The 64152-nt window shown below is 40.8% G+C and overlaps 1 protein-coding gene across 3 annotated transcripts; it reads right to left on the minus strand.

The window, feature by feature from the left end:
* Window positions 1-1040: 1040 nt before the first annotated feature.
* Window positions 1041-28107, minus strand: LOC140738630 (troponin I, slow skeletal muscle-like). 3 transcript variants are annotated; one of them, XM_073066219.1, is made up of 9 exons: window positions 28074-28107; window positions 25052-25072; window positions 24852-24930; window positions 15856-15900; window positions 10062-10193; window positions 7580-7669; window positions 7319-7492; window positions 5403-5510; window positions 1041-1622 (listed from the first exon to the last, which is right to left on the minus strand). In XM_073066219.1, the coding sequence occupies exons 4-8, from the start codon at window positions 15865-15867 to the stop codon at window positions 5406-5408; spliced, it is 513 nt and encodes a 170-aa protein (XP_072922320.1). In that variant the 5' UTR covers window positions 15868-15900; window positions 24852-24930; window positions 25052-25072; window positions 28074-28107; the 3' UTR covers window positions 1041-1622; window positions 5403-5405. The 3 variants fall into 3 exon arrangements, with proteins under 3 accessions (XP_072922320.1, XP_072922321.1, XP_072922322.1); XM_073066221.1 differs by lacking the exon at window positions 1041-1622 and adding an exon at window positions 3368-3503; XM_073066220.1 differs by lacking the exons at window positions 24852-24930; window positions 28074-28107.
* Between the last annotated feature and the right edge of the window lie 36045 nt (window positions 28108-64152).

Genomic DNA, 64152 nt, shown 5'->3' on the forward strand with positions numbered 1-64152 from the left:
AGGAGGAGATAGATATTCCACTTCGAATTTCTAACTGAACATGCAACAGTTTGATAAGTACAGATAACTTTAATAACTATTTGCTGCCTAAGATATGTATCAGCTTTCCTGTGTTAGCAATTCGTTTGTCAGTTAGCTGGTGATGCTCCCATTATCCCCAACCATATCCCTCACTGAACCATAGTTAGTTGCCTGACTTGAATGAAGGATGTAGTCAGTCTTGGGAGTACACACTAAAGCATGGGTTCCCATCCTTTTCAATGCCATGGAGCCTTACCATTAACCGCGGGATCAATGGAAAATAGGTTGGGAACTCCTGTGCTAAATCAAAGTTCACCAAAATTCCTATAGTGTATGCTGTGAAGAAACAAGAGTTCTGTAAAATGGCCCCTGGGGAATTTTCATCACACAAACATACAGTAAACAAAATGCAGTTGGAATTTAACAATCTGTGTTTCCATTGATTTACGATGGTGTGACTATTAATGGTTTACAAGTCTACATATAAGTTCCAAGTCTGGAGGTTTGTCCATCAGATTTTGAAAATGGTGAACCTCAGAATCAACATGAGAGTAGAACCTTTTACAAAATCTCTCAGAATATATTCTGACTGTGCCTTGCTGAAATACCTATATTGTACTGGTGGTTTCAGAGCAAGTGACATTTTATCAGAGGATCATTGATTTGAAGTAGTAACTCGGTCCCTCTCCAAAAGATGCTGATTGTCCTGCTGAGTATTTCTAGCATTTTCTGCTTTTATTCTAAATACTTATTATTTAACACTGATTTTCTCTGACTGATATAGACTGGGGCAGAAGATTTGCATATTTTTCCGAGTCATCAAACTGATGCCTGCCATGATGGTTTGAGACTAATTTAAGCACTTTCATTATATCCTTATTAACACTCTGGCCCAAGATGTATGGTTCTTCGGTATTTGTACCAGCATAACAGTCAATGCCATAAAATTAATGAGGTCAAAATTCCTATGAAACAGGTTTTCTTTTGGAAAAAAAAGGCAATGAAAATGTTAATGTGCATACAGTACACTTTTATTAAAAGAGAACAATTGTACACTTTTAAATAAATAGTAGAATTTTGTTTTTTGTTGAGATAATCTAACTACAACAATTATCATTTACAATGAATTTCTGAATCATAGTGCTGAAATATCATCAATATTTGTTTGTAAGTTAAACACAAATTGCAGTGCATTGCAGTATTACACAAATGTTTGAATTTCTTTCAGGAGACCAAAGTAACTGTTGATTTCGCAATACCCTTTACACTCTGAATAGTAGTTCATCATGAACCTTCGAAATATTACCATATATCAGTCATTATTTTTAAAGGCTGTGGATTTTTGATATTTCTCTAACTTTAGGTCATTTCACAGTGCAAAGCTACATGTTAAGTTCTATGAAAGTCAAAGCATACCTATTTTCAAAATTGAAAAGGTCTTTATGCAGGGGGAGTTAAAACCTCCTACTGTAGTCTTTCATGAATTCATTCAGTAACTCTTCTAGTTGAACATGTCTTTCACCCTCATGTATGGCATTCCATCTCAATTGGACTCTTGTCTTTCAGATATGCTTCTCATAATGTCCACCTTCCAAAATGATCTTTAATGAAAGAGATTGCCACATTTTAGATTTATTGTACTAAATTGTGAATTATAGCTCTTGTGGAATAAATGGTGTCAATACTATTTGCTTGCAAAATGTGGTACAACTGCAGAATCGGTCAGCTTTTGTTATGTTATGGCATCTGTACATATAGACACAGTCATGGTAGATACTAATTTGTATCTCTTTCTTTCATTGTTCTGACCAGAGAACCTTAGACTCGAAGCATGACTGTTGTTCAACAGATGCTATGTTATACATGTAGTCTTCCAGCATGTTAGGCTTTTATTTTCAATGTCGTTAAGCCTATACCAGTCCTGATGAAAATTCAGTGGCATTATTTCCATTGCTGGGTTGGTGCAATTGCAATTGTTTTGCATCCTTGTAGAATTGACACATTTCTGGACTATTACTTAATACAGACAGACAGACACATACTTTATTGATCCTGAGGGAAATTGGGTTTTGTTACAGTCGCACCAACCAAGAATAGTGTAGAAATATAGCAATATAAAACCATAAATAATTAAATAATAATAAGTCTATCATGCCAAGTGGAAATAAGTCCAGGACCAGCCTATTGGCTCATGTGACGTAAAAGCCAAAAGTGTCTTATATTTCCCTATCTGAAAATATGTCTGTGAAATATATCAGAGTTATAATGAGGAATTTTATGAAAAATAAGGTAAGCAGATTATAATGGTAACATCTAACTATGAATGACAGAAGTACATTCATCCTGTAGAGCAGGGTTCATGTAGTTAGTAGTTGTCATCAAGTCTTTCTGCAAGTTTTGACGTAGGATCTTTAACCTGAAACAGTAACTCTGTTTGTTTCCTCTCAGATGCTGCCTGATCTGTTTAGCATTTCCACTTTTTTCATTTCAGCTCTGTAACCCAGATCACCTTAGAGTCTAGAATATGAGAAGTATCACCTTCTAAGTAAGTGGTCAGACTCCAGTTGTATTGCATTTTAAGGGCAATATCGAGAAAAACTTTTTCAAAATTCTACAAAGACTTTTAGAATTCCAATCAAGAGTATAATGTTTTACGATAATATCTAGAATAAAGTTCTATGCAAATGAAAAGGAATTGTAAGACAGGTCCTCTGTAGATCTCGCTGCTATTCACACTGATTGCTTTGGTCTGCGTTGCTCCTTGTCTCAAAGCACAGTCAGTTGGTGGATGAGAAGGAATTCATGGCTGACTAGCCCACTAACTATGGTAAAAATGGCATAACACAGCATAACACACAGCACAGTACAAAAATCGTGATGCATGCAGCAAGATTAAACCAAAGGAAGTGTTTCAAAATCAATATTCAAAATTTTCAATTTGGTTTTACAAGTTACTTAATAATTTCAGTCTTGAAAACTGAGGGAATGAAGAAATTAACTTACAGATCACAAAATCATGGGGCTATAGGAGATTAATAAAGGAGTACGGCTAATCTGATACTTATTTATTCATATGACATAAAAGTAGGCCATTAGTCTCATTGAGTTAATGCCAGCACTCAGAGCATACTCATCAGTCTGATTCTTGTACCTCCACTTAACTTGCTTTCTCACACATGTCCACCAACACCCTGATCCTTCCACCATCTATCTACACTCAGGGTAATTTACACCACTCAATAATCTTCCTTTGATATGTGGGAGAAATCTAGATCACAGGGCGAACATGCAACCATGCACATTACTAAATGATCAAAATACTGAATATATTGCAAGGAAGAAGACTATACATTTAGTTCAAAGGTTCATTTATTATCTAAGTATACAACTCTGAAATTTTTCTTCCTCCCGTTCAGTTGTTCAATGAGATTCTTTTAGTTTATGTGTAAGGGCCTGATTTGATCTTCAGAATGTGTCCAGAGCTGGAAAAATTGGGGAAAATGAGTAGGAATCACCTTGCACTGAAACTGTGAATTCCCAGAAAACAAACATTCTTTCCTTTACCCTCTTCCACTGCTTCCTCTTGTTGGGACTGATGATCAGTAATGAATGGGTTGGTACCTTTGGTAATAATGAATTGAGGCAGCCCTCCAATACCGGGTTGATCCAGCAAGAGAGAACAGTTAGCTACTGGATCTTTCCCAGAAATGGCATCATATATCATTCCATGTGCCCTTTGCATAGAGTACTGAGGAGGGAGGCTCAGATCCCTAGCTGGCATTGCTGTTCTGAAAACTAACAGCCTCATGCAGATGAATTCCAGCCACTGCCATTACAGCAGGCATGGATAGTACATTAACCAATCAACAGATTAGCTCCTACAAAGTACAGAAATACTGGCACACTCTTGCATTTCCGCTGGTATTTGAAAGGTAGAATAGGGAAAATTAATTTAATTTGATCATTAATATCATCCAGCTGTCTGCTTATGTACCTCAGGCAGAGTAACCACCCATCTATATTAACAGCCGGACTATTATGAAAGAGTAATTCCTGCAGATTCTCTTGCAGCTGCCTTGTCCTTTATTGAGACCATTTGTCAAGAAAAGGAATGGCAGATTTTACTGCAGCAGTCTGTGTTTGCATAACCTTGGAGACTGAGCCCAGAGGAACAATAGAATTTGTGCCCAGTCACCTGCACTATGTGCATCTACAAATTGTAATGTATGTTGATTCTGTCTCTGGAATCTGGCTCCATTCAAGTCAGTGGCACCAAGCATTGGAAACAGAGCCCATTGCATAAGGGCCATTACATGGTACTTCTAGCTCTGTGACTGAGAAAATTGTCTATCCTCTTTGAGTGTTAGTTAGTGTAGTTTGCAACAGTAGTTGCACTTCTAAACCATTTGATCAACTATAGCCATCTCCGGTATGTCCTGAATATTATGAATATCATGACTGAATTGAAATGGATTTTTTCACTCTTTCCAAGTCATCCTTTTGATGAGGAACTCTCGAACATATGACTCTAATGTAATGCAGGTATCTTTCTTGATGGGAAAGGAATGCAGTTCATTAACTTCTCTGACTCATGCCACATACCAATCTTCTGATTCCTATGGGTGACAGTAATGAACCGATTGCATTGAAGTGTAAAGATAAATGATGCAGGGATGTCATTGTGAAGTATGGGGCAGTTCCATGTTCTGCAGATTATACAAACTGATCCTCATCATTTCCCTTTCATAGTAAAGAAGATAAATTCTCTCTTTCCCCCACTCATTTTCTACACCAATAGAGTTTTTTTTCCTTTCCATCATGAGGAACATTTTCATCACCATCGTTATCCTCCACCGACTCGCTGTGCATTTGTTCTGCAGGAAAAGCATATGTAAACTAAGGGGGCTACAGCATTAACAACTAGAACTGGAAAGTTAGAGAAAAATGTGGAGATTTTTCACATTAGACATGGTTCAGCTACTGTTTTGTGTGTAACCTGCCCAATCACCAGACTCATCTCAGTATCTACGTGGCCTGTTTTTTATGCTATATTGTAGGGTTTTAAGTGCCCACTGATACTTCCAACATTCCCTGTTTTTTGCCCTCACTGAGAGTGTGTATATTTTCACAGAGTGTAAGCAAGGCATTCACACAGAGGGTGGTGGGTTAATGAAACAAGCTGCCAGAGGAAATGGCATAGGCAGCTACAATCACAATTTTTAAAGAGATTTGGACAGATTCATGGATTGGAAAGGTTTGAAAGGTTTGCCTGTATAGGTCAAATACAGGCAAATGGAACTAGATCTTGAGGGCATATTAGTCATCATGGAAGAGTTTGGCCAAATGGCCTGTTTCTCTGTTGTATAACTCTATCACTCTACCTGTTATTGAGGTGGAGCACCAGTATCAAATTTTTTCTTTCTTCCTTCCATACCAGACATTGCTTCTACGTTCTTCCGCCAGTCATGGACTTCAACCTGCTTGTGCTCCTTCAGAGAGAATAGAACATATATACTAAATTAAATTTCACATCACAAATGAGAATAACCATGCCCATTTTTAAGTTGAATGCATGACTTGCGTCATGTGTACATGTGATTTCTTGAAATATCAGAAACATGAATAGGAATGGTAAATGCACCACTTACTAACATTGGACATGACAGATACACTTCATGGGTGCCTTTTACCATACTGGAGATTGAGCAGGCAGAATCGCTCTGGGAGAGACCCGGAGCTGAATGGCTATACAAAGCACCAAGTTTTCCCTTGTGGCATTCTACTGGGACTTTTAGTCATAGGAGGTAGGACTCACAGAAATGGACCAGTTGCCCCACCACATCAATGCCAACTTCTGTTCCACCTACACGAACCCCATTTTCATGTATTAGGGTTGCATTCTTCTTGGACAGTGACTTTGTACACTTCTTTGTCTTGCCTATTTAAATGCATGGCTAAATATCTCTTAAATGTGGAATTTTTATCTGATTCCACCACCCTTTCTGGTAGCAAATTCCAGATAACATACGCTCACTGTATAAATAAACTTTTGCCTCAAATCTCCTTTCAGATTCCTTCCTCTCATTTTAAACTATGGCCTCTTGCTTTTGTTACCCAGGCCATGGAAAAAAAAGATTCTGCTTATCTACCTTGTCTTATAATTTAATGTACTTTTTAACCTTCTCAGACACCTTCATTCTTGGACAAATAAAGCCAACCTATCCAACCTCTCCCCAGAATTAAAATCTGTCAATCCTAGGCAATATTCTGGTGAATCTCAGAAAAAAAGGAATTCTGCAGATGGTGGAAATCCCAAGCAACATATGCAAAATAATGGAGGAACTCAGCAGGTCAGGCAGCATCTATGGAATGAACATTTGACACTTTGGGCCAAGTCTCTTCTTTAGGACCTTCTCCTGAAACACCTGACCTGCTGAATTTCTCCAGGATTTTGTGTATGTTGCTCTTGGCAAATCTCTTGATGATTGAAAGTGTACAGAGGAAATTTACACAGTTGTTGCAAGGACTTGAGGACCTAAGTCATAGAGAAAAGTTGAATAGATTACAACTTTATTCCCTAAAGCCTAGGAGAATGAGGGGAGATTTGATAGAGGTATAAAAAATTATGAGGGGTATAAATAGGGTAAATGCAAATAGGCTTTTTCCACTGTGGTTTGGTGAGACTAGAACTAGAGGTCATGGGTTAAGGCTGAAAGGTGAAACATTTGAGAGAAATATGAAAGGGAACTTCTTCACTTAGAGGGTGGTGAGAGTGCAGAATGAGCTGCCAGCAGAAGTGGTGGATGTGGGTTTGATTTCAACATTTACATAGGATGGGAGGGGTATTTAGGGCTATGGTCCAGGTGCAGGTCGGTGGAACTAGGCAGAATAATTGTTTAGCACAGTCTGTTTCTGTGCTGTCATGTACTATGACTCTATTTCATGACATATTAAAAAAAGATGAAATGAGCAATACAGATGGAAGTGAAATGAGGCTGTGAAAAGAAAAAGATGCCTAATTTCCTGATAATAAATGGCTGTATACTTCCTTTAAACACTGATAAATTCTGTAACCAATTTTTCAACACAATTAACCTGTAGGCAAAATAAAGAAAGTATAAAGTATTGCAGTCTTACCAGAACTAGCACACAAATTGAACTTGAGCAATCTTTTTCTATAACATTATAAAAGGAGATAACAATCTTACCAGCATAAAAATAAACTAAAGAGTAACGAGAAGTAAGAATGAGGAAATAAAAATTGTAATGACTGTTGCACTCTGTGGTAATATCATACCTTTTCATCCTCCTTTTTCACTGATTTTAAATTTGACCTCAAATCCAATGAAGTTTTGTGAGAGGTCTCTGCTAGAGCACCCAACATTTCATCAGCCGATACTCTGACTCTACGTAGAGTGGGGCGTTTGAATTTGCCTTTGAGATCCAAGACTTTCTGAGTCAAGCTTTCGATCTAAATAAAATGAAACATATTGTGAGCCACACCATAATAACTTACAACTCCAGTTTTCTTCAGTAAAGTGAGAACTAACTCATTTACCTCTTTGGCATTTTTAGATACTTTAACTTCAATGTCATAGCGCTCTGCATCAACACCATCGATCATCTGGTGAAATTTCTTGCACATACTCTGAAACATTCCAAAACAACATGAACAAGAAGGTGAGAAAAGCCAACAACCTCATTGAAAAGCAATGCTTATTTCTCCTTCTCTTTATAGTCTGGAGAAATCATTTTCACCTTCAGTGCCTGACATCAATGGGGTGAACGCTGAGCAGACCACTAATGATCTGCTCTATCTGATAACAACCAACGTGACAATGGTGAAAGTAGGCCCCTCTGTACTATTTCTCAACAATAGAAAGCAAGTGTATAAAAACAGCTCTGAATGGCAATTCCATTCAGTTTAGCCTTCCTCCCAACTGAGGGCAATTGACTTGCCTTCCTCCTAGCATCATCCTGAGATCAAATCAAAAAATAGTGGGAAATACTTAGCAGGTCAGGAGAAAGAATCAGGGAAGATGTTTCATGTTGATGACCTTTGATCATAATTGTATTTTTCCATATTGCTGCTTTTACCCCTTATTCAGAAGGTTCAGTACAAAGTCCAGGGTGTTGCTCTTGTGTTATACTGAGAAGGGCTACACTTGTCGATGTGCTGTCTTTAGCACCTCTGCTGTCTGAGGTGAACATAAAAGAGTCCATGGAACTAACTCAAAAAAATCCAGTGGAACTATCCTGGACCATACTTAGCTCTCAACCTACAACACATGGACAAAAGTGTGATTTTGTTAATTTTTTTTTGTGGGAGTTATCTATGTACAATTTGTGGGCTGTGTTTCTCACACAGCAATTCAAAAGTAATTCACTGGCCGTAAAACACTTGCAGTATGAACAGATCTGGATACAAGTCTTCACTTCTTTATCCTTAAAAAGAATGAATTGTTAGGCCAGTCAACTGCCTTGTTAGATGCACAGATTCATTTGTGAATCAGAATTCTATATTTTTATTTTTCATTAACTGATGCTTTTGTATAGAATTAGCAATTAATTCAAACCTCCAGATTATTAATTCACCTTATGCTTCCTCTCTGAGTATTCAAACTACTAAAGGCAGATTGAAGAAGGTCATCACATCTAATTAATTTGGAAAGCAGGAATGCAGATCCATATCTCTTAGGCATTACTGATCCCAGCGGTATCATTAACTTGTCTCTGTTCAATTTGTCATGAAGAGTCATTGGCTCACGAGGGAAGAGGACTGCAATAAGCAGTTAGTCTCCTTTAATAGCGGACATTTAATGCATTTGTTTTAAGACTTTTAGTTTGCACTTAATTGGCCACGTTGTGCATTTGACCACCCAATATCTGCAGCATTCTGGCATTTCATTCACATGTACAAAGTCTGTTCAGTGGTACCCAGATGTGGCAGTCAAGAACCCAAGTTAACAGTGTGACCTGAATGGGCCATTCAACCAGAAAAGGTTTGCTTCACCTCATGGCACCAAGTGGCCACTGGCATGCAAATGTGTTGTCCTACTTTGCCAGCTCTAGGGGTAATGGTGAATGGCTTCCATGCAGCTCCAGCACAGCTTTATCAGAACAACCCACCAGTCAGTTCACAGAACAAAGGCAGATCGGGTTCTTAATGGGAATCCTTTGTTGTCTTTTCTGAAAGGGAACCATGACAAAGAAGGAAGCAAGAAACAGAGCAACAGTGAGAATTCTACAAATGATGGCTATGTGTCTTGTTAGACCTGTAAAGTATTCATCCAAGATTTTTAATGTTTATTTTCACTCAACCCTTAGTTTGGTGTATAAGGGTGAGATTACCGCTCACCAAATGCTCCAAAATAATTTGGATTTGGATCTCCAAGTCCAAATATGATAAGAAATGCAACATATGAAATCATTATTTGACATTCTGAAATAAAATAAAATTAGCTCTATTTGTCACATGCACATTAAAACATCAAAACATACAATGAAATGCATTACTTGCACCAACATCTATGATGTTCTAGGGACAGTCTGTAAGTGCCGCCACGTTACCGGCGCCAACGTGGCATGACCACTGCTTACTAACCGTAACCTATGTCTTTGGAATGTGGATTCAAGCTGGAGCACCCAAAAGAAACCCACTCAGTCACAGGGAGAACCTACAAACTCTGTACAGACAGTTGTGGGAATCGAACCCTGATTAGTGATCGCTGGCATTGCAAAGCAATGCACTAACCGCTATGCTAATGTGCCACTGTTCATTATATGAGCCTTGTACAAAAGTAATCTCAATGTGGACTGAACACAACAGCAGGAAAGGCACAAAAATGAACATTATTTGTTGGAAAATGTAAAGCAACATTTTCTAAATTCAGGAAGTTCATCCTACACTATTTGAAAGTAGATTATTCTTGGATGTTGGTAGTGTAACTAACTGACTGATACCCAGAGATTCCAGCTATTCAACTGTTTATATTTTTGTATCGATTGCAGTTTTCACTGAATAATAAATCATAATTTACTTGCAATTCCTGAACTGACAGGCTCGATGTGTTAAGTTGTGGCACGATCTCCGTAAGCACACGATTTTTCTCAGTATCTTTTTCACTCTTCTCTTTTTCCAGTTTCTTGGATGCATATGCAAGCATCAGACTCTAGCAGAGAACACAGAAATTTTAAATCTTAAAATCTTAGAACTTTAAGTACCTGTACATATTTCTGACTGAATAAAGAAAAGCAAATGATTCTCAACTGCTTTAAGGAAATGATTTCTCAATCTGGTTTGTCACTAGGAAGTCTGTGTCAGAAAACCCATTGCCTGCTTGGGAACCATTAACATTGGTTTCCAAAGCAGATTGAAGATTCAAAGTGGTCAATAATATGGATACTTTATATATAAACTGATATATGCAATATATAAACTAATGCGCTAAAATCATTAAGCCATTAATTAACGGGCAGGTCATTACTTAGACCAAGTAATTGTTTATAATGCTTCCATCTTACCAACACAATTATCACAATAAGCTTAAGATAATTATCTCAGTACAGTTGGCCCTCCTTATCCGTGGGGATTGGTTCCAGGACCCCCCATGGATACCAAAATTCACGGATGCTCAAGTCCCTTATTTAACCTGTCGCAATGCGGTATGCCTTAGGACCCAGCGGAACCCCAGACCTTATTTAACATGTCTCAGTGCTGTGGTCTTTAGGACCCAGCGCAGCTCTGAATCTGCAGTGTTTCTGTTCATGAAAATAATCACGATCATGATTGAAAATAAAGTGAAAGTAATAAAGCGATTGGAAAGAGGTGAAACGCCATTGGTCATTGGAAAAGCGTTAGACTACAGTCCTTCAACGATCAGAACAATTTTAATGGAGCTTGTGAAGGCCCTGCCCCGATGAAAGCTACAATTATTACTAAGCAATACAGTGGTTTGATTATTGAAATACATAGGTTTCTTAAGTGTCTTATATGCATATAAAGGTAAAATACATACTATATACTAAGACAAACTTTTGACTAACTGATGCTAAATAATACCGGATATACCTGTTCCGACTTCAAATCTGTTTTAAAGACGGACTCAGGAACGGAACTCCTTCATAACCTGGGAACTGCCTGTACTTTTAAATCATCTCTAGATTACTTATAATACCTAATACAATGTAAATGCTATGTAAATAGTTGGTATGCTGTATTGTTTAGGGAATAATTACAAGAAAAAAAGTCTGTACATGCTCAAACAAAGAGTGCTGGAAGAGCACTTCCGGGTTTTCCAGATCCGCGGTTGGTTGAATCCGCGCATAAGGAGGGCCGACTGTAATACTGAATATTGGTTTTAATATAAGTTTGGGAATTCTTGGCCAAAATTTCCATTTCACAACTGTAACAAGATGGTACTTGGTAGCTGAAAAATGAGTTAACTAAGGGAGCAACATTGCACCTGTCAACACATTTAAGGAAGTCTTAATGTCTTAACACATTTAAGGAAGTTGAACTTCTGACCTTCCATTAACACTCATTTTTCACAGTAAAACCACAACAAATTACATTGACAGCAGTGCAGTTCCAAAATATGCCTTGCACAAGATGTTTGACCTAGTTGGTTAAATCATGACTGTTCTTTTTGACTCAAAGGCGACCAGCTATGTAAAGGGGCAGCATTGCACTTTTGGTCCTTGCAAGATCTGTGACTCATAATATCTCAAATGCAAATTTTCCAATGCATCAGAGATGTAGTCCTTTTTCAAAGCCTTCATCTCTGCCACATTCATTCCCAGAATTCAGATTTCCTTTCCAGGACATCAGAAATTTCCTCCTACTTCAAAGAATGGGGTTTCCCTTCCTCCACCATCGCTGTTTCTTTCATCTGCATCTCCTTCATTTCCCGGACAACCTCGCTCACCCCATCTTCCTGCCACCTTTAGAGTTCCTCTTGTCCTCACCTGCCAAACCATGAACTTCTGCATCTAATACCTTATTCTCCACAACTTCTGCCATCTTCATCAGGATCCTACCACCAAACACATCATGATCTCCTCCCCCACTCTCTGCTTTCTCCATGGTTCGCTTGTCCATTTGACCATTCCTACTAATCTCCCTCCTGGCACTCAACCCTGCAAGCAGTTGAAATGCTACACCTGACCATTCAACTCCTCCCTCACCTCCATTCAGGACTCCTAGCTGAGGCAACACTTCACCTGTTGGGGTCATCAATTGTATCCAGTGCTTCAGATGTGGCCTCCTCCACATTGATGAGACCTAATGTAAATTGGGGGACTATGTAGAGCACTCCATCTGCCAGTGGCCAACAATTTTAATTCTGATTCCTATTCCCATTGCGGCATATTGCTCCATAGCTTCCCCTTTAGCGATGATGAGGCCACTCTCGGGTTGGAGTAACAACACCTCATGGTCATTTACCCTACTCCCCAACCTGGCTTCATCTATCACCTTCCAGCTACTCCTCCTTCCGCCCCCCCCCCCCCCCAACCTTTTTACTCTGGCATCTTCCACCTTCCTTTCCAGTCCGGAAGAAAGATCTTGGCCCTGAAATGTCAACTATTTATTCATTTCCATAGATGCTGTCTGACCTCCAGCATTTTGTGTGTGTTGCACTTCACACATATGTCTGTATGTGGAGGCCAGGGCCATGTTTTCTCTTAGCTGCTTAGTCCCTCAGATTCTTTTCAGGCTTCTGCCATTGGCCAATGCTGCACCTCTGTCTGCTTCTCGCTGCTGCTTGGCAGGAGGTGAGATTTCAGCTCCAAACTCAAGAACAGAAGACGCCACCTACTTTTGCCTGTGGCTCACAGGGGAATGCTTAGGATTTGCCAGAAGTGCTCTCTTTCCTCCCACCCACCACCTCCCGCCCCAGTGATGATTGGATGGCCCAAGGGCCAATCAGCTACCCTTTAGCACTTATGTGACCAGATCATTGTTCATGATATTTACTTAACGGACGTTAGCTACCAGAATTGGATCTGCGTTGACACTGCTTAGCCCCCATGACAGCCTTTGGTTTATTTTGGTAGTTCAGCTGCACGTAGCAGTGAGAAGACTGGATCTAGGATTCCAGGACTTCACCTTTGTGGTCCGTTGTAAAAGGTCATGCAATAGCTTTGCCAGAAGGGAACAGAATCTGATTTTCCTGGGTGTCTTATCAGTGGCACCCTGCAACTTATAGAAAACCTAGCAAAACCTGGAGCCCAGAGCAACCTGTACTTGCTCTGCCAAATCCTCTCCAGCAATGGAGAAAGAAATTGACAGGAATTTCTTTAGCCAGTGGGTGATAAATCTGTGGAATTCATTGCCACGGGTGGCTTTGGAGGTCAAATCATGGGGTACATTTAACGCAAAGGTTGAAAGGTTCTTGATTCATAAGGGTATCAATGATACAGAGAGAAGGCAGGAGAATAGGGTTGAGAGGGGGAATAATTTAGCCATGATCCTATCTAATGGCCTATCTACTCATATTCTGCATGGAGGTCAGTTACCAGTGATGTGCCTCGAGGATCTGTTCTGGGACCCCTACTCTTCATGATCTTTATAAATGACCTGGATGAGGAAGTGGAGGGATGGGTTAGCAAATTTGCTGATGACACAAAGGTTGGGGGTGTTGTGGATAGTGTGGAGGGCTGTCAGAGGATATAGTGGGACATTGATAGGATGCAAAACTGGGCTGAGAAGTGGTAGATGGAGTTCAACTCAGATAAGTGTGAGATGGTTCATTTTGGTAGGTCAAATATGATGGCAGAATATAGTATAAGACTCTTGGCAGTGTGGAGGATCAGAGGGATCTTGGGGTCCAAGTCCATAGGACACTCAAAGCTGCTGCGCAGGTTGACTCTGTGGTTAAGAAGGCATACGGTGCATTGGCCTTTGTCAATTGTGTTGTTGAGTTTAAGAGCCGAGAGGTAATGTTGCAGCTATATCGGAATCTGGTCAGACCCCACTTGGAGTACTGTGCTCAGTTCTGGTCGCGTCACTATAGGAAGGATGTAGAAACTATAGAAAGGGTGCAGAGGAGATTTACAAGGATGTTGCCTGGATTGGGGAGCATGCCTTATGAAAATAGGTTGAGTGAACTGAGCCTTTTCTCCTTGGAGCAATGGAGGATGAGAAGTGACCTGATTGAGGTGTATAAGACGATGAGAGCCATTGATCATGTGGATAGTCAGAGGATTTTTCCTAGGGCTGAAATGGCTAACACGAGAGAGCACAGTTTTAAGGTGCTTGGAAGTAGGTACAGAGGAGATGTCAGGGGTAAGTTTTTTACACAGAAAGTGGTGTGTGCATGGAATGGGCTGCTGGTGATGGTGGAGGAGACAGATATGACAGGGTCTTTTAAGAGACTCCTGGACAGGTACATGGAGCTCAGAAAAATAGAGGGCTATGGGTAACCTAGGTAATTTCTAAGGTAGGGATATGTTCGGCACAGCTTTGTGGGCCGAAGGGCCTGTATTGTGCTGTAGGTTTTCCATGTTTCTATGTTACTCATGTGTCTAATGGTCTTATGGTCTAAATATATTGTGGAATAGAGCATGTCTGTACCTTTCTTTCTGAAATAATCGGTTGCAGTTTGTAAGATGTTGAAGAATCCTGAAATGCAATGTTTCCAGCCCATATGAGCTTGATAGTCACTGACAAAGAGGTCTTCCACTCAATCTAAGGTTGGCATGTTTAGGTGAGGGCGCTCTTACTAAGATGCAATGCCATCCACACTGGATAGGTAGGAGAATTTCTTCCTGAAGATCCTAAGTACTTGCAGTCATCTACAGACAACTCTTCTCCCCTCCTCCCTTTCTCCCCTCTTCCTTCCCCTCCCATTTTTAGCAATATTCCCAGTTCTGGTTCTCTTCCCCATCAGGATGCAGTACATTTAGGACTAACTCATTTGTGTTTAAACCTTGAGGCCAAGACAAAGCCCTTTATCAACTTTGAAGATCTCAACAAAGATTCAAATGTAAAATGACAACCAGAGCCATTCAATCATAGAGTCACTGAGAGATAAAATCTGGAAACAGGTCTCAATCCATCAGGTCTGGACCAATACTAATCTTACATAAATCCTAGTTTCCATTCCTCTTACATTCTTTTCATTTCCTCACAAATTGTTCCACTTATCTACCCACTAAGGGCAGCAGGCAGAGTCCAAATAACCTATCAACCACAATGCTTGAGGATGGGGTGAAAACCAGAATACCCAGAGGAAGCATACCACTGACAACAGTCAGTAATTACTTGCTAATAAAATAGTGTCATGTTGACTAGAGATTTGAGCTCCAACTTACCTCCACTGAAGTCAAATTGTTGTTGCTTAGTGCGATTTATGTACTGCATAAATTTCTAGCCCAACCCCCACCCCAAACCTTATGGCTCTATACTCCAAACTCTTAGCAATTTGAAAGCCAGAATGACTCACACCATAAATGTTCATGTACAAAGAATAACGTATTTGAATCAATTTGGCTTCCATGGTGACCGAGACAGTGCTCTGTAATAACTGCTTTTGTATATTAACGGAATCTTGCTCTGCAAACCAATTGACAGCTCCATACTTAGTTGGAATAACATAGTGAATCTTTGTGTGCACAAGCAAAGGAATTGTCTCATGATGCAGCTCAGGAATTAAAAACTTCTGTTTTATTTTAATATGAACAACATTGTCTGTTAAATACCAACAGGCTGATGTAACGTCTGACATGCCAGGATTACACACTGATGACAAGGAGTATACTTTTGAGAAAGTTATCTATTCATGCACTGAATTAAGTGGCTGCAATTAACTTAGAGCACAATCAAAGGCTTACCTTGAGATGCATTTTACGTGCAATTGGGATTTTGGCCCTTCTTGGCTATAAAATTTAAAAAGTAAGAATTTATTTAATAAGACCAAAATAAGGAAACATAAGTAAATAAATCAAAAGCAAATTACATGGAAAATTGCCACAACCCTATATTCCAGGCTTAGAGAGCTAACTGCTTTCTTAAATACTGCACTTTATTAATTGAAAGACTCAATACATGTGAACCTTCCACTGATACAATGCAAGAGCTGTTCCAAGAATCTTAGCAGATAATTCCTTGTAATGCTACCTCCATCGTTACTGCTGCAGAACCAGTTTTAAAGAATACTTAGCAACACACACAAAATGCTGGAGGAACTCAACAGGTCAGGCAGCATCTATGGAAATGAATAAACAGTCGGTTTCGGGCTGAGACCCTTCTTCAGGATTGGAAAGGATAAAAAGGTGGGTGGAATAGAAGGAAGGTAGCTAGAAGCTGATAGGCGAAGCCAGGTGGGTGGGAAAGATAAAGAGCTGGAGATGAAGGAATCTGATAGGAGAGGAGAGTGGACCGCAGGAGAAAGGACAGGAGAAGGGGCATCAGGGGAGATGATAGGCAGGTGAGAAGAGGTAAGAAGCTAGATTTGGGAATAGAAGAAGAGGAGAGGGGTAGGGATTTCTTTTAACTGGAAGGAGAAATCAATATTCGTGCCATCAGGTTGGAGGCTACCAAGATGGAATATAAGGTGTTGCTCATCCACCCTGAGGGTGGCCTCATCGTGACACCAAGAGGATGCCCCGGACCGACATGTCAGTGCAATGAAAATGGGAACAGGAATTAAAATGTTTAGCCACTGGGAAATTCCACTTTCTGGCAGATGGAGTGGAAGTACTCACAAAGCGGTTCCTCAGTTTACAATGGGTCTCACCAGCGTAGAGAAGGCCGCATTAGGAGCTCTGGACACATTAGGCAACCCCAACAGATTTACAGGTGAAGTGTTGCTTCACCTGGAAGGACTTTATGGGGCCCTGAATGGAAGTGAGGAAGGAGGTGAATGGGCAGGTGTAGCACTTTGGCCACTTGCAGGGATAAGTGCCAAGAGGGAGATTAGTGGAAAGGGACCCATGGACAAGGGAATCATGGAGGGAACGATCACTTCAGAAAGAGGAGGATGGGAAGACAAAGATGGTAGGATTTCTTTAGAGATGGTGGAAGTGGCAGAGGATGATGTGTTGGATGCTGAGGCTCATGGGGTGGTAGGTAAGGACAAGAGGAACTCTATCACTATTAAGGCAGTGGAAAGATGGGGTGAGTGCAGATGTTTGGGAAATGAAGGAGATGCAGGTGTGGGCAGCATCAAAAGAATAATACAATAAAGAATAACATAATAACATTGGTAATTGAGTGATAATAGTACCAGTTTACATTCTTGTCACATTGCCTTGACTTCTAAGAGGAGATATTAATGGACAGGAATGGTGCATTTTAAATCCTAGAGACAGTCTAGAACTGTGTGAGTTTGTAGGGTGTGATACTGTAAAGCATTACCTTTAAAAGTGTAAGTTGTTTCTGTTTTTTTATGCCAGCCTCTGTGGTTGGTGCTATTTGATTAGTTGTAGAATCCAACTGGTTGAGGACTTATTCCCCTGACTTATGAGGTGATTATTTGTTAAAAATTCTCAGCAAGGGCATTCTGTCAAGAAAGTTACTTCAGTGATGAGCTTTATGTCTTTTGGCAGCGTGCATTTAGATTCCAGCTCAAGCATTATTTAGACTGACCTTTTCTCCTCTCCCCTCAATTTATTTTTCATTGTTGAAGTTGTTTAACATTATTCAACATCATTCAGAATTCAGTGACCCACCACCATTCTGGAATGGGCTAAATGGCTGAACCACGGCAAGAGCATTCAGAATATTCATGAACCATATCAGGAGACTTTATCTCAAATGTAACAAAATTCCCTTTTAACTAGATTCAGATGTGGGGGGGGGGGGTGTGGAATGAGAGCTCAGTGACTCAACACTACAGTTTGGACAGTCTGATGTTCCCACATAATCTGGAATTTTCATGAACAACAGTCTTCAGATTTTACAGAGAATAGTGTGAGAATCCAAAAAAAAATCCGGTGAGCAGCAGTTTTGTGGGTGAAAATGCCTTCTTAATGAGAGACATCAGAGGGGAATGACCAGACAGGTTCAAGCTGACAGGATTGTAACCGTAAATCAAATAACCATGAGTTACAACAATGCATGCAGAACAGCATTTCTGAATGCACATGTTGAACTTTGAAGTGGATGGGGTACAGCAGCAGAAGACCACCAAGTGTATGTAAATAGTATATTTGAATGATTTTAGTCCATTAACTATACCTTGTGCTCATCTAGTCCTTAAATATTTGCTGTGACTAACAACAGGTTGTACAGAATTTAAGGTTAAATCTACTACAGACCATTGTACTAAATGTTTCACCTGCATCATCATTTTACTTGAAATGATTCACTTAACTTCACTTGACAGAATCAATTCAGTTCCTAACGAAACAATCTGTGCCTGAAGCTTTCCATTACTGATGAGGCAAGAGGGCTGATTTTCATGTTAGCACTCGGTGTTACATGGTTGAGGATTCAGGTCACACTCTAGAGACTGAACTTAAGCCGTAATTCCTAAACCTAAGCCCTTAACATAGTCTCCTGACTGGGAATTCAATGCAGCACTGAAGAAGTACTATACTGCTGGAGGTATCATTTTTTGGACGACCAATCAAATTGAGACCCCATTCACCTTCTCAATGGACGTGAAAAATCCTATGGTATCCAAAGAATAGAACATAGAAGATAGAAATCGACAGCACATCACAGGCCCTTCCGTCCACAATGTTGTGCCAACCATGTAACCTACTCTAGAAGCTACCTCAAATTTCCCTAGTGCATAGCCCTCCATTTTTCTAAACTGCATGTACCTATCTAAGAGGCTCTTAAAAGACCCTATTGTATCCACTTCCATCATCACCACCAGCAGTGCATTCCACATACCCACGATTCTCTGTGTGAAAAACTTACCCTGAAATCAGCTTGGTACCATTTTCCAAGCACCTTAAAATTATGACCCCTCATGTTAGCCATTTCAGCCCTGGGAAAAAGCCTCTGGCTATCCACATGATCAATGCCTCTCATCGTCTTATACACCTCTATCAGGTCTCATCCTCCGTTGTTCCAAGGAGAAAAGGCCAAGTTCACTCAACCTATTCTCATAAGGCATGCTCTCCAATCCAGGCAACATCCTTGTAAATCTCCTCTGCACCCTCTCTATAGTATCCATATCTTTCCGGTAGTAAGGTGACCAGAACTGAACTCAGTCCTCCAAGTGGGGTCTGACCAAGGTCTTATAAAGGTGTAACATTACCTTACGGCTCTTGAATTCAATCTCACTGTTGATAAAGGTCAATACACCATATGCCTTCTTAACAACACTGTCAACCTGCGCAAAAGCTTTGAGTGTCCACTGGACACGGACCCTGAGATCTCTTAGATTCTCCACACTGCCAAGAATCTTAGCGTTAATATTATATTCGGTCTTCAAATTTGACCTACTGAAATGAACCACTTCACACTTATCTGGGTTGAACGCCATTTGCCACTTCTCAGCCCAGTTCTGCATCCTATCACTGTCCCACTGTAACCTCTGACAACCCTCCAAACTATCCACAACACCCCAACCTTTGTGTCATCAGCAAACTTACTAACCTACCCTTCTACTTCTTCATCCAGGTCATTTATAAAAATCACAAAGAGGAGGGGTCCCAGAACAAATCCCTGCAGAACAACACTGCAGGGGTATAAGCAATGTTGACCGATATTTATCCATCAACTATCAATATGATGCTTGAACAGTCCAGCTGTGTGCAGATTACCAGTTCTCTTTCCCATAGTACAGCAGTGACTACAATTTAAAAACAAATAAAGAGCAAATTGCCAATAAAGTACCTGATGTGCTATAAGTGGCAATTATGTCAAGGTCTTAACCAATAAGATGGCTGTTCATAGTAAGAGAAATTTCACTAGTTGCCTTAGAGTTTGTAATAAAAACATAGTGTATTTTTGTGCATTACACCTATTTCTTTCACATTGTCATAAGCTATTTTTGCTTCCCTGATGGCTTTAATTAAAACCACAATCAAATTGTACTAAAAATTTCTTTGCAGCATCCGGAGTAAAGCTCGAGAACATTGCATGAGTATTCCTCCCCATCTTATCCAATCTTGGCCACTTTAATGGATCTTAATTTTAACTAACTCACCTTTCCGGAAGGATGTCTGAACAATAAAAGTCCTGTCTCACTGCTCCCACTTGTCTCCCATGTATTAACCAATGGGAAACATGGACGAAGGAAACAGAGACCTAGTTTAAAAATCCAGAGGCCTGAATGGGATTGAAGACAGGCAGTGACAGGGCTCGTGACATGAAACAAAAACTGTCTGCATCAGAAACTATCTAGAAAACATTTAAGATTTCTTTTTCAGGTTTATCTTCATGGATATGTTGTTCTCCTACAAGGATCATAAAAAATACTCAGGCTTCTCTTGACGTGCACTTCACATCAGTGGTTACAACATTCCTAGACATCTTTCTCCTCCACAGGTCTTACTCCCAGTCGCAGGTCGGATCTCCTACACCGCAAGTTCCTCCTCAACCCTGCAAACCAACTGCTTGAATGAATGCCCATGGAACAACTATCTCTTCACTAGTAGGGCAGGAGAAAACTGCATTTTATCTGAAAGAAACCCTCTGCTTAGTTTGTCATGGGGGCTGCCACATCAATTGCCTTGCTGAGCTCCAGGTATCCTTGTTAAACTTTCCATATCCTTTCTAAATTTTCCATATCTTTACCTAGCTTTCCATATCAGCTGTATCATGCAATCTCCTAAAATCAGCATTACATAATGAACTAATCTCTTTAAATACAAATTAAAGGGTCTGCTCACAATTACATTTTAAATACGTACAGCATGGTAACAGGCCCTTCTGGCCTAATGAGCCTGTGCCACACAATGAGCCTGTGCCCATGAGACCAATTAGCCAAGTAACCTGAGCACCCAGAGGAAACCCACACAGTCACAGCGAGAACATACAAGCTCCATACAGACAGTGACAGAATGGAACCAGGGTCATGGACACTGTATTAGCATTATGCTAAGCTATCATAGTGCCAGCTGATATAAATATATACTTACTAACACATTTCAAATTTCTCCTTTGAGAAATTAGATTATGTACTGCTTTGTAACCAACATTGTTTTATGACTGTTTCTTGAAATCCCCCCCCCCACCCCCGTGTAAATTTCCTTAGTGCAAGGTGCAGGTACAGCAGGCTATGAAGAAGGCAAATGGAATGTTGGCCTTCATTGCTAGAGGGATTGAATTTAAGAGTGGGGAGGTTATGCTGCAACCTTACAGGGTACTGGTGAGGCCGCACGTGGAGTACTGCGTGCAGTTCTGGTCTCCTTACTTGAGGATCAATACATTGGCTTTGGAGGTGCTGCATAGGAAGTCAACCAAGTTGATTCCAGAGATCAGGGTGTTAGTCTATGAGGAGAGATTGAGTCGCCTGGGACTGTACTCGCTGGAATTCAGAAGAATGAGAGGAGATTTTACAGAAATATATAAATTTATGAAAGAGATATATATAATAGAGACAGGAAAGTTGATTCCACTGGTAGGTGAGAATAAAACTAGGGGACATAGACTCAAAATTCGGGGGAGTAGATTTAGAACGGAGATGAGGAAGAACTGCTTTTCCCAGAGAGTGGTGCATCTGTGGAATTCTCTGCCCAATGAAGCAGTGGAGGCTACCTCAGTAAATATATTTAAGACAAAGTTAGATAGATTTTTGCATAGTCGGAGAATAAAGGGATATGGGGAAAAGGCATGCAGGTGAAGATGAGTCAGATCAGCCATGATCTTTTCGAATAGCAAAGCAGGCTCAACAGGCAAGATGGCTAACTCCTGCTCCTCTTTCTTGTGTTCTTCTGTTCTTATGCAAGGTGGACTACAAACAATACTCTAAATGTGGACCCCACTGATCTATACATAACTTTTGATAATGTTTAGTAGTTTTGAAACAATATCCCACTCAGCAACTAAATTCATTGAAACCTTCACAAAGGCTGCCAATAACTACAGATCAGTTCCACACACTTCATGATTTCTTACTAACCCAAGTTCCTCTGTGTGGAGTTTGCATGTTTTCCCTGTCCTGGAGTGAGGAACAACATGATATTTGGAAGATTTAAATGCTGGCAAAGATTGAAAAGGCAGTGTATCAGGACCGAGGCAAGCGTCAGGCCAGTTCTGCCCACTACGCCACGATGTGTACTTGGCTCTGCACTGAACTGAGGAGGAGGCTGAGGCCTGCTCTGGCTGCTCGGGCTTTGTGTTTGTGGACTCACTTTCCTTCTGGATGTTATTTGCCTGCTTTAGTTGTTTGCACAATGTGTTTTTTTTTCCACACATAGGGTCTTTGATGGTCTTTGTTTATTTTTTTTGGGTTTCTTTGTTTTGTGACTGCCTGTAAAGAGACGAATCTCAAGATTATATAAGGTATACGTGGTCTGATAATAAATGTACTTTGAAATTTGAACTTTGTCAATTGCCTTTGGGGGCCTCAGTTTCCTCCCACATATCAAAGATATGCTGATACAACAGGGTTTTTTAAGAGACTCTTAGATAGGTACATGGAGCTTAGAAAAATAGAGGGCTACGCAGTAGAGAAATTCTAGGCAGTTTCTAGAGTAGGTTACACGGTCGGCACAACATTATGGGCCAAAGGGCCTGTACTGTGTGGTAGATTTCTATGTTCTATCTTCCCTGATAGTTTGACAGGCTGCTGTAAATTGTCCCTAGCGTGTAAGTGAGTGGTAGATTCTACGAGGAGTTCATGGGAAAGTAGGGGGAATAAAATGGGATTAGTGTAGGTTTAATGTAAATGGGTGCTGAGTGATTGCTGTGGATGCAATGGAACAAAGGGCTCATTTCTATCTATCTATCTATCCACTCCAGCCTACATGCCTCCAATTCATTAAACTTTCAGTCTTTTATTTTCAATCCTCTCGTCAATATAGCTGCATAAAAAGCTACAGGGAAGTCATCCAAAGTCTCCTGTCTAATGCCTAACACAAATTATTTGGTCAACAGAGGCAACTTGCTGTGAACAAATTGGCTGCTGCATTCCATTGCACTATAAAACACTTTGAGACGCGCTGAGGTAACTTAAAATACTGCAGAACTCCATGCCTTGTTCCCATACTCTGCACTGAAAAGTTATGGGCTTTATAAAATGTTTACTCCCCTGAGTAAATTAGGTTTGCAAGCTCCTGCTCATTTTGTTACCGACTGAGTTTATTTCTGTCAACTTGTGAGGTCCTAGCCTATTCCTTCTTAACTACCCTATAATCTCTCCCAAGTGGAAACAGACTGCTGGAAATACTTAGCAGGTCAGGAAACATCTGGAGAGAAAGGAGCAGAGTTAATTTGGAGATCATGTTTGCATGAATATTGATTTATCTAACTTCCGGTACTTGCTCCCCTCTCCTCCCTTGCTCATTCCCCTCCTCCCACCTTCTTATTCTGGATCCTGTCCACTTCCCTTGCAGTGGTGAAGGGCCAAAACATCAGCTGCTTATTCCCCTCCATACATGCTTTTGGCTTGCTGAGTTCCTCCAGCATTTTGTGTGTGTTGCTCAAGATGTCCAGCATCTGCAGAACCTCTTGAGTTTATACAGAGTTGGTATTTTAATTCTGAATGGAATCTAATGAACCTGAATCATTAACTCAGTTTCCATTTCCACAGATGCTACCTGACCTGCTGAGTGCTTCCAGCAATTTCGATTTGATGTCAGATATTCAGCCTCTGCAGCTTTCTGGTTTTGTATCACCTTTCTGCTCTTTAGAATAACGATGAAGGTTACCTGTGTACTTCCCCACTTACTGTCATTAGATAATCTGGTTTATTAATTTTTGCATCAATTTATCCATGAATAGTTAACCACGCCTAAGGGATTGTTTAATTCCTCAGACATTGCTTTAGCTATTCAGTCAAGGATAAAGTGATGTATGTCTCATAGAGCCATACCTCATTAATATCGCAGCCAAAATCACCTGAGGTGTGAATTAGTCTGACTTGCCAACCTAATTTCTTGATTTTGATCATGTCCCAGTTCAGAAGGAGCTTCACTTTGGATTCAGGTTGCTATTCATATTCATTTGTTTAACACATGTACTACGCATCAAAATGTACAGTGAAATAGATCTCATTCTAAATAGATTGCCCTATCTCTACATGGTAATAACACTGGATGCATAAAATGGCTAAACACACAGGGTCCCAAATCCCATTTAGCATTCGGGATGGAGATTATCAATTCCCAGGCCCAAAGCTTAGAAGGAGAGCTTGGTTCTATCCTGTAGTTTTCCTCTTATCAGTTGTCATTTTTCATGAGGAAGGAAAGCGATGATTTAGCTGCTTAACGTTCTATCATGCCAAGCATTGATTGGCTGTTTCAGGAGTTCTATATTTTTCCTTCCTATATGTTGAACAATTCTTGTCAGGAAAGAGCTGTTTTACGTTCTGGTTCAGGCCTTTGAATGATCCTGCAACTGATTACTGACTACCCTTTGTCTACCCTTAGTGATATTTGTGAACATTCTTTTTCTTTTAGTTTGAAAAAACTTTAGTGCCTCTTGGGTGAAGCAGGTATGATCTAATGCATCCCACAAATTCCCACAGGAAAATATGTGGACCCCAGTTTGACTACACAACCAGATCCATCAATTCAGACTGGATTTTGGCCCAGGACAGTTGGACTGCAGCAGGGGGTGATTCCCCAGAATTTCAAACCTTTATTTTCCATTCACGTTAAAATGAGGGCAATAAAAACATTACATTTTATGAAAGAACATACTAATTATTGATTTGTATACATAACTACACATCCAATAATTTTCATCTATAGTTTGTAGTCACCTGGGCTTATTTGATTTCATTGCTAAAACATTCTTCACAGAGAAGAGTTGAAAGAAAACCAGAACCAACCTGTTCATTGCTGCATATTGGGAGAAAAGGAAACAAGTTATTTATCATTAATATTGTTTTTAAAACTTCAGTATTCAAAAGCTGTAATTTGCACATAGAATTTCAAAAAGTAATTTGACATCAATACTTACTTTCCCTCTGACATTTCAAACCTGTATAATGATAAAATAATGACTTGTTAAACTCATTGCTATTACATTTTCATTATTTTACAATACTTACAGTGAAGCTTTAATAGAATCTAGAAGAGTACGCTACGTTCAAATATTATTGAATCATTCCAGTTGTACTGACCTATTGGATCGTATTGTTGGAACATGAAATGCAGCAGACTGGTTCATTGTTATGTCTAGACTGTGTCTATACATACTTACTGTTGGCTTTGCTCAACATTTTCATTGGAGTTGCGAGTCCCACTCCGAAAGTTGACCATACATGCTTAAAGATTGGTGTCTACCCTTATTTGAGGTGCTAAATGGATGTCACTGGCAATGAATTGGGGAATTGGTGAAACTTCCTATTAAAATATTTTTGGCTGGTTTTAACCCTAAATCATGTGCATTGCACATTTTGTGAAAACATCTGCTAGTTATGCTTCCAGCTGCTGCACCATTGCTACACTGAGTGCTGGGAAAGAATGAAGCTCCGAAAGAACAAATTATCCGGCAGTTATAGTGGAGGTCACCATGATGTAAGTGGTCGGTCTGCAGTGGAACACTATTCTCCTGCTCTCCCTACCCACCATGCGCTGGTCTGGGCACTGTACATTGAGAGGCCATGGCCAGGTACAGACTTACCAAAGGCTCAGTGATCACGGCATCTTGCACTGAGGTACATGAAATAGGTTGCTTCTATTTTTAGTAGTGTTGCCTCTCAGTAGAAGAGAAGCTTATAAAAGTATGAGACAAGGACAACAGTCCCAATGAGGGCACTTCCATTTTCATCTTTTTGCCGAATGTTTTTGAGGTTCAACAAACTTTGAGTGAAAAGCAAGGTCACACCTCTAGTAGCTAGTTTCTGTGGGTAAATGCAGGAATGGCTGCTGCATACAGGACGTTATTGTTACATGCAAATCTGACACCCAGCAAATAAGCTAAATTGCACCTGGAAGTGTCAGTTTCTCGTTGGCAACTAGTTGACTTAGAAATGATCATTAGCATGATCTAGTGTGAGCATAAGGTACAAAGCTCTACAATTTCAAAGTAATGAACAATAAATTCAGTCAGACATTAAAGTGAAACTATTTACTTGTTCAATTTGACATTGCACTGTTTAAAGAAGTCTACAGAGTCCTCTTAATATTTTTGTCAGTGTTCCTTCCTCAAACTGCAATAGCGAAACGAGAGGTATCTTGGCATTGTATACCTTTTCGGGCACTATTTTCATTGACCCAACACCAGCAACTGTCATACAAAGTAATTGGCTGTGAAATATTTTGAGATGACCTGATGAAGTGATAAAAGTCTGGGAAAGTTCAAGGTTGCTCACGTATCAAATGTCGGCCAACCCATCAGTCTCATTCATTATCATAATTGCTTCAATTCTTTAAAACAAGATAAGATGTAATTTTAGATTTGTCTGTCTTTCCCCAGCTATACTGTCCATATTTACACATATTTACCAACCTCAGTTTTTAACTCAGCTTGTGGACTGTGGTTCCTGCTCTGGCCCAGGATGGCATTTGGCCCAGAAATGGATAATGGCACATTTAACACACCATGGTGACTGCCACCCAACACTAGTGTCAGATTTGTGGTGGTTGAGGGTGTGTTCATGCTACTGCTGGAAATCTGTGGAAATACCATTTGGGGAGAGTTGTAAGTAAGGAATCAGGAAAGATTGGCGAATCAACATTTGGTGTGAGCCCAGGTCCTTGGAAACCAAGGAACTTATAAAATGTTGGCAACTTAAGTGACAATTTTCAGGGTTTCCCAGGTGAAATGGAAATTTGATATGTCAGCAGTTAATGGGATGTACTTGGGGTGGTATCCCTACTTCTCTGACGTGGGCACTTTCTTGCTACCTATGGATCGAGGATCAGCTTTATTCACCACATATATTCAGAATTTGCTGTGGGGTGTTGGTCAGGGCATGACATGCAACAAAAAACAACATTCAATGATAGTGAAGAATAAAGAATTGCATAAATTAGAGCATTATACGTATAAATGTAAATAAATACAGCTAATAAAGTTACATTAAAGGACAGATATGGAATAAACTCTGCATAAATACAGCATGCATGTACAATATAAACAGCATTATAAAAAGTGGCTTAAAGTGTGTACATTTCAGTGTAGTGACAGGGATAAAGATATTAACTAGAATTCTTTGCCCAACCCACCACCACCACCAAGTAAGCTCCCCACTGGGGTTCAGGGTGTGGATGGAATACAAGAGTAATGTGGAGAAGCTCCTTCCCCTTCACTCAACCACCTACCATACACCACTGTTGCCATGAATTCTATTACCCATGTTTATTTTTCTTTATTTTCCTGTTAGGTAATCTTCATATTTCAGTGTTAATAATAAACATTTTAGAAAAATCTCACACCTGGCGGCTGTAGATCTTATGGTTATTCAATGTGTTTACCTTCTTTGGTTCAGAAGGAATTCATATATTGATCTGTATCTACACAACACATTGGTGCTGAGCTAGTTTGTCTTTGAAGTGTTGTGTTCATGATTCATGCTTGTCATTTTATTCTGGGGCCAAACTCTGCAGGCAAAAGCCATCCTTAGGAAAGTAGCCTAAAGCTTGTAAACTCAGCTTCATTTCAAGGGAAACAAGGCCTGGGGCTAAATATTACTTATGTACTCTATTTAGCGCCAAGTATTATCTCCAAAAATAGTATTAGTGAAGTTAATAGATTTTGCCACAAAGTGAAGAATTCTCTTGTATATTTTCCAAGCTATTTTGTTTTCTATAGTCACTTCACATTCCAGGCAAATTGCAACCAAAAATACATGTAAGTTATGTGATGATCAAATTGTTTTAACAGCGTGTCAAACTTTGAAAATGAATAGCACCATTTTTCACCTTAATGTGTTAGTTGTAACAGATGAGTTAAAAATAAAACTGGTATTTTTAAAGGGATAAATGTTATTAAATCTAACAAACAACAGCGTTCCTTTCACAGAAGTACATCTTACCTTGTTATGCGTTGGGAAGACTAATGAAGAATTGTAATGGAGTGAGTAATAAGGGCAGCTTGTGCATTTATTATTGTTGCTCTTACCATTAACTTTCCATGAGTGGTTGGTTAAAATAGCACCACATGACTGACATTGCTTTGTCCTGACATTGACAACGTGATTTTCTCTCATGTAGTACAGTGATCTCCAAATACCTGCCATCATTTCTCAGGCCCATGCCTTTTATAGACATGATTGGCTAATACATAAGTTTACAATTCACCATGGGGGAATTTTGAATTTGCTACAATTATTAGGGAGAACTAATTTTGGGAAGATGATGGTGAGAAAAAGTTTTAATCTTTTGAATGATTATTTGTTCACTGAAATAAATAGTTTTAGGAGTTTATTTGGGAGTATAATAAATCCCTCAATGTAGCAATAATTAGTTGTGTCAATGAAGTAAAACATAATCACTCAGCATCAGAAGTTGTGTGACGTTGAGCACCTCAGCACGTGATGATCTAACAACCAGGTGTCTCAGTGGCTGTGACAAATCTGAGCAAGTTTACCTACTCATGAGATTAGGTGTGTTTATACAAAACAGTCCTCACTCATTCCACCCTGGATCATAGCTGGTTAAGCTCAGAGGGCAACTCACCACTTCTCCCTCAGAGACTTCCTGCACTGGGACACAAGGAGGGAGAAGCTTGAGTTTGCTCTGCAAAGATAAATATGTTGGAATCGTGTCCTGCACGTTATGAGATATGTAACTGGAGTCGAATGAAAAAGGTGAAGGTGACTGCAACAGGGAACAAATGCTCTCACTGTTGTTTAATACCAGCTGCCAAGAATAAATGTTCTGATCATTGTGACATTAAAATAAAAATTAAAACAAAACTACATGACTTGCTGTATTTGATAGCATATCCTTAATTTTATCTTGAGCAAAACAAATGTTGTTAAGTGCAACCCAGAAATGAGTGAATTTTATGTCCCTTTACATTATCTCTTTGTTAAGAATACATGGACACTGCTGATCGATCTACAGCCGAGGAAGCCCCTTGTGTCTATTTCAGTCAAACAACAGCTTGATCAAACACTATTGTTGTTGATTAGTAACCATGCAGCTCATCACTCTTCAAATATATATTGAGTTGTTTTCAATAATGATAAGAGTCTTTATCTCTGTTGCCTTTAAGTTAATGAGTTCCAGACCCCCATCACATCCTGCGAGGGGAAAATCTAGTCTCTATACTCAACCAATTACTTATGTATCATTCCTTGCTTTTGACCCCTTTGCTAAGGAAAATAGATCTTTCCTATTTGTTCTACCTCAGCCCATGAACTTGCTTGTCTCAGTAAAGCCTGTCTTCACCTTCTCAGTTCCAAAGAAAACAATCAAAATCTTTCCAACCATTTCCCATAGAAAAATATTTCTACTTCTGGCAGCAGCCTTGAAGATGATCTCTGTATCCTCTCCAGTCTAATTGTTCTTGTAATGTGCTGACCAGAACTATACTCTGTGGTCAAATGTGGTCTAACTAGAGCAGAATAAGACCAGAAAAAGGAGACACAAGAGACTGCGAATGCTGGAATCTGGAGCAACACACGAAGTGTTGGAGGTCAGGTAGCTCTGAGCTCCTTCAGAGGGAAATGGACAGCCGATGTTAAGGGTCAAGATACTTCATCTAGATAAATTGCCTCGTAGATCCATTTTAGACCTGTTGCAGGATCCAAAGCTCCAGTGGGGCTTGTGAATGGGGAACTGAAGAAAAAATATATATATTTGAATTATTTTGTTTGAATGCAATTATTTTTGAATTTTTTTTAAAAAATTACAAAAACAGTAGCATGATTTTCAATTATCATAAAGTGCTCAACATATTTGCAAATTATTAAAATCCCTCAAAGCTGAAGACAAGATTGAAGCCTATACCCTGCAGTGGCTTCTGTGTTTATTCTGGAAACTTCTGAGCTTCAGTAGCAAGTGTCTTTTGAATTTGACTATTTTATTAGTTAATTATTATCAATGGAATTTCCATTCTGGTCTGGTATGACAAGACCACAGCTCCTCTTTAGTCCGGTCTTTTCTTCATTCTCTTGCCATTTATTCTTCTTTGCTCCAGTAACGTTCAATAAAATGATTGTAAGCAATAAGTTTTCTGCCTCATTCTTGAATTCCGAAGAGCTTTTGGATTACAAGTTCTTCACCAGCTATCAAGGTGCCCAGTCCCTGGGATCCATCTCTCTCCCAGCATTGCAGGATTCCTTCCTTCAGTAGAAACACTGATGCTCAGTTTGTTTGTACAGCACAAGAAGAGTATTGACTGTATAGAGTTATAGTGCTACAGGGACAATCTGCAGAGATTGCACCTAAAATGCAAAACACTGCCAATTGTGAGAAAGAACAATAGATCTACTTATGATGACAGGAATTAGGAGCAGGAGCACATCTCAACTTCTCAAGTATGCAGTGCCTTCCATTGAGATTGAGGGTCATCTGACAGTTACCTCAGTTCCAGTGTGTGTACCAAGGGCACCCTGTGCATGAAGACCATGCCTCCTCTGGGGAGTCGGGCCGGGAGGTGTCTCTAAGTAGTGAATGTGGTCTAGAAATGGCCATTCTGAGAAAGCCAGCAATGGAGGTTGGTGCAGCATGGTTGCGTAGTGGTTAGCATATTACCGGTACATCACTAGTGACCTGGTTGTCATTTTCACCGCTGTGAATAATGAGCCCCGTGACCCAGAGTCCCACCCTGCAAAAGCTCATTTCAGGAAGGTAGCACCACCACTCCCCATATCCTACCCTCCTCCCCCGGTCGACCTCCAAGGGTGTATGTAGACAGGACATTTGATTATGAAAGAACACAACAATTTATTTGATCACATATTGAAACTATTTACACACACATATGTGTGTATATATATATTCCTTGTTGAGTATTTTGTTGGCAGTCTCAATGCTAATAGCTAAATGCTAATGCGAATAGCTTTTCTATTTCTTTTGCAAACTTTCCTTGTACTGTGATGTGGCTTGATCACATTTGGAAATCTCTCTGCCAAAGTCAAAAATCTGCTCTGGATTCACCTCATCTTGGCTCTCTGTATTGACCACTGACAGATTTTTCACAATTTGGTCTCTCTTTGGGAACTTCTCCAAGATTTTTTGAAAGCTCCTGACATAGAATGTTCTGGCATCTTTGAAGAAATGCTTTGTCTTGTAAGAGGGGGATCTCTTGTGCTTCCTCGCTTAGCAACTGCCTCCTTGCCAGGTACCCAATAAAAAGCTCTTCATCTGGGCGTTGAATTTCAGGGTTGCTCACATCTATCTCCTGAATGTTCTGTTATCTCAATACCTCTGGCTCAAGAAATCTGCTTGCTATGTCATGCAGGAGCTCTTCTACACTCTGATCCAACTTGAAGAGAATAGGTGCCGTGTTTTGAAAAATCAAATTGAATTTGTCAAAACATTTTGTGACATTATGGAGAAAGCATGTGTATATTTTCATTTGGGGGTCTTTCAGCCTCTTCTGAATATGAGATGACTTCTGATTCTCACTCTTTGACTCAAAATATGAAATAAAGGCTGGCCATTGGTGGAGCAGATGGTCCAAACATTTTCCTAAAGAAAGCCAGCGAGTAGGACAATGCTTTTGTACTCTCTGCTGGGCAACATTGCAGAACTCTTGAAACTGTTTTAGGTCTTCTCTTCATTTGGAACTTTTCTCAAAGTAGTAGTAGATGTCAATGAGCAGTTCTTCAGGTGACATTGAGAGCTCCTTAGCAGCAGTTTTGGCACAAATGTTGACCAGGTGACTTGGACAGCCAACACTATAAATATGAGGGGCCTGTGCTTTCACTCTTGATAAGACAGAGTTGTTTTTGCCAATCATCACATTGCAGTTGTCACTGCTAAATCCTACATAATTAGACCATTCAAGGCCTTTGTCATGCATGGATGATGCAATGCAGTTGAATATGTTGTCAGCTTTGGCATCATTGCACACTGGCATGTCTACAAATCCAACTGTTACCTTATCCTGTGTTTCATTATAGTACCTGGCCTAAATGGCACATTCCTTCTCACACATGATATCGTTGCTTTCATCAGCCAAAGTACTGTATGGCCTTTTTTCTCTCCGGATGAACTTGTATAGATCCTCTGAACATTCAGGTTCCAGTGCCGTGTTCACAATAGCTGCTGTCTTGGTCGATGAGCAGGCATAGGTTTTTGTTATTTCTGAATCAGGAAACATTTTCCTGAACAGCTTGCCTGTGTGCTTACATACCTGGAATGGCAGGTTATGCTCAACGATGAAAGATGTAAAGTACACCTCAGCTCTAGTGACTGTCAGACTTCAGTTTTCTGCTGAAAAGAACTGTGAAATACTTGAGCAGCCTTCCCTAATATATTGTGGTCCCTAAGAGAAATAAAAGCATAAGGTGTATCCTTATTATATTGTCTTATGCAGAAAATGTGACATTAAAATACGTACTTATATTATATGATCATGGAGTCGTTTTTTATTCTATTACAACTTTAAGCAATTCTACAGGGAGTTTGGCCTCATCATGTAGGACATCAATAGAGTAGCTCCTTAGCAGCTAGCCAGCTAGTTTAAATAAGGTTAGCTATCCTAATGAATGAATGACACCTGTTAAGCTCATCTCAACATGTCTTTTACAGTCATTTAACCCACCATGAGCAATAGAAAAGTCACTGTTGCAAACAGTGCAGCCAGCAACACTGTCATTATTTTTGACCCCTATTAGGCAGGGGTACACTTTAGTGTAGTCTGGGGTGAAGTACGTTTTATATTTTCTTATTTTGGAACACTCTGCCATGGCGCTGCTGGACACTAAACTGAACTGATGGACAATGAGAGAGAGAGAGAGGTCGACTGTAAAGCCCGCCCACAGAGAAAACTGATAGGTCTACTTAGCACAAAGAGAGACCAATCAGGATGCTCTCTTTGTCACTCTCTCGCTATGTCTGTCACTCGCTCCCTCTCTCTCTCTCTCTCTCTCTCTCTCTCTCTCTCTCTCTCTCCCCCTCTCGCTCACTGGCTCTCAAAAAATCAATTTCCGGGATATTGTATATAATTTGCGGGCATCAGGGAACCGCCATCAATATGTGGGAGACTCCTGGAACTTCCGGGAGAGGTGTGATGTCTGCATGACCCCATGTTCACCCACTGACCACATGGCCTTCCTCCAAGTGCTCCGGATCTCTCTCACAGTCCAAAGACATACAGATTAGTAATTAGTCACATGGGTATAATTGGCTGGTGCAGGCTCATTGGGCCAGAAGGGCCTGTTACCGTAACGTATCTCTAACTAAATAATAAAAGAGATCAATCCCCACTGCACACTCCACCTGCTCAGATGGGCTGAAGGAAAAGTAGCTGAAATCTTTTCTCTTTAACTGTACTGTACTATGCAAAAATCTTTGGCCCATTAACATAGCTAGGACTTCTGCGTAGTACTGTAGTAATTTTATGTATTGCACTGTACAGCTGCCTCAAAATAAAAACCTGTTTCATGGCATATATGAGTGAAGATAAACCTGATTCTGATAACCTGATAAAAGATAAACCTGTCTCGGTTGTGGATTGGGAGAGGAAGGGGGCAGGAAGAGGGGAATCGTGGTTGGGAATTGGGAAGGAAGAGGGAATGGAAAGGGAAGTACCAGAGAGACGTTCTGTAATGATCAGTAATCCAAATGTTTGGAATCAAATCACCTTGCCCGGTATCTCAGGGCTGGGCATATCTGCACCCATGCCACCCCACGCCCTTGGCACTCCCTCTCTGCCACCAGTCCCACACCCCTCCCACGACACTCGACCCTCGCCATTCCCAACATCCTTTGCTCCCACCAGATTTACAAGTTTGCTCTGTGGTCCACATTGCCAAATACAGTACTGTGCAAAAGTCCTAGTGCTCTAGAGTGCTGCAGAAAGATGGAATATAGAGCAGTCACAGCAGTCTGGAATGATCCTGGGGGTAGGATGCTGATGGTGCCCAAGATGTTGTCTTCACAGGCAAAGGAGTCAAGGTGGACTTGCGAGATTTTCCCTGAGGTCCGCCAGTACACAGCAATGCAGTTTGAGTGTTGTCATTTTCAACGGCACTGTTTCAAGGGAATCAGGATTTAGTGAAAACAACTTTTTCATGAGTAATTAAGAAATGGTTTTGAAAATCACAACTAAGTTCAACTTACGTTTTTGTCCTACAGTTAACATCGTTAGGGGAGATTTACATTTCAAAACAGATGCCAGAAGAACAAAAATCTCACCAGGAATCAACCTTCCCAGTGTAAAGTATCTCAAAATGTAAAGCAGATCACATTGTCCCATTTTAAACCAATGTACAACTGCATGGGGCCACTTCTTTTGAAGATGCGTATGGAGCTTCTAGGTTCATGTATCAAAGGAACTTAAAATTCTGATGGATCTTGATGCTTCTGTGATCCAAAGGTTTTTTGGAAATCAAGAGCAAGGTACAAACCTTGTTGCTTACAATCATTTTATTAAAATGTTACAAGAGCAAAGAAGAAAAAGAAGCTATGTCAAGAGAATAAAGAAAAGACCAAATTAAAACGTAATTGCGGTCTTTTCATACCAGAGTAGAGGTAGTAGACATTCCATTGATAGCAATTAATAAATAAAATATCTAGATTCAAATGACATCTAGTACTGAAGTTCAGAAGTTTCTAGAAAAATACAGAAGCATCTGTACAGTAATTACTGGAAAATTTACTAATCACAGGCATATAGGTGACCATACAAAAATACAAGCAAGCACAGGAGAGCTAACCTACAAGAAAAGTAACAGTTCTACGCCCCAATCCAATAGTTCCTTTTACTTCCCCCCAAAAAATAGAAGCTATATACTCTGAAAAACCCTTAACCATTTCTCTGTTTACATCTCTCCAGATGGATCAGCCATGAAGATCTGGAAGACACCAAGAACACCCAGCTAATCTTGATCTCCCGATTACACAAACAGCATCTTTATTCTTTCCACCCAACCCCAGCCAGTGCAACTTAAATCACATCTGTGTTCTCATTTTTGTTGCTCTGATGAGGGGTCAATGATCTGAAACTCTCAATCTCTTCACACGTACTGCTCAGTTTGATGAACATTGCCAGCACTTTTTTTGTTTTTATTTCAGATTTCCATCTGTGGGTTTTTTTTTGCTTTTGAATACCACACTTATCTTGTATAAATCTTGCAATCCTGGCCATGAGGCTCATTCAATCTAGCTATAAATGTGTTGAAAATTTCCAGTCACAAATATATTTCTGGAAATTTTCAACATATTTACAACTGGACAGGACGAATTTTATGGTCAAGGATTGCAGGATTTAAACACAATTAATAAAGGTTCCTGGAAAGTGATTTCTTTAATTGTTTGTCAAATGGAAGTTGATTTTGAGAAAGTGCATACTTTTGAGTCCTGTTAAAGGGTCTTGGCCTGAAACATCGACTGTTTACTCTTGTCCATAGGTGCTGCCTGGTCTGCTAAATTTCTCCTGCATTTTATGTGTGTTGCTTTGGATTTCCAGCATCCTCAGATTTTCTTTTGTTAGTATTGATATTATCATCACAGGTCACTGTCTAAAGAACTGTATGCCTAGAAAATGGATCACAAAAAGAAATTTTACCTCCATTTTATTTGTAAAAGAGTTTCAGCAGAGATCTTGCCATTTGGGAAATTAGCAATGGCACTTCCAGTCTGATCCTGTTATTGTTTCGCTGTTGACATTGAGGACATCAATGAATGTTCACCAATCTGATTTATTGACTGAAATTGAATCAAAAGGGTGCAGCCTACAACCTTCATTATTCACTCACAACAAAACAAGCTTTTGTCAGAAACCATGCAGAATTTTAAAGTGCCAGGATTTAAAAGTTAATTCTTTAACTTCCACTGTCTTTCTTCCTTTTGTTACGAACCCCGTAACTGGGTCACTTACCAGCAAAGATAGAGAGGTCCGCTGAAGTCTGATGGTACTATTTTTAAACGTTTTTATTTATAAAGGGGCACAAAAGTAAGGTTAATGCAAACATTCAGATAATATACGTCGTCAATACTCAATCTAAAGCGCGGGTATAGTAATAATCAACAATAAGAAGTGGCTGTATCGTTTTGTCTAGGGGTAAAAATAGTGTCCGATGTAAATATAAAAGTCTCGCCAGTTCATGAAGGCTTTTAGCCGTTTGGGGACCGCTGGGTTTTCACTGGTTGGAGAGAGAAAATAAACTTGCCAGCCTTTTGGACTCAACTCGTTGAATCGGGAACATGGGTTCCCTGTTGTCAGTTTGAAGTCCTTTTTGGTATTATCAGCCACTCGTTCCCCAAGCTAGGAGAACCGAATCACACGTGGCTCCCGAACAGCTTCCCGTCCTCACGGGAGCGATGAGCGATGGTGTCTCCTTCTGGTGCGTCGCTGGGGTACTGCCTCCTGCAGTCCCCTTTTTATCGTGACTGGCAGATTTGTAGATGTCAATCAAGGTAGGGTAATACAATCCCCACCCCACATTGCCCGAGGGTGTCCATGTCCCTGATAGTTGGCACGTAGTATAGAGTCGCAATTCACACAGGTGTCTCTAAGAACAATGGTCAAATCCGTTGCATTGTCTCTCATTTCCTGGGTCCAAGACCCATATTAATAGCGATCTTGCGATTCTCCGGAAGGAGGGGGCTGGTCCCGCACCCTTTGGCCCCTCAGAGCTGTGGTGCATTCATAACACTTTAAACACTGATTTATTTACACCACTGCTTTGCAGGTGGGAGGAATCACAAAGAAGCACTAAATACTGTGATCTTTGGCCACATTGGCAATGAAATGATCACAGCATAAGGCCTGTTTATAGCCTAATGGTATATCAATATCCAATGTTATTACCTTTAACAGACTCCATCCACTTCCCCCAAATTTCCCCTCCCATTTAATTTCTCATCTTTTTCCCTATTTAACTCCCCACCCTTGTTTTCTCTTATCTGTTTTGGAGAGAGCACTTGGTAAAGCAAGAGTTATCATCTGATAAAGTGCATGTCTGCTTGTAATATTTTCAATGGGAGAAAATCACATTTTTATTTAAAAGGATGTCTCAATTCCTTGTTTTTATTTTTGAGGATATCAATTTATAATTTGGGCAAATCATTCAGCACAGAAAGGTGGAGGAATAGAACATAGAAAATAAAGCATACAGTAGAACAGTACAGCACAGGCAAAGGCCCTCTGGCCCAAAATGTTGTGCCAAACCAGCTAAAAAGTAAATAAAAAAAAACAAAAACTAATCCCTTCTATGTTCACAATGTCCATATCCCTCCATCTTCCTCAGATTCATGTGCCTATCTACACGAAGCCTCTACCACCATACCAGGCAGTGCATTCAAGGCATCCACCACTTTGAGTAACAAATGTACCCCTCACATCCCCTTTGAACCTACCCCACTTCAATGCATGCCCTCTAGTATTAGATATTTCTATTCTGGGATAAAGATATTCCCTGTCTACTCTTTCTCTGCCTCTCATGGTCTTATAAATCTCCAACAGATCTCCGGTCAGCCTCTGTCGCTGCAGAGAAAACAACTCAAGGTTGTCCAGCCTTTCATGATAGCACATGATAGCTCTCTAAACAAGGCAGCATTCTGATAAACCTCTTCTGCACTCTCTCCAAAACCTTAAAATCCTTCCTGTACTGGGGTGACAGAACTGATTGCAGTACTCCAGATGTGGTCTAAGCAAAATTATAGATAGTTGCACCATAACCTCTTGATTTTTGAACAGTGCCTCAACTACTAAAGGCAAGCATTCCATAAGCCTTCTTAACCACCCTATCAACCAGTGTAGCCACTTCTAAGGAGTTATCAACTTGGACCCCGAGATCTCTGCTCATCAGCACTGTTAAGGGTCTTGCCATTTTGTAAAAAGAGGCAACAAAGGTTGGTGTGTGAAATAAAACCCATCTCTTGCTTTGAATGGTTTTCCCAGTGCCTTAAGGTGTAAAGGCACAAGGTAAGTGGTACACTGACCTTGGAGGTCTCACTGGTATAGTGATACATTCAATTCCTAAGAATCAGCACCCTTGACATCCATAGATCTAAAATCCATTCATTTTAAATTCATGTATTTATGCCTTTCATTTGAATGATTTGATAAGATGACATCTGCATCTACCTCTATTAACGATATAATAGTTTAGTAAGCAAAACAAAAATGGGAGAAGTGAAAGACAACAGTCACTTAAGGAAATGCACCCTAAATAATTCCATTGTTATTTTGGTTCAGCTGCAAGCCTGATGAATCATTATAAACACTTCCCATTCTTTGCATGACCATATTTATCCCACATGTAAAATTCTGAAATAGAAGTCAAATATAACAAGTTCATTATTGCCATCATATGCTTTTAAGATCCTAAGTGAGATAAATATTGATATATAGCTCAGCGAGCAAATTCAAACTGGGTGGCCGATCGGTGTAAATGCACAATGATGCCAATCATCAGTCAGAGTGAGGGCTGAGTTACAGCATGGCCTGGACTGTAACTTGCAGATGGTTTGGACAGATGCATTGCTTGTTGTCACACATTTTTAATTCAGTCTACATGGTGTCATGAACAGTATCAGGCTGGGCAAAGGGGTTGTTGCAAACATTGTTTCTAGGCAGTATTTCACTTAGAGTGTCTCAGGATTAAACTAGAATATTTCAGAAGAGTTACAAGATTTCACTAGTGAACCTGGAGGATTGGTCAATTCAGATTGGTATAGTTTGATAGTGAGGAGAAAATAAACACTGCACACAGATCTACTCTCACATTAAGTTATCAACTCCATTTATAATTAGTAGATTATTCTCAGTTAATAATGTTAACTCCATTTATTAATGAAATTATTCCTGTTCATTTATGAACTTGTCATTTTTGTTCGATAGGAAATGAAACAAAAGTTCAACTAAAGTCAATGATTTCAAACCATCCAATGTAACTAAACTTAAATCTGACCACCTGGCAAACAGAAATAAGAAGCAATTTGGAAACAAGATCCAACTTGCTTAAGACCATAAAGGAATGTTTTAAATCAGAAGCAGGGAACATATGTATAAGTCAACCAAGATTTAGTTCGTCATTTTGTAGTTAACGTCTACTTTATGGAATAGACCACCACCTAGTGCAGTTAGCTGGTATCAGATTCAAGCTTGCAGAGAAATGGACCGTTATATTCCACTGATATTTTTCTCCCAACACTCAGTGTATAAAATGGCATTTTCCAGAGAAGAATTCAGATATGATCATTTCTGGGTTGAATCGCGCCCCCCCCCCCCCAGGAAATTCTATGGATGCTGGAATATGAAAGAAAGGCAGAGACATTGGAAGCATTCAGTTGCTCAAGCAACAACTGTGGAAAGAGAAATCAGTCAACACTTCAGGTCAGTGGCGATTCTCTACAATTGAGGAGGGAAGGTGGGGAAACTGAGGGTTTAATACTTTCAAAGCAGAGCTGGGGAAGGAACAAGTAAAAACCTATACTGAGATAGGATAAAACAGATTGGTTGAGGAGGATGAGTACTGACTGTTAACGAAGCATTTTAAAGGGCAAGGATGAAAGAAAAGCATGACAATGGGAAATATGAACTGCAAGTTAAGTTTGTGTCTTGGATGACCTTCCACATTGGACTGAGTGCATATTATGATAGTGATCACATGCTGCGAGCCACTGGAGAATAGCTGTGAGAAATTAGTCCCTGTGGTTCTGAAGAGCACTAACATAACTTAGCATATCTGGGATTGTATGGTTTACCCTGAGCAGGTTGTAGACAAACACTGAAAACATGAAACAAGGAACTCACCTGCTCTCCTGAATCACAGGACCCCAATCTTAAACTGACTCAAGATTACCAGTTTTAGGCTCCTAACTTAGTGAACCCTGCCCCGCCCACTTCAACCAACCCCTGTGATGGGCTCACCTTAACTTCACAACCTGCAGCCCAAAGCTGACTTCCAAACGAGCAGTGAAATGCCTACAAATTCATTGACCTCTCTCTGACTTGCCAACCCGGCAACCACTTCAAAGCTCGCTGACCGACAATTCCTGCCTTAACTCTGAATGATGATCACCCCCTGAATCAATGGTGATTCCATCCCTCCTCAAGACGTACAAACAAGCTGGATGAACTCAGCAGGTCGGGCAGCATCCGTTGAAAGAAGCAGTCAACATTTCGGGTCGAAACCCTTTGTCAGGACCCTTCGTTTCGACCCGAAACGTTGACTGCTTCTTTCAATGGATGCTGCCCGACCTGCTGAGTTCATCCAGCTTTTTTGTATGTCTTGATTTGACCACAGAATCTGCAGTGCACTTTGTGTTTTCCATCCCTCCTCATTGCCCTGACAAGCAACTATGGATATTCCAGCAGTAGACCCTTGCAAACAAAAACAACTTTTTTTAGGCTTCCATGCCTACAACCCCACTATCAGAGCTGCTCCCAGCCCTCAATGTCAGTTTTCTTTCACTTCTTCAGTGGTCCACTGTATGTTTTATGTAGGCCTGATTCCACAGCACTCACTCTCTCAGGAGTTAGATACCACAGATTTTCTAAGTAGTGGTCCACTGGCAAAATTATCATGGACGCTCTGCACAGTGAGGGATAATAGAATTGTTACAACACAGGAGGAAGCCAGTTGGCCCTTCAATTCCATGCCAGCTCTTAAATAGGGTAATTCCAATGCGCTCGCCCCAGAGCCATGCAAATCATCCCTCCTCTAATGCCTGCCCAGTTCCCTTTTGACGGTACTGACTGTTTTTGTTCCCATTTCCATTAATGGCAGGGAATTCCAGATAATATAAATATAAAAAATATTTAAATTACCTTGTTAATTTCAGAATCATGAGGTGATAAATTCCTCAACCATGATCTATAGGGTTCATACATGGACAAGTGTCTACTGTTAAGGTTGGGTCTTTACGTTTTTTGGACAAGTGTGAAAAGTGCCGATTGATTTGTATGGAGCCAGCCAGGCTCCTTCAGCTCTTTCCTTTTGATCAGTGCTGAGCTTTTAATAAAGAGACAACAGGTGTTAATCCTAGCCTTCCGATGTCCAGCCAAAACATGTTCTGAATGCCAACTGGGGGGAAAAAAATGTGTCTTTCAGCTCTCATGGTGACTTTCAAGGCTATGTATTCTTGCCCTGTGTGTTTATAGATAGAATAACAGACTGCAGTTTATAACAGCTGCACGTAAGTGGCTTTAAAATAATGTTTTGTACACTTTATATTGAAATACTTGTCATTACAGTGACCCACCTTGACTAAATCGATGTACCTCATGATAGGATAAGATGGCATTGTACCATTGTTCTGGGAGGAGTGGGGGGTGAAAACTTTGCATCTAGACTGGTAAATCGTAGGGTGCAATTTGGTGGAATGTGTTTCTTGAGTGCTACTAACGCTGTTCAGTTGTGCAGTGGAACATAAAGTCATGTTAATGTCTTCATTTGTGTATGGTGTGTCTTATAGTTACTAGAAGTGCATTGCACACACACACACACACACACACACACACACACACACACACACACACACACACACACACACACACACACACACACACACACACACACCCCCCCCCCCCCCCCCCCCCCCCCCCCCCCCCCGGAGGAACTCAGCAAGGTCAGGCAGCATCTGGTCCTGATGAAAGTTCTCAGCCTGAAATGTCAACTGTTTATTCCTCTCCATAGATGCTGTCTGACCGGCTGAGTTCCTCCAGCATTTTGAACACGTGTTACTCTAGATTTCCAGCATTTACGGAACCTCTTGTGTTTATGACATTTCATAATAACGTATTGATGCCAGGCTGCCACTTACAAACTCAACATTTCAGTTAAGGCTCCTCTCTTTCCTTGTGGCAGCAGTACATAACCTCTCCTGCCCCCACCACCCTATCCTAGTGCCTAATAAAAGGATCAACTGCCTGCAAATTAGTTGCTGACTGATTTCTGTTGGGTTTTTCTGTGATTCTGCAGGAGTTTCACCTGCTGGGTCTTCCTCAACTATTTTTTTCAGAAGTCTACAGGATATGCGTGACAGGTTAGACTTTATCAGGATTTTAGGGCTCCTCTGTCCATCATCTTTTTTGGATATAACCGTGAGTGGGGGAATAGGTAGGAGGAGTATTGAGCAGAGATGTGGGAGGAGCAGAAGAAGGAGAAGGACTGCCCAAGGAGTTCAGAGCACAGTTCTCCTCCCTGAGCTCCTGCAGGGCCCAGTGTGTGAAAGTCAGAGATGTCGGTGGGGGCATGCTCTCTGGAATGTGCCTTCTATTCCAATGAGAATTCCAGGCTCAAAACATGAGGCAACCACGATGCTGCAGGCCATCAAGGTCACTGTGGCCATGAACTTTTACAAGTTGCATTGCTTTCAGCTGGAGCTGGATATATTTGCAATGTCCTGCATTTACTGGTGACAATTGCACAATGTCGATCACTGGTGACCTCTGTTCAAAGGATGCAATTGCATTTCATTCTCTTTTGCCAGCGAGAAGCAGGGAGGACTGATGAATCTCTCTCCAGGGAGTGCTGGGCTTATGGATTTCACCATTGTTTGCTTATAGATGCCACTGTGCTTGGGCTGTGGGTTTCCCTGCAGTGGAGTCACAGTCACACAGCACTACAGCACAGAAGCAGGCCCTATGGCCCGTTTAATTCATGCCAGCCTGGTTTTCTGCCTAGTCCCATCTACCTGCACCCAGACCATACCTGTCCATACCCCCTCATTATTGTACCTACCCAAACCTCTCTTAAATGTTACATTTGAAACCACATCTATTACTTCTGATGGCAGCTTGTTCCGTACCCACACTACCCTCTGAGAATCAGAATCAGGTTTGTTATCACTGACAAATGCTGTGAAATTTGCTGCTTTGTCACAGTAACTCTGCCATGGGCGGCCAAACCCGGCTACAAATGGAGGAGGGTTGGGCAACCCCATCCCATAAAACCCCAGTGCTGTAGAAACATCAGTAGACGCTCCAAAATCCTCACTGCTGGAAGAGGAAGGATCTTCAATGAGCCAAACCTTGAAAGACTGAATGACTAGTCCAGGACAGAGGACTCTGGAAAGCTATTGTTAGTGGCTTATGCCCCATTAGAGGTGATGTGCAGCAGTACAGTGCAATAAATTAAAAAAATAGTGTTATCTGCAATAAGAAATACAGTGCCTATATAAAAAATAAGTAGTGCAAACAGAAATCTATGGTGGAGAGGAAGAATCTGTTCCTAAAACATTGAGAGTGCATCTTCAGGCTCCTGTTCCTCCTCCATTATGGTAGCAATGAAAAGAGGGCATGTCCTGGATGGCGAAGGTCCTTAATGATGGATGTCTTCTTGAGGCATCTCCTATTGAAGATGTTCATGATGGTGTGAAGGATTTCCCCCTCAGATTCCCCTTAACTATTTCACCTTTCACCCTAAACCAATGGCCTCTGATTGGATTCTCACCCAACCTGAGGGGCAAGGATATCCTTTTAGTTAAAGCCACCAAACCTGTAGACTGGACAGAAGGTGCTGTCTCACCAAGGCCCTGAATACAAGCACAATGCAGATGTGAAGTGCTCCCAGAGGTTTTACAGATGTGATGTCCAAGTGTGTCTGTGAATGTGTACAGGAGTGACAATGCAGACTGCCTCTGGCTGAACGTATTACTTTGTGGATATTACTGTTGTGCTTTGCAATGAGACAATGTAGTTGTGAAATGGTGTTTCCACTGCCTGGGCCAACTTGCAACACCTAACCAGGAATCCTCTAACACTTTCTACCTGCTGATGTGTTCACTGGCACACCATAGTAGTGCTACCACAACAAAATGAAAATGACATCTAGTGTGTCATTGTAACAACAACCCCCATCCCCACTTACACTTGTATGCATGGATGCACAAACATCAGGTCAGTCAAGGTCATGAGAACTTAAAGGTCCTGTTGTCTGACAAAAGATTTTGACCTCACAAACCACTATGAATTCATAACTTAACACAGGAATGAAAAAAAACAGAGGTGTTTTGTAAATACTTAGACTGGCCTTTAGAACAGAGATGAGGAGGAATTTCTTTAGCCAGATGGTGGTGAATCAGTGGAATTCACTGCCACAGACAGCTGTGGAGGTCAAGAATTTAAAGCAGAGTTGATAGGTTCTGGAGTAGTAAAGGTGTCAAAGGTTAAGGGGAGAAGACAGGTGAATGGGAATGAGATTCATCATAAATCCAGCCATGATGGAATGGCAGAGCAGACTCAATGGGCTGAATGGCCAAATTCTGCTTCTATGTCTTATGGCCTTATGGTTCACCAGTCCTGTACAGGAAGTGGAGCCTGCTACCTTTACCCAAGCATCTTACAAGTCACTTCAAGTTGTAGTGGGTCGCCATGGGAGAACACATCTCTGGCATCAGCCTAATCAATGGCATATGAACAGAAACGTGCCAGAAAATAGATCCCACCCACCCTGTTCTTGGTCTGTTTGTCTCATTTCTTTCAGAGTGGAGGCCACATAGCATCCATGCCAGGATCATCAAACTCAATAAACAGTTACCGTCCCCAAGCAGTAAGGCTGATCAACACCATCAACCGCTAACCCTCACCCCCCCCCACACTCCCAACCACCATTACTTTGTTTCCTTATGGTCAGGCACTCCTGTGCCTAGCATCACTTTATATACACACAATTAATCTATGTGTATAAAGCTATCTTATGTAATTATATTTATTGTGTTTTCTTTGTGCTGCATTGGAGCAAGAGTAGCAATTATTTTGTTCTCCTTTACACTAGTATGCTGGAAATGACATTAAACACTGTAGAATCCTGAATATGCTGCTTTGGCAATGAGGTCAGCATTAGTGTTGGACACTGCAACTTATTTATCTCATGCCCTCATATTTCCAGCTTCTAATAGTCATATCCAATAAATACATTTATGAATAACATTCATAAATTTATTTCCTGCACATAGATATTGGTACTAGCTGTACAATGTGCTAAGAAGAAAATTATACCATTAGACTACAGAGGCTATAATTAACCTACTTGACCTTGTATACATGGGGCAACTTCACTGAGAGAGTCATTCGATACATAAGAAGAGAGTGCAGTCCAGTAAATTAATAATTCAGGCTCAAGGAGAGCACAGTTAACCAAAGAGAGACAAATTGAGGGAAAACACAAGCAACATGTGCAAAAAGAAACACAAATGTGAAAATGTGGCAATGGGTGAAAATAGGGAGTTTATCTATAGAAGATAGTTATCAACTCATGGATAATTGCAGTAAAAGAGGGAGCAGTATAGATCAAGTTAGCAAGAGGAATCATGACCATACACAACGAGCAGGCTTGATCTTTTGATCTTAGCCACACACCAACAATCTGAATCAGGTTGGACTCACACCTGAGATTAATACTAACACCCGAGCCTCACATACAACATTGTTCTAATTCTCACTACTGCATCTCAGACCTTCCACATGACCCCAGCTGTTGGGTTTTTGCAGGCATACCACTCATAGGACTGACTACTTTGGGAAATGCTTTTCCACCACCAGTCCTGGCATCCCAGTGCTTAGGCCTTCACCTATAAGGACACATGGATGTGGAGACTCGGAATTTGCCAGGAGCTCACTGCCGGATTTTTCCCAAATTTAATTCAGTGTGGCTCTCCAGCTGTTTATCTGATTAATGAAATGAAATACCACAGATGACCCAATACATTTTCACAGATTAAAAAGCCTGAGGTCAGTCCGGGTTCAAGCAGAACATTTATATTTACAGTACATGGAGTTATAAAAGGATTGATATGCAATTCTTCCAAAAATTTCAGGCATCTCCACAGTTTGTTATTGATTTGAACAATCTGTTGAAATATTTTTGAGATGAACTTATTTTCACACTGGGAATGTTCTTATGCAGGCAGAGGCAATAAATTGGTCACAGTATCAAAAGTACAGATTAACTAAGAAGTTTGATCATGTTCATTGCATTTCAGACCAAGTTTGTACTTAAAATAATTGATGCTGATTAAAACTATTGTTGCCACAACTAGATCTATGACTTTGAGACATGTAAGATTACATGTGACTGCCTTTTAACAATACTTTGATAGAATGTTCTTACAAAACATTATCATATAAAACCATAATACAAAGGAGCTGAATTAGTCCATTCGGCTCATCGAGTCTATTCCACCATTTCATTATGGCTGATCCATTTCCCTCTCAACCTCATTCTTCTGCCTTCCCCCTGTAACCTTTCATGCCCTGACTAATCAGGAACCTATCAACCTCCACCTTAAATACACCCAGTGATCTGGCCTCCATAGATTCTCCACCCTCTGGCTAAAGAAATTCCTCTGCATCTCATTTCTAAATGGACATCCCTCTAGTCTGAAGCCATGCCTTCTGGTCCTAGACACACCCACTAGAGAAAACATCCTCTCCACATCCACTAGATCAAGGCCTTTCAATAGTCAGTAGGTTCCAATGAGGTCTCCCTTGTTCTTTTAAATTCCATTGAATACTGGCCCAGAGCATTCAAATGTTTTTCACATGTTAACTCTTTCATGTCCAGAATAATTCTCATGAACCTCTTCTGAACCCTCTCCAACGTCAGCACATCCTTTCTGAAATAAGGGGCCCAAAACTGCTCACAATACTCCAAGTGAGGCATCACCAGTGCCTTATAAAACATCAGAATTACATCCTTGCTTTTATATTCTAGTCAAATCAAAATGAATGCTAACATTGCATTTGCCTTCCTCACTACCAACTCAACCTTCAGAAAATCCTGCAGAAGAACTCCCAAGTCCCTTTGCATCTTGGATTTTTGGATTTTCTCCCCATTTAGAAAGTAGCCAATGCCTTTAATTCTTCTACCAAAGTGCATGACCATACAAGTCCTTACACTGTATTCTATTTTTCCACTTCTTTGCCCATTCTCTTAATCTGTCCAAGTCCTCTGCAGCCTCTCTGCTTCTTCAGCACTACCTGCCCCTCCACCTATCTTCATATCATCCACAACTTACTGCTTGTTATGCCGCTGATGTTTAGGGCAGCAATGAAGATCCTCCACCTCTGGACATGTTCATTCCTTCCTTCAGCCTGTCAGTTGCTCCTTCTCGGTTTTCACAACTGTCAGTCATGCAATTCCTGGGTGACAACTTAGGAATGCTGTCTCACTCAGATGTAAAAGGATTCTTCATTTCTCTTTCCGGAAACCAGTCAGGGTTGTAAGCCCTGAGCTAAACCTTTGAACCTGGAGGACTGATGGACCACTCTTAGTCTGTCCTCTACCCTTTGACCTGTTTGGCATGAGTGACCCTACCAACCGCCAAATAATAAACCCCTGACTCTAGTCAACATAAAATTCTAAATTCTAAATGGATTGGACAGGCTAGATGCAGGAAGATTGTTTCCGATTTTGGGGAAGTCCAGCACGAAGTGTCACAGTTTAAGGATAAAGGGGAAGCCTTTTAGGACTGAAATGAGGAAAAACTTCTTCACACAGAGAGTGGTGAATCTGTGGAATTCTCTACCACAGGAAACAATTGAAGCCGGTTCATTGGCTATATTTAAGAGGAAGTTAGATATGGCCCTTGTGGCTAAAGGGATCAGGGGGTATGGAGAGAAAGCAGGTACAGTGTTCTGAGTTGGATGATCAGCCATGATCATACTGAATGACGGTGCAGGCTCAAAGGGCTGAATGGCCTATTCCTGCACCTATTTTCTATGCTTCTATGTTTCTATAGCTCTCTGGGTCATCGAGGCATGCAAGCCTTAAAAGCACGACAAAGTTGTAGTCCTCTTGGAGGATTGTCTGCAAACTTGACTACAAAGCCATCAATTCCATCATCTAAATCATTGACATACAACATAAGAAGAAGTGGTTCCAACACCAATCCCTGCAGAACATCAGCTGAATATCACTATTAGTGGCCGGTACTTCTAAACTACTGAGGCCCCTGTATTGCATCTGTTTTAATATGACGATCTGTAAGTTGCACATGAGTCAATCAGACTGTAAATGTACCCTGAAACTGCATTGAATTTACAGTACTGTAGAATGTCTGTCATTGTGCAGGAATATTTCGGTTCTGTAAATGAGTCATAAATCATTTAAAATTTAAAATAAATACTAAAGGCATGATATCCTACCATAAACCCAAATGGCAGCAAATCAGGGAAATTCAGTCGTAAGAGGAAAGCCTGGTGGTTAATTTAGTAATCGCAAATTAAACCAATATAACGAACATCCATGGGATTCAGCTGCCACTGCAGACCTGTGCAGGAGTGACTGATATTTCAGAGAAACTCCAGTGTGTCAGTGGTCTCAGAGTTAAAGTCACTGTTGGCTCACACTCTGAACCATGCTACTAAATTAATCGCAGTGGGGACCCAGACCTTGTTGATCTCAGTGAAGTAGCGAGAGCCTTCAATAAATTCTGGAAGTTGAGAAATATCTGGGATTCTGATGTGGGCAGGTAAAGGACTCCAGGTTCACCCAACTCCGTTAAAAGGTCATACTTGAAAAAATAAATTGCCAGTGAGAATTGAAGAAACTGCAAATCATTAGAACGCTTGTACTAAGATGATTTTGATCAAACGGTCCCTCAGAAAGAAGGCATCCATCATTAAGGACCCCCACCACCCAGGACATGTCCTCTTCTCATTACTACCATGGAAGGAGGTACAGAAGCCTTGAAGGCACACACCCAGCAATTCAGAAACAGATTTTACCCCTCTGTCATCAGATTTCTAAATAGACTTTGAACCCATGAACACTACCTCACTACTTTTTAAATTCAATTTTTTGCACTATTGTTTAATTTAACTACTTTTATATTCATAATAGATTTTTCCTCTCTATTATCATGCATTGCATTGTACTGCTGCCGCAAAGTTAACAAATTTCACAACATATGCCAGTGATATTAAACCTGATTCTGGTTGTGCTGCAAACCCTTCAACAGTCTCAATCCCTCCTCGTGCAATTGGATCCTTGGATTTCCTCACTTGCCCACCCCAGTCAGTTCAGTTCAGATGTTGGCACAATCTCCATCTGCAAGGGTGCACCAGAAGGCTGTGTGCTCAGCCCCTGCTCTACTCACTTTACATATATGACTGTGTGGCTAAGCACGGTTCCAATGCCATAGTCAAGTTTGCTGAATCCAAGGTGGTTATGAATCAGCATAAAGGAGGGAGATTGAAAATCTGAATGAGTAGTGTCATAACAATAACCTCTTACCTGATATTAGCAGGACTGAAGAACTGATTATAGTCTTCAAGAGAAACAAACCAGATGTCCATGACCCAGTCGTCATTGGAGGATCAGAGGGTTAGCAACTTTAAATTCCTAGGAGTTATTATTTCAGAGGTCTAGTCCTGGGCTCAGCATATAAGAGTTTGCGAAGATTCAGCATGACTTCTAAAACTTTGACAAACTTCTATAGATGTGTAGTGGAGAGTATATTGAATGGTTGCATCATAAGAACATAAGAAATAGGAGCAGGAGTCGGCCACCTGGCCTGTCGAGCCTGCTCCACCTTTTGATAAGATTATGGCTGATCTGACCGTGGAGTCATCTCCACCTACCTGCCTTTTCCCCCATAACCCTTAATGCCCCTACTATGCAAAAATCTGCCCAACCTTGTCTTAAATATTTTTATTGAGATAGCCTCCACTGCTTCATTGGGAAGAGAATTCCACAGATTCACCACTCTCTGGGAAAAACAGTTCCTCCTCATCTCCGTTCTAAATCTACTCCCCTGAATCTTGAGTCTATGTCCCTTAGTTCTAGTCTCACCTACCAGTGGAAACAACTTTCCTGCCTCTATCTTAATTTCCTGCCTCTACCTTTCATAATTTTATATGTTTCTATAAGATCTCATCTCATTCTTCCGAATTCCAGTGAGTACAGTCCCAGGTGACTCAATCTCTCCTCATTGTCAAACCCCTTCATCTCTGGAATTAACCTGGTGAACCTCCTCTGCACTACCTTCAAAGCCAGAATATCCTTCTTCAGGTATGGAGACCAGAACTGCATGCAGTGCTCCAGGTGCGGCCTCTCCAGTACCCTGTACAGTTGCAGCATAACTTCTCTGCTCTTAAATTCAATATCTCTAGCAATGAAAGCCAACATTCCATTTGCCTTCTTGATAGCCTGCTGGAGCTACAAATCAACCCGTTTGTGCTTCATGCGCAAGCGTTCACAAGTCCCTCTGCACAGCAGCATGCTGCAATTTTTTTTACCATTTAAATAATAATCTGCTCTTTAATTTTTCCTTCCAAAGTGGATGACCTCGCATTTACCAACTTCAGAGCCTGGAATGGAAAGACCAATGCACTTGAATGGGAAATACAGGAAAGGATAGTGGATACACCCTGGTCCATCACAAGTAAAGAACTCCTAAGCATTGAGCTCTGGAAACATTGTTGCAGGAAAGCAGCATCCACCTTCAGGGACGCTCAACATCCAGGACATGCTTCTTCTCACTGATGCCATCAGGAAGAAGGTACAAGAGCTTCAAGACTCACACCAGCAGGTTCGGAACAGTTACTACCCCTTAAATATCATGCTTTTGAAGCAAAGGGGATAACTTCACTCAACTTCTCTTGCCCCATCATTGGAATGTTCCCACAACCAATGGACTCATTTTCAAGGACTCATCTCATGATCCCAATATTTATTGCTTATTTATTTACTATTATTAGTTCTTCTTTTTGTACTTGCGGAGTTAGTTGTCTTCTGCAATCTGGTTGAATGCCCTAGTTGTGTGGTCTTTCATTGATTATTATTCTATAAACTTACTGAGTGTTCCCACAAGAAAATGGATGACAAGGTTGTATATGGCGACATTTACTTTGATTATAAACTTTACTTTGAGCTTTGAACAGCATACTTGAAGGATATTTTTATGAGCTTCACTGGCAAGTCAGTGGCGCAGGTGGACCTGAAAGTGAAAACATAGAGGAGAGCTCAAGTGGATCTGAAAGGAACATGTCACAGTGGATGCAGACCTGAAAGAGATGCCATAGCAGGGGGAAGTGGGGGTCAGGATGGACGGAGCATAAGGCAACTAACCCAGGAACGTGCAACAGTAATCGTCCGCAAGGTGAAGCAGGGAGAACAGAGTGATTAGAAGTGCATCAACAAATGTGAGGATCCAAGCACACCAGCTGGGATGAAGCAAGAACAGGTTGAGAAGACAGCATGAAGTGACAGTAAAGTACGAGGGCACAGAGGTCACAGACACCAAGGAGAAGCACAGGGACAACTGTATAATCCGGAGTGGATTTGTCAAACTGGTTGAAGACATAGATTGGTAGATCTGAAGCAAACCTGAATGTGATAAGGCAGGACACAGCTCAAGCAGATCTGGAAGGAATATGCCCGGGTGAAAGCGGAACTGAAAGGGCAATGGGCCAAATAGGGTGAACACAGAACATGGATAGACAGAGCAAGGGGGCAGCTAATCATGGAAGGCATGACAGCAATTAGCCGGTGGTTGATGCAGGGTGACTGAAGTGGATCAGGCAACGTGAAGAGGGTCTGGACACAGCAAGGTGAAGCACAAAACAATACAGCTAAATCGAATTAAGGTAGATAGGTTGCAGGATAGCATAGACAAGGTGGGACTAAAGGTCTGTTTCTGTGCCGGATGACACAATGAGTAAGTCCAGTGATTTTGCCCATCTATAAATGCCCTTCAGAGAAGCGTGGTACTCCACTTTCTTGACCTGCTGCAGTTCTTCTGGAGAAGGTGCTCCCTTAGAGCTATTGGACAGAGAGTTCAAGACTAAGGGGGGGGATGAATAAGAATCAGTAATATATACTTCCAAACCAGTATGACACATGACCTGGAGGATAACCCACATGTGTTTTTAAGCTGCTATTGCTCTTGTCCTTCTTAGTGGTAGTGATTAGTCCAGTTGAGTTTGTGATCAGTAGTGACAGTGGGGATACTGATGATGGGAGTTGTTAAGTTAATTTTGATAGATATTCACTTCCTAGGCCCCTTTCTCATGTTTTGCAAGGCTTGCTTTCAAAACAGAGTAGGCACCACTGGTAAGATGACAAACAGTTGTAAGTAAACTTCCAATGAAGTTGTTTGACTTCTGGTCATAGATAGAAATCAGTCTTCAGCTTTTTTTAAATGTAGGTGGAAAGCAGTAATCAGCTTGAAGTTAAAACAAGTACTCTCTGTGAACAGCTTTTCAAATAACCTCTGTATACAGCTGACATTTTGTCCGTGAGAAGTAAGATGTTTATTGCTGCTTGACAGTGCAGTATAAAACAAAGAATTATTTAATTTGCCTGGTTTTAAACACAAGCTGACTCTAAGTTGCTTAGTTCAAGGAAACTTGCAGAACAGTTGGATAATATCATTTAGCATATCAAATAACTAATGAGTTTTTAGGTAGAAGGTTTATGTACTCAGGGAATTTAGCTTTACAATATTAATTGTGAACTGTGAACATTAAGCTGAGATCTATGTCTCCAAGATGCTTTTAGACCATCTGAGGAGATATATAAGTGTGAAGTCACCCAAGTGGTAGAACAAGAGTATAGATACAGAGAGAAGTTAAGGGTTATTGGGAGTCGTTGAAGACCATCAAGAAGAATGATAGGAAGATGGGACAACCAGGGTCTATTCCTCTGGGTTTGGTTTCTGTGATGGATGATACATTCATCTACATTATTGGTATGTATTTTTAGTTTATAAGTATTGTACCCATGTTTTGGAAATCCTTTGTGTTTTAGAAATGGTTTGTAAATTGGGAATGTTTTATAAGATAGATATCCTCTGTGAATTTTAAATGTGTTTTTTAAGGACGTTGTTTAGATTTAAATGTGTAACACTGCAAATGCTTATCACTGTTAGCTGGGAATATCTTCTCCTTCGTAGGGAGGGGTGACCCATTCCCAAACAGTGAAATTTGGCAGCTAAAATTCGCTGTGGAGAATAAACAGGGAAGTAAACTAGTCTTTGAAGATCGGGTAGTTACAGTATAATCTCCCATTAGTGACAGAACTTGTGGCTATTTATATCCAATAGGGCTTAAAGTCTTTATTTGATTTCAGAACTTTGCAGTCACCAAATCTAATACCATCACATAATGCCATTGAATGACAAGGGTAGGTGGTTGAATTCTCTCTTGTCAGAGATTATCATTGCCTGTCACTTGCCACTAGTCATCTCATGCCTGACTGTTGTCTGGGTTTTAAAGCCTGCAGCTATGGGCTGCTTCATTGGCTGATAGGTTATGATTGGTATTGAACACTCTGTAATTAAACAGCCCAACTTCTGGACCTAAAAGAAGGCGAGTGATGAGGCAGCTGAAAATTACTGGGCTGAAGACAGTACCCTGTAGAATTCCTACAGCAATATCCTGGGGTGGGAACAGTCAACTTCTGACAACCACAGTCATCTTGCTTTGTGCAAAGTCTTATTCCAGCCATTGCAATGTTTTCCCTTTGATTTGTATTGGCTTTATTAGGGTGCCTCGATGCTACATTAGGTCAAATGTTGTCTTGATCACAAGGGCTCTTACCTCACCTTCAGAATTCTGCTTCTTTGCCCACGTTTAGTTTAAGGCTCTGATGAGGCCTAGAGCCGAGTGGTCCTGGCTAAACCCAAACTGGGCATCAGTAGGTCATTGCTTTTAATGTGACTGCTTCAGTAACCTGACCCAGGACACGTGAAAAATATTTCCATAAATTTAGCAGTTGCACCCTGCCAGTTTAGCTGCAGAATGTTTCTCAGCTCAAACTCACATATGCTCTGCCAATTTTAAACATGATACATGAGTCCCAATTTTAACCTCATTGTCTTTTGGATAAGATATTATAACCACTATCTAGAAAACATATTAGAAAAGGCACATGGCACCCAAATTTAACAAATAAATGGTGCATAAAACACAATATTGTGTATTTTTTTTGTGATTTTTGTGCATATTGTATTGAAATTGGACTATTTCCTGTCATGACTTACCCTAATACAGTTTCAATTTCTCTCTTAAGTCACCTGCTCGTGAGGCCAGAATTAGGAAGATCATATAGCTTAACACGTGGTTAAGAAGTTGGCGTAGAAAGGAGGGCATTAAAATTTTGGATCATTTGGCTCTCTTCCAGGGAAGGAGGGGCCTATATAGAAGAGATAGTTTGCACCTGAACTGGAGGGGGACTGATAACCTAGGGGAAAGATTTGCCAGTGCTACACGGGGACAGGGACGTTAAACTGAAGTTTCAGTGGGAAGGCAACCATTGTGCCAGAACAGATAGTGGAAAGGTTGTGGAGACAGATGTTGTTAAGACCTCAGACTCAGCGGGACTCAGAGGAACACATTTGTAGAGAGATTGTAGACTGTTATAAGAAACATAAGATTGTTATAGTAGGTGATTTTAACTTTCTATATGTTGACTGGAACTGCCACACTGTAAAATGACTGGATGGGGTGGAAATATGTTCATGAAAATTTCCTTAATCAGAACATACTAGTCCCTGCAAGACAGCGTGCAATACTTGATCTCCTATCAGGGAATGAGACAGGGCAGGTGACAAAAAATTGTGTAGGAGAACACTTTGCATCTAGTGATCATAGTGGCATTAGTTTCAAAGTAAATATGGAAAAGGATAGGACTTGAGTATTGGTTGAAATTCCAAGTTGGAAAAAAGCCCAATTTGATGGTATCAGAAATGATCTGGCAAGTGTGAATTGGGGCAGGCTGATTTCTGGCAAAGGTGTACTTGATAAGTGGGAGGCCTTCAAAAGTGAAAATTTGAGAGTACAAAGCTTGTACGTGACTGCCAGAATAAAAGGTAAAGATAACAGGTTTAGAGAACCTTGGTTTTCAAGAGATCTTGAGGCCATGGTTAAGAAAAAAAAGGGAGGTGCATAGCAGGTATAGGCCGTTAGAAGTAAATGAGGTGCTTATGGAGTATAAGAAATGCAAGAGTACACTTAAGAAAGAAATCAGGATAGCTAAAAGAAGGCATGAAGTTGTTCTAGAAGACAAAGTGAAGGAAAACCCTAAGGGATTCTACAGATACAGTATATTAAGAGCTAAAAGACTGCTAGGGACAAAATTGGTCCTCTTGAAGATCAGAATGGTAATCCATGTGTGGAGTGAAAGGAGATGGGGGAACATGTTAACTGGATTATTTGCACCTGTATTTACATGGGAAATGGACACAGAGTCTAGAGAAGTGAGGCAAAGCAGCAGCAAGGTCATGGATCCTATACAGATTACAGAGGAGGAGGTTGTTTGCTGTCTTGAGGCAAATTAGGGTGGATAAATCACCAGGGCCTGATGAGGTGTTCCCTCTGATTCTGTGCAAGGCAAGGGCAGAAATTGCAGGGATCCTACTGAGAAAAGACATTCAAATTTTCCTTTTGTAGAGTTATACAGAATTATGAGGAGCATAGATAGAGTAAATGCAAGCAGGTTTTCTCCACTGGTGTTGGGTGGGACTACAACTATAGGTAATGGGCTAAGGGTGAAAATAGAAAAGCTTAAGGGGAATACGAGGGAAAACTTCTTCACTCAGTGGGTGGTGAGAGTGTGGAGCAAACTGCCAGTGCAAGTGGTGCAAACAAGCTTGTTTTCAAAGTTTAAGAGATGTTTGTATAGGTACATGAATAGTAGGGGTATGGGGGGCTGTGGTCCGGGGGCAGGTCAATGGGTCTAGGCTGTTTAAATGGTTCTACATGGACTAGTCAGCTGAAAGGCCTGTTTTTGTGCTATACTTTTCTATGACTCTTTTGAGTCTATGATTGAGACAACATTGTGCCTCCCAATTGTCTACCAAATTCTATTGGATCAATGGGTTGTGACATATAAACCACAAAAAAAAACATTCAGCTTAGCAAAAGGTACACTATTTGAAAGTTTTAAAACCCTGAGAGTGCCTGCCCAGGATATAATTGAAAATCAGCATTGTAATTTTTAATTACCGGGTACACACTTTGTAGACTACGGCCCATGGTATAGATCAAGGCTTCAATAAGTGATAGGCTTTTCAATATCAGGGTGTTCAACCTCATGCCCAGCACTTAAACTACATCTCTTAATTCCCATAACATCCAGAAATCTACTTATCTTTGATTAGAATGACCAAAACAGCCAAGCCTCTACTGCCTTTGGGATAGAGGTTCACCACCTGTGAGTGAAGACATTGTTCCTCAGGTTGTCATGGAGAGATCATGTAAACAGTATTGTTCTGTCTCCTGTGGGGCACGGCACAATAGGCAGGCTTCCCTCCCACAAAGAAAGTGTGACAATGATCTGTTTAAAGCAGGGGTTCATAACTCTGTTATTTTATTTAGTGACTTTGATGTGGTACTAAGATTGGCACTCATTTACTGCAGCAAAAATTGGCACAATCCCGTTTCTTGACTGAGGATTCATCTTTATGCTCATGGGGGATTGTTACATTTTGTATCTCCGAAACAATTGAAAACTAATTGAAAGGAAAACAAGGAAGTCAGGATTGTGGGTCTAACTTTGTTATTACTTTAAGCGAGGAATGCGCATATAACATGGTGGTGTTTCAAAGGTGGTGATGAATCAGCATACAGGAGAGAGACTGAAAGAGTGGCTGAGTGGTGGAATAACAACAACCTCTCACTCAATGTCAGCAAGACCAAGGAGCTGATTATACACTTCAGTAAAGGGAAAGCAGAGGTCCATCAGTCAACCCTCATTGAAGAATCAGAGGTGGAGAGGGTCAGTAACTTTAAATTCCTGAGGATCACTATCTCAGAGGACCTGTCCTGGACGCATCATATAAATGTAATTGTAAAGAAAGCCCAACTGTGCATCTAGTTCCTCAGAAGGCTGTGGAGATTTGGCATGACGTCAAAAACCTTGGCAAACTTCTGTAGATGTATAGTGGAAGGTGTCTTGACTGGCTGCATTATGGCCTAGTATGGGTACACGAATGTCTTTGAACAAAAAATCCTACAAAAGGTAGTGGATTCAGCCCAGTACATCATGGGTAAAGCCCTCCCAACCATCAAGCATGTCCAGATGAAGTGCAGCATCTATCATCAAAGATCCTCACCACCCAGGCCATGCTCTTTTCTCATTGCTGTAATCAGGCAAACAGTACAAGTGTCTCAGGACTCGACCACCAGGTTCAAAAACAGTTACTATCCCTCAACTATCAGGCTCTTGAACAAATGAGGATAATTACACTCATCTATTGAGATATTCCCACATCGAATGATCTCATTTTAAGGACTCTTTATCTTGTCATTTCATGTTTTTATTATTTATTGCATTTATTTATAGTTGCATTTCAGCAGTTTGTTGTCTTCAATGCTCTTGCTCTTTCATAGATCCTGTTTAGTTACTATTCTATAGATTTGCAGGATAGGCCCACAGGAAAACAAATCTGAGAGTCCTATGTGCTGACTTGTAAGTATTCTGATAAACAGACTCACGGTATTGAAGTGTCGCCTCACCTGGAAGGACTGTTTAGGGCCCTGGATGGTAGCGAGGGAGGAGGTGTAGCATTTGTTCCGCTTGCAAGGATAAGTAGCAGGAGGGAGATCAGTGGGGAGGGACCAATAGACAAGGGAGTCACGTAGGGTGAGATCCCTGTGGAAAGCAGAAAGTGGTTGGGGAGGGAGGGAGGGAAAGATGTGTTTGGTGGTGGGATCCCATTGGAGAGGGCGGAAATCTTGGAGAATTCTGTGCTGGACACGGAGGCTGGTGGAGTGGTAGGTGAGGACAAGAGGAACCCTATCCCTGGTAGCAAGGTGGGTGGATGAGGTAAGAGCAGACATGCGTGAAGTGGAAGAGATGCGGTTGAGGGCCGCGTTGATGGTGGAGGAAGGGAAACCTCCTTCATTGAAAGAGCAGGACATCTCCTTTGTTCTAGAATGAAAAGCCACATCCTGCTGATATATACATATATACTTTGGTAATAAATTTACTTTAAACTTTGAAGTAGCAGAAATGCACAATCATGTCATCAATACAGATGGCATTTGGGAAGTATCACAGTAGACAGCGCAATGGCATGCCATTTAATTTTGCTGCCTCACAGCTCTTGGGTTCAAACCTGATTTTTGGTGCTGTTGCTTGTCCTTCCTCTGTATCTGGGTGGGTTTCCAAATTTGCTATCTTTATTCCACATTTCTGCTGATCCTCCAAATGATGCCCATGTCATAAGGACTTATAAGAAATTTTGTGAACTTTCCTCTTATAATGTGTCATTTTTTAAAAAATGACACAAAAGTTGGGGATGTTGTGGATAGTGTGGAGGGCTGTCAGAGGTTACAGTGGGACATTGATAGGATGCAAAACTGGGCTGAGAAGTGGCAAATGGAGTTCAACCCAGATAAGTGTGAAGTGGTTCATTTTGGTAGGTCAAATATGATGGCAGAATATCGTATTAATGGTAAGACTCTCGCCAGTGTGGAGGATCAGAGGGATCTTGGGGTCTGAGTCCATAGGACACTCAAAGCCGCTGTGTAGGTTGGCTCTATGGTTAAGAAAACATATGGTACATTGGCCTTCATCAATCGGGGGATTGAGTTCAGGAGCCGAGAGGTAATGTTGCAGCTACATAGGACCCTGGTCAGGCCCCACTTGGAGTACCGTGTTCAGTTTTGGTCACCTCAGAACAAGAAGGATGTGGAAACCATAGAAAGAGGGCAAAGGACATTTACAAGGATGGTGCCTGGATTGGGGAGCATGCCTTGTGAGAATAGGTTGAGTGAACATAGCCTTTACTCCTTGGAGCGACGGAGGATGAGAGGTGACCTGATTGAGGTGTATCAGATGATGAGAGGCATTGATTGTATGGATAGTCAGAGTCTTTTTCCCAGGGCTGAAATGGCTAGGATGAGAGGGCACAGTTTTAACGTGCTTGGTAGTAGGTACAGAGAAGATGTCAGGGGTAAGTTTTTTACGCAGAGAGTGGTGAGTGTGTGGAATGGGCTGCCGGTGACAGTGGTGGAGGCGGATATGATAGGGTCTTTTAAGAGACTCCTGGACAGGTACATGGAGCTTAGAAAAATAAAGGGTTATGGGTAACCCTAGGTAATTTCTAAAGTAAACACACGTTCGGCACAACTTTGTGAGCCGAAGGGCCTGTATTGTGCTGCAAGTTGTCTGTGTTTCTATTTTATTTCAAGAGGAGCTCACCATTTGTAATGTGTTGAATATGCACCACAAAATTGTGTAATGCAGTGTTCAGTTTAAATATTTAAATAATTCTTACCTGAGTCATTTTATGAGTTAAGAAAATGGTTTGCTTTAATTACCCTTTGTTATCCACACCTGCAGTATACCACCCAACATTTCATGGAGTATGCTGAAATCTGCTCTGCTAAGGCTGGGATAAGGGGCTAAGTTTGCTACGTAGTGCAGGCAGCCATACAGGACTGATTAGTGGAGATGGAAGGGTGAAGCAATATTCTACTATTTAATATCTTATTGATTGAGAATCAGAATATACCATGGAAAGACTTCCTATGAAATTGACAGAAAACATACAGTTCACAAGAGAAAGAGTTTGAATATTGTCTGAACATTACAACATAAACCATAAATTCTGGAAATGACAAGGTTTTCATTTGCCTAGGCATTCTACAGATCTGCTGTCAAAGCATTGGCAGGAGATTGATGCAACTCCTGAAGGAGGTCCTAATCTTTATTCTGACTGATAGTGACTGTACAGAGAAACTCACCAAACATTCTCACTCTTCACGAGATGGCTTTTACGTGATGACAATAGTGCTCTTTCTTTGTGCATCTGTTGTAAGTCTGTCCAAAATGCCTTTGTGGCAGATTCTGCATTCCTCCCAAATATTTTGGGTTTATAGAAGCATTACATGTAAACACACTTCCTGAGGTTCTGCCATGTGTGGCCAATTGTAAAACACCTGTCATGCTTAAAATAAACTGAAATGAGAGGACTCTAGTTAGTCCCTAAAATGGTATAATTATATTTAGAACATTCCAAACCTTTTCTATTGGAACAAGGGAGGAAAAAGACTTGGGTACTGAAGAACAGCTTTCACAACATTCCTCAATGCTTATAGATAATGAACCACTTCTTTTTAAAACAAGTCATCATGTAGCATACAAAATAAGGCAGCCATTTAGACTCTATCAGCAAGCTGCCATTTATAGTAATATGATAATAACGAAATCATCTATTTTGGGAATGCGAATGTGGATTAACTGCTGGCCAGGACATTAATAATATTTCCCCTTATTCAAAAAGGCTTGAGAGTGGGGATCGGCTTTAAAATGTCACCCAGGAAGTAACATTGCTTCATTCCCTTCATTTTGAACTCATTTGGCAGCCAAGATTTTCTGTTCACTTTCTTCTAGAGGGGATTACAAAGGAACAAAAGAAACAAATAGGAGTAAACCATCCTGTCCCTTGTGCCTGTTCTACTTTTTACTGAGATTGTAACTTATCTTGAGCTCCCCTGCACTAACCACATGTATCTTGACTCACTTAACGGTGCCAAATCTATCAGTCTCTCTGTTGACTATTTGCAGCACATTTCTGAAGATTCATGACCACAGGATGAAGAGATTTCTTCTTATCTCTGTCATTAATGGACAACCCTTCCCTTTGAGACAGCAGCCTCTGATTTCAGACTCTCCAGCCAGGGGAAATACCGTCTCCACATCCACTCCATCAGGAGCTGCAAGAAACTTGTATAGCCTAGACAGAAAAAAGACACCCTGGTAGCATAGCAGTTAGCACGATGCTATTACAGCTCAGGGTGCTGGAGTTCAGAGTTCAATCCCAGCATCACTGTAAGGAGTCTATACGTCCTCCCTGTGGAAAATGTGGGTTTTATCTGGGTGCTTCAGTTTCCTCCCATAGTCCAAATTCATACTGGTTAATAGGTTAATTGGGCATTGGAAATTGTCCCGTAATTAGGTTAGGGTTAAATCAGGGTTGTCATGTATTGCTAGGCTGTGCTGTTCAAAGGGCCAGAAGGGTATATTCCATGCTGTATCTCTGAACAAAGTAAGTAATAAATAAAAAGTTCCAAAGATTCATTATCCTTTATGTGAATAAATTTTACTCATTGCTGAATTAGTAACTGTTTACTCTCATTATCGGAATCAGGTTTAATATTAGTGACATATGTAATGAAATTTGTTGTTTTGCAACAGCAATACAGTGCAATATATAGTAAGAAAGCTATAAATTACAATAAGATGTATATTAAAAAGTTAAATTAATTAAGTAGTGCAAAACAAGAGCAATAATAGTGAGGTAGTGTTCATGGGTTCCTTTATTGCCCGTTCAGAAATCTGAAACTGTAAGCCCTTGTTTCTAGATACTGTAGCAGGGGAACCATCATTATTGCCTCTCCCCTGTCATACTCCAGAAGAGATTAGGACACTTCAATGTAATCATTTCTCGTGCTCTTAATCTTTCCCTGTTTGATAAATCCACCCTCCCAGAAACCAATCTGGGGAATTGTCTCTGTACTTCATTATGCCTTGCATCTAATTTTCTACCTGCACCGTATTTTCTCTGTAACTGTAACATTTTATTCCACAGTCTGTTATTGTTTTACCCTGTACTACCTCAGTGCACGGATGTGATGAAATCATCTGTATGGATGCTATGCAAAACAAAATAATAAACCAATTTATCTCCTTTAACACATGTTCTTTCTTGGGTCAGGAGACCAGACCTGAACATAAATATTTCAGATGTGGTCTCATCAATGTCTTAGATTGTTTCAGTAAGACGCCTTTACTTTATTGTCACCATACAATTGATACTAGAGCGTACAATCATCACAGCGATATTTGATTCTGCGCTTCGCGCTCCCTGAAGTACAAATCGAAGTACTCTCATACTCAAATCTTCATGCAGTATAGGGTAACATACCATTTGTCTTTTGAATTACTTGCTGTACCTGTATGCTAACCTTCACGAATAAGCATACGTAGGTCCCTCTGAACTCACCACCAGAATGTTATCCATTGAGCTGTGGTTGGCACAACACCCAATTGATAGTTCTGAGTTTTGTTTCAACGGGAAATCCTCTACACATTCAAAACTGGGTTAGCACTTTCCAAAGCCTTTGGGGTGGCAAGGTAGCATGGTGTTTAGCACAACGCTTTATAGTACCGGCGACCTGGGTTCAATTCCCACTGCTGTCTCTAAGGAGTTTGTATGTTCTCCCCATGACCACGTGGTTTTCTCCCACATTCCCAAGACGTACCAATTGGTAGATTAATTGGTCATTGTGAATTGTTCTGTGATTAGGCTAGGATTAAATTGGGGGATTGCTGGGTGGCATGGCTCGAAAGGGCATACGGTCTTTCTCCATGCTGCATGTCAATAAATAAAATTTTAAAAAGCTTTTCAGCAGGTTTCAATGAATGTTGGGAAATTCATTGTCTTACCTTTCGGTGAGATTTTCACTTTACCTTTTTACCTTCTTCATGTCCTGAAACTTCCCCACATGGTGCTAACTATGGGTGCAACATGCAAAATTCACCTAGAGTGAGATTTCCACCATCTGAAATGTAACACCGGCCTCAAATACAATTTGACTGCTTTGACTGGTTTGCCCACGGAGGTCAGGGTCAGAGTTGCTCTCATGCTCAATCCAGTCTGCTGTTACCAATCTCTGCCTTATCTCAAGGCTTTTTGCTTTCTTTCACTTTAACAAAAATACCCAACTTCCAGACTCAAAGGAAAAAGTCTTCATCTAATTTTCCCCCGGACACTTGACCTCATAATCGACCTTGTTATGATTGTGCAGCTTATTGTTTACCTGCTCTGCACCTTCTCTGTAGCTGTTAGTTTATTTTGCTTTATTCTGCCTAATGCACTGTGCAATGATTTGATCAGAATGAACAGTATTCAAGACAAGCTATTCATGCGACAATAATAAATCAGTTCCAATTCCATTCCCACAGAGGCTTGAAGACTGGTCCAGCTGTTCATCTGCCACTTTGGCACTCAGAAACTGCACTTATTTCTCAATGTAGACCTTCCTAGTTAGTTTCTGCCCATAGCACTTTGTTTTAGCTCTGCACAAAAGCATAGCTGGTGTAGCGCTAAGTGCCAGCCTGTTCAGTCCCCATTGACTCTCAGTCCACACCATCACCACCGCAGCATCCGTTCATGCTATAGTGACACTTCCTTGAAGTTGGACGAGTGTTGTGTGTATGGTGGCATGGTGCTTGCAATGACAGCATCTGCCTTGCTATATAGTCTGTGCATTGAAAACCCTTGCAATACTTCAGTAGTAACATCATATGGAAACTGGTAATGTTCTGTGCATCTTATCATTGAAGTTCTTTTTTGATCAGTTAACTTTCAACAGCAGTGTTAGGATGGATTGCAATGCTGCCTGGATGTGTGATGTGATTTCTAGGCCCAACCATCTCATGCCTTTCCTCTTCAGCAGTGGTTGCTTCACCGACGCCAGTTCCAAAGCAGTGGGCCAAGGATCTGTGTATTATGTAGATTACAAGGGACCTAGTTCCAAAAGTTGAATGAAGCCAGGGAGATTCAATAGCTAATTAAAATCTTAAACGTTTTATGGTGTGGAATCATTGTCAAGTCACAAATGAGAAAATCTGCAGACACCGGAAATCAAGGTAACACACACAAAATGCTGGAGGAACTCACCAGGCCAGGCAAAGAGTAAAGAGTTGATGTTTGGGGCCGAGACCCTTCATCAGGACTGGAAAAAGTGTGATGAGGTCGGAGTAAGAGGGTGGGGGGAGGGGAGGAAGAAGTACGAGGTAGTAGGTGAAAGGTGAAACTGGGAGGGGGAGGGGTGAATTAAAGAGCTGGGAAGTTGATTGATGAAAGAGATAAAGGGCTGGAGAAGGGGGAATCTGACAGGAGAGGACAGAAGACCATGGAAAAAAGGGAAGGAGGAGGAGCATAAGAGGTGATGGGCCTAAAAAGCAGGATCTCCTGGTGGCTACCCATTTCATCTCTACTTCCCATTCCCATTCCAAAATATCAGTTCATGGGCTCCTCTACTGCAGTTGAGGCCACACTCAGATTGGAGGAGCAACACTTTAT

The sequence above is a fragment of the Hemitrygon akajei genome, chromosome 14 (assembly GCF_048418815.1).
Source record: "Hemitrygon akajei chromosome 14, sHemAka1.3, whole genome shotgun sequence".
In the NCBI taxonomy this organism is placed as follows: domain Eukaryota; kingdom Metazoa; phylum Chordata; class Chondrichthyes; order Myliobatiformes; family Dasyatidae; genus Hemitrygon; species Hemitrygon akajei.

Coding starts and splice junctions, on each gene's coding strand:
- LOC140738630 (XM_073066219.1), bottom strand. Junction 7,670..10,061: donor TGTCAGTTCAGGAATTGCAA/GTAAATTATGAT, acceptor GGAATGTTTCAG/AGTATGTGCAAGAAATTTCA. Junction 5,511..7,318: donor TGAAAAAGGAGGATGAAAAG/GTATGATATTAC, acceptor TTCTCTCTGAAG/GAGCACAAGCAGGTTGAAGT.